The 72,089-nt window shown below is 37.0% G+C and overlaps 1 protein-coding gene and 1 pseudogene across 2 annotated transcripts; both read right to left on the bottom strand.

Moving 5' to 3' along the window:
* Window positions 1–28,528: 28,528 nt before the first annotated feature.
* TMEM144 (transmembrane protein 144) lies at window positions 28,529–67,869 on the bottom strand. 2 transcript variants are annotated; one of them, XM_059174069.1, is made up of 13 exons: window positions 67,589–67,868; window positions 64,255–64,433; window positions 63,004–63,175; window positions 60,688–60,810; window positions 58,436–58,535; window positions 56,756–56,836; window positions 47,986–48,067; window positions 46,006–46,082; window positions 43,837–43,955; window positions 41,340–41,459; window positions 39,979–40,076; window positions 36,650–36,703; window positions 28,529–30,082 (listed from the first exon to the last, which is right to left on the bottom strand). In XM_059174069.1, the coding sequence occupies exons 3-13, from the start codon at window positions 63,110–63,112 to the stop codon at window positions 29,999–30,001; spliced, it is 1,047 nt and encodes a 348-aa protein (XP_059030052.1). In that variant the 5' UTR covers window positions 63,113–63,175; window positions 64,255–64,433; window positions 67,589–67,868; the 3' UTR covers window positions 28,529–29,998. The 2 variants fall into 2 exon arrangements, with proteins under 2 accessions (XP_059030052.1, XP_059030060.1); XM_059174077.1 differs by lacking the exon at window positions 64,255–64,433 and having other exon boundaries at window positions 67,589–67,869.
* Window positions 49,924–54,832, bottom strand: LOC131831774 (eukaryotic peptide chain release factor subunit 1-like; annotated as a pseudogene).
* Window positions 67,870–72,089: the final 4,220 nt, after the last annotated feature.

Below are 72,089 nucleotides of genomic sequence, written 5' to 3'. Positions count from 1 at the left end.
CCTATGTCACTTTTATAAAAGACCTAGATGGCAAATCTGTTTTTGGCAACCAAAAGAAATCCAGGGGAATTTTAACTTTTACAAAAAAGGAAAAAAAAAAAAAAAGGAAAAACAGCATTTTGTGTGGATTTTGCTCCACCTTATAGAGGCAACATGTGCCTGGAGCAGCAAGGGGGGGGGCCCCTACCAAGCTCCCTGCTTAGGAACGACATGCAGCCTCTCAGCATCAAGCTGCCAGAGCTCTGAATCGTGTCTGTGAACATCCGTGCTTTATCTCAATTTTACTTTGTCCATTTGTTAGTAAGATATGTTCTAAGGTATCTGAAAAGCTTAAGAATGGTAGTTTTTTGGGTCTGGGAGTGCTCAAACACTTTTCCTATAAATTGATGGTGATTTCTTCTTCACTTTATGCCATTTTAATTTTTGGAAGTTTTCATTGGAACGTTCTACTTTCACATAGTAGGAAAGACCTGCATTTTATTTTATTTTTAAATTTAATTATTTAAAAGTTTTTATTTATTTATTAGAAAAAGAGAGACAGCACTGCAGAGTAAGCACAAGTTGGGCAGAAGGGCAGAGGGAGAGGGAGAAGTAAGCTCCCCCCTGCTCACCATGGCGTGCCATCCCAGAATGCCAGGATCATGACCTGAGTCAAGGCAGGCGCTTAATCCACTGATTAAGCCACCCAGGCACCCAGAGAGACCTGTGTTTTAATATGCTGTTAACACTGAGGAGGTTTGCCTGATAGGATGATTGAGTAGCAGCTGCAAAGCAGTTTGGGTAGTTTTAGTTTTAACTAATATCATTTGAGAGAATATAATGAGATGGCAGAAAACTGAGATGGCAGATAAAATTTGACTTTATTTCTTTGATGTAGAGTATGTTTATAAATAAAGATAAACTCATGATGAGGAAAAATTTTTTAAAAACCCTAGCATTTATCAAATACTTACTAAATACCAGGTGGTATGAGGTAGGTATTATACTTAATGCTCGACCATGAACTGAGGAATGCACAAAAAACAATAAAGGGAGAGAAAGAAGACCATCTCTTGAGAGTTTATCTACAAAATCAGAAAAAGTGCCCTAAAAAGAAAGAAGAGCACTAGGCCTAGAAGACTCCTTTATAAAAAAAACCTGAAGGTTAATATGCCTTTCTTTCTTTTTTTTTTTTTTTTTAAGTTTTTATTTTATTTGACAGAGAACACAAGTAGGCAGAGAGAGAGAGAAGGAGGCAGGCTCCCTGCTGAGCAGAGAGCCCGATGTGGGCCTCAGTCCCAGGACCCTGGGATCATGACCTGAGGGGAAGGCAGAGGCTTTAACCCACTGAGCCACCCAGGTGCCCCTCATATGCCTTTCTTCATGTACTGTATCAATCAAAAGGTAAACTGATTAGTAATGGAGACTTAGGGGCGTGTCTTTGGTTCAGGTGAGGATCCCAGGGTCCTGGGATCCAGATGCGTTGCATTCTCTGCTGAGTAGGGAGCCTACTTCTCCCTCTCTTGATTGTGCACACACACGCTCTCTGTCAAATAAATAAAAACTTTGAAAAGCAAAAAAAGTGATGGAGACTTGGGGGAAAAACAAAAAGTGGAGGCCAATTTTGAGAACGCCCATCTAGGAATGAATCAGGAGCCCTTTGGACTGGAATAGTATGACAACATGACAAATATAGCAATAGGGGAGAAAAGATGTTTCCTAGACTCTCTTGGGTTCTATGTCTAAGCCTCTCATTAAACTGACAAATGACAGACTAGTAGTAGAAAAGCATACCCATTTTATTTGATGTTAATATTTGTACATGTACACAGAGCTTTCATAGCTAAGAAATGAGGACTCAAAGAAGCAGATGGGCCTGAGAGCTTATATACCATTTTAACAAAGAGCAATATCTTGGGGAGATGTGGCAAGCCAAAGAGAAAAGGTGTGTGCACTAGGGTGGTACTGTGGGAAAGTGCCTGGCAGGTATAGGGGAAGACTAAAGGAAGGTAAGCGTTACTTTAATAGGCTTGTTTGTATAGATGTTAATCTTGGTGTTAACTCCTCCTCTCCGGTGATGAGAATTGATAAGAATATTCTCTTTTGGGAGAGGAAATACTTTCCACAGGAAGTTTATGTCCCACTTTTTAGTAGAAAGGAGAGATCAGAGAGCCTTTTTTGCATCTGCTTTTCTTCAATTGCCTTAGGCTCAAAATAATATACCCAAGTGGCATTTTGGGGGTGGTATGTCGATCATAGACATACGGTGGAGAAAGATATGCCAGCTATGTTGTATGCCTAAATCAAACAACCAACCCACTTTCCTCATTCTTATTCCTCATTCAGCAAGAGCCTTTCTGTTCAGTTGGCTTTCCATGTAGCGTACTTCCAGGGATGGAATGCACCAGAGGGTTCACGTGGCAGAGGCTCTCATTAAAACTAAAGTACAACAAGGTATACTTGTCTCTTCTGTGTAGGTAGGTTGACTCAGAATTGCTGAGGCCAGTCTGTCTACGGTCCTGACGACTTTTAGTTTCTGTGCTTTCAGGACTGAAATCCAGACTCCAACTGTTAATAGAATCGCTGAGACCAATGCCATTTGTGGACACCTACAAGGTGGGGCAACTCGCTAGCATTGACCCAATGATACCCTCTTTCTACTATTTCATTCATTCTTTGAACTTCTGTAGGAACGATATTCTCCATTTTACAAATGAAGAAGAAATTGAAACTTAAAAGCTATAGTATGATAAGATTTACCCAGGTGATAAGTGGTAGGACTGGGATTTAACCCAGGTGTATAAAGTGTCAGAGCCTATTCTTATCAGTCATTATATCGTGTACCCTTATAAGCAGTCCTGAGGTATCTAGAAGCAATAAGCAACTAAATCACTACAAATTATTATTCCATGTTCAACTTTGTCATACATGATTGTTGACCTTTCATATAGTATAAGGAAAACTCAGTTGCTATGTATTATGAAACAAATAAAAGTAAATATCCATCAGAGACATAAAAATACTAAACAATATAAACACATGTGCATGATTTCATATCTACTTCTGTTTTACATATGTAGCAAAGATACTCAGAATAACTATTAATTTGACTACTACTTACATTTATATTTTCTAGGATAATGATGAAAGCAAAGCCTGTCTCTTAAGTACACTTGATTAGAACAGTATAGAACACAATAGTATAGAACAGTATAGAACATAAAAATGAGCACTTAATGTTACAGTACATTAGTTTACACGATAATGCTTCCCTTTGCTTTACTTCCCTTGTTCCTCCAAATAACCATGTGCCAGACAGGGCTGATTTTTATTAAAATTTTTATTTTATATTATGAAAACAACTCTAAGTTATGAAATAAAAGGTTTATCTCTTGTTAGAGGCATTTCAGGCAATAGCATACTTGATTTCATTAAGTATAATACATACTATGTTCCCCTGGTGATTTTATACCCACAGGCAATATAAGGGAGTGGATGGATTAAAAGCAAGGATTTCGGAGCTAGACTAGCTGGGCTTGAACCCTGGCTCTGGCACGTATTAGCTCTATGTTCCTAGGCCTGCTGACCTCTTTGTGACTTAGCTGTTTAACCTGTAAAATGGAGGAAAAATTGATAGTAGCTATATTATAGGCTTATTGTGGGGATATGTGTTATTATATAAAAGCATTTGGCACACAGACTGGTACATGGGAAATATGCAAGGGTAACATGACCACTTGAATTGAAAAACCCAAGGCTCATGCACCCTCATGTTTACAGCAGCATTATCAACAATGGAAATTGTGGAAGGAGCCCAAATGTCCATTGACTGATGGATGGATAAAGAAAAGGTGAGATTACACACACACACACACACACACACACACACACACACACACACACATTTATTTATTTATTTCTCAGCCATCAGAAAGCATGAAATCTTGCCATCTGCAACAACATGGATGGAAACAGAAGTATAGTGCTAAGTGAAATAATGTAGTTGGAAAGCCAAATACCATACCACTTCACTCACAAGTGGAATTTAAAAAGCAAAACTGATGAACATAGGGGAAGGGAAGGAAAAATAAAATAGGATAGAAACAGGAAGGGAGACAGACCATAACAGACTTAACTATAGAGAATGAACTGAGAGCTCCTGGAGGGGAGGGTGTTGGGAGCCTTGGGCTAAATGGGTGATGGGCATTAAGGAGAGCACTTGATGGGGTGAGCATTGGGTGTTGTGTGTGGGTGACGAATCACTGGATTCTACTCTTGAAACCCATGCTGCACTCTATATCAACCAACTTGAATTTAAATAATTAAAAAAGAAAACCCTGCAGAAATGTATTGAGCATATTTACTGAGCTTGCCTCACACTATGCACTTTTCCCCTTGATCTTGCTTTTGTCCCTCGTGCTTATGGATTTAGTAGGTCAAGTATGAACCCTAGGCTGACCCATTCCCTGAGATAAGTAAGTTGTTTAGACCTGTGATGTCAAATATGATCATCATCAGCCCCATATGGCTATTAAAATTAAAATTTACATTAATTGAAATAAAATAAAATTGAAAAATTCTGTTTCTTAGTCACACTAACCACATTTCAAAGGCTCTATATTCACATGTGGCTAGTGGTTACCATACTGGATGACGCAGATACAGAACATTTCTAACTTTGCAGGAAGTTCTATTGCATAGCACTGAGGGAGAGTTTGATAGTGTGCTATCTTTCTCGTAGCTAATATAAATAGCTTCTAACTTACAAATAAGATATATTCTGAAAGTTCATTTGCAAGTTGGTGGGGACTTTGAATAAAACTCCCTGTGGACCAATTACATTAATATTACAGAAACAGAAATCATATGAAGAGACAAATGGCTAAAAATCACAAGACAATGTTCAAGCGTATTTGAAATGGAAATGCAACAATGAGCTTAGTTTTGATTATCTGACTGGAAAGATTAAAATAAGGGTCAGGTACAATGCTGGTCAGTGTGCAGTAAGGCAAATGCACATAGGTATATTTTTGGTAGAACTTCTCTTTAAAACGATTTGGCAATACATATTAAAAGTCTTAAAATTGGCCCTGTAATTTGCCTTCCAATATTTTAATATAAGAAAATAGAGATGCTTATATGATTCAGTACAAAGGTGCTCATAACAGTATTAACTGTAGTAATAAATGGAAACAACCAATTGGGAGAGGGTTAGCTCAGTTATGACTTTGACATGTTGGAACACTGTATATTAATTAAAATGTTTTTGTGGCATATTTGACAATAAAGGAAATATCTTGTAGAAATAAATGAGAAAATGATATTTAATACTGTATAGTATGATCTAATAATTATATATCTTTGGGAAGCACTTGAAAATTAACTAACATATTAACAGTAGTTAATCTAAGTTTTATGGGATGGTGTGGGAATTTTTATACTCTCTATTTTCGAGTTGTCTACAGTGTACATGTGTTCCTTCTTTAGAAAAAAAATGCAAGAGTACCTCAAAACTATTTAGGGTGAATTATTGGTAGTGAATCTAATAGTAATATAAATATAACAATCAAATTACAACAGTCAATAATAACTGGACACATCATCTGTACTTTGTCCTGTGTAAGATGCTTAGGCTAAAAATCAGAACTGAGCAATGAATAAAATTAATGGAGCATGAAAAACTAATCTGATAAGGGTTTTCAAATGAGATGTAGACACATCCTCCTAGGTTATGCTGTGGAAACAAATGCACCCCAAATCATAGTTACTTACAACAAAGATTTATTTCTGTTTATGCTACATGTCCCTTTTAGGCTGGCTGTAGCTGTGATCCATGTCCTCTTCTCTTGAGGACTAAGGCTGAAGAAGGAGTCCCCATATGGAACATTGCTGATCTTCCTGGCATAGGGAAAAAAAGAGAAGGTGGAAGCACTAACGGCCTTGAAGCTTCTGCTCTGACAAGAGCTTCACTCCAATTACATTTCATTGGCCAATGCAGGTCACATGGTTAAACTACCTGTCAGTGGAGTAGGAAGTATAATATTTCTACAGGAGGCACCAGAAGTGGAAGTTATTGGATACTTTGATATTATCACATTCAGCCAGACTCACTTAGATGTGGGGACTTAAATTCTATAGATAAGGCTCAGGAAGCTGTACTTTTAACAGTGCTCTTTAAAATTTTGATGGGTCCAGTGAGGGGACCCCATGTGTGGGAATAAATAAATTAGAATATACAAAAATTATTTATTACAATCAATGGAAATCATGGGATGAAAGTAGAGTTATTTTAAGTCCTGTCTTGCTAAGGCTTATGAGTTGGCCCAATATACTTATCAAAAATTCCCTCTCTATACTCCAACTTTATGTGATACAACAATATGGCCATCCAAAGAATAGGCCATTCTTTCCTGAAATAGGGAAGACATATATATAGCTTCTCCATCTTCCTTTCACATTTGCCTAGCTCAGTATATTCAATGTTTCCCTAGACCAAGCATATAAACAATATCTCTTTGGGTCCAATGGGTGGTATTTCAGAGAAACTCTAGCTATGATATCCCTTACAATTTACTGACACATGATTCCTAGGAGTCTTCAGAAATAGCTTATATATCCTCAAAAAAAACAGTTCTCTTTGTCCTTTTAATATTATGGTCAATTGTATTACTGAGAAAATAATTTGCTGGATTTCCCTACTGAACCACTTTCTACCCTGCTACTCAACCAGACACTCAGCTGTCTCTGCTGAGTGAATATACTTTTTACCCTGTTGATACCAGGTTTGGCCAGGACACTGGCATTGACCAGGGAAAAGTGAATGTGAGTCGAAGTAATGGTGACACTTCAGAAATTTTAGGCCCCATCATGTGGTTCTGCTTTCTCCCTTTTCTCTCTTCCAGGAGAATGGAAGGCTCCAGATAGAAGCTACTTCTTCAGCCTTGGTCCTGGAATGAAGACAGTGTGTTGTCTCCAGAGCTTAAAGCAAGACAGGGACCCTGCTGTGGGAGCCACTGTGGTTCTGGGATTGTTTGTGGAGATGCAGCATGACTTAATCTAATCTGCATGATACAGTTCTTGGAGCTTCCACTTTCTTTTCTGTTCTGGCTCTCTCTCAGGGTCAGTTTCTGATGCCAGGAAGCCACATATGCTTCTGAAGAGCCATTGATATGTTGGATTAGCGGATGCTGCAACATTGGACATAGTGATCACAATACCAAAATGTTTGCCTCATATCTTCTGGGCCAGAGGTACTTCTGTTATAAAAGCTGAGCTGTAGTGGATACATGATATTTTTGTTTGATATGCCTCTTCCCTCCAAGGTCTTTTTCTCTCTTCATTCATGTTCTATTAGGGGTGCCACTCACAGATTCCTTCCTCCTTACTTGGGAATAAACAGTCCACCCACTCATGGTAGTCCATGCCCCCCGTCTAGTGATTGCTCCAAGGGTAAGCATGTGCCTGGTGTTCTCTTTTGGGACTCTCCATTTTCTAGCTGACATGGAAGGCGTTTTTCTTAAGAGATGTTAGAGCAGGAATGGCAGGTAGCTGGAGCTGCTTGTGGAGTCTCCCTACCATGTAGAGATAGCCTATGTAAGAATAAGGAAAGCAGAAGCAAGCAAGGATATGTGGGGCTGAATGAGAGTCCTAGAAAACGTAGGGGAGCAGAGGGACACAAGAACAAGATGGGACGAGGGACAGAGACTGAGAACCCTCCATTCTCAAGTCATGCCTGGATACCATTACACTTACTCTCTCCTTATTTATCTAAATGGATAAATTTCTATTTATCTCAAGCTGGTTTATGTTGTTGTTGTTTTTCCTCTTGAAATAAAAAGACTTAACACACGAGCTGTGCTAGATGAAGCCAAGCAGAAGTTATCTTGTGGCTTCTGCTAAAATACTTTATTAGAAAGACCAAGAAGTAAGAGTGAGGGTAGCCACGGGAAAAGTTGGAAATGCCTCTGTTGGGGCCTCCCCTTTGCTGCAGAAGAGCAAGGAAAAGTGCAGAGGTGTCCTCTCTACTCTGTCAGATCTAGACTCTTAGCCCAGAGAAGCAGGCTGCTGAACAACGTTGGAGGAATAGAGATTAATAACCAGATGAACAGCTATGAGCTGCATGCTTTCTCTTTTGAGCCATGCCCAGCTGTTGCCGGGGGGTTCTTCTTCCTCTGAACAGGAAGCAACAGAAGGTGAAAGGAGTTAACTCATTGGGACAGGAACATGGTAAACCTGAAAAATTCTGAAAGGAATTGCTGAAATTAAAGCTATAATTTTCTAGGTCCAGCCCCTTCCCCACAATATTCTTGAGCAAACTGCCTATCTAAATATAACAGCCTCATTAAAACCATGATATTTAGAAAGGTCTAACACGTGGCCTTTCCTTGGATAGTACAAAACAGCAGAAAAGAAGTTGGGAAGTAAATGACAAATGAAAAATACAGATAAGTAAAATGATTTCTCCAGTATGCAAGAGAATTAGACAATTCTTGGTTTCTAAATGTCATTTCCCAGTAAAAGGAACTAATCTTGTTGAAGAAAGGATTGATAACGGTTTGGGTGGGAGAAGTGCAGGGTGAATTAATGTACCAGAAGGCTAAGAAGTACACAAAGACTGATGGAGGGGGCACTGAGGAACCCTCCTTGCTGGCTGAACCGAACTATTAAAAACAATGACGCTTGCAATAGATTTTGACCCATTGAACAACAACAACTAGTTTCCAAGCCCATAGAAAAAGAGAGAAAGGAGGGAGAAGAAAAAGTTTATTTTCACAGATGAATACTGGGTAGAAAATGTACAATTCATGATAAAATTACAAAAATCACCTTTTTGCAGTCAATGATATAATTTATTCAGGCAGGGATCATCACTGGGTGCTATAGCCAATGTGTGAAAGGTAGGTGGGGAACAGGGTATTAACAAACTCTCAGAGTATTTTTTTAACAATGTATAAGTCTGATAGGAAACACTTTAATCAAATTATCAAATTCAGCACCTTTCTTGATATGATATAATGGGAAGTCTATCATATTAAGTATTGTAGTCTGACAAAAATATCTAAACTATAGCTATTCACAAGGAAATGATCAGACAAATCAAGATTATAGACTATTTTATAAGACAACAGGCTGAGATTCTTTAATAAAAAAGTCAATATCATTAAAGATAAAAAGAGCTAGAACAGGGAATTGGTATAAATAAAAAGGCAGTAAAGGAACATGATAACTAAATTCAGTGTGTAAGTCTTGAATGGATCTGGATCAAAAAAGTGATAAGAAGCTATAAGGGACATTATTTTAACAATCAGCGTAATTTAAACATAGACTAAGTGTCAGATAGCTATTTCTGTGCAACAAGTTCAAATTCAGTGGCTTAAATAATTACTGTTTCTCAGGGTTCTGTGGATGGCTTGGGAGGTTCTTCTGTTGATATTGTTAGCACTCGCTCATACATCCGGAGGGAACTACTGGATGGCTGGGATCCTCTCTTCACAGGCTCTCTTACTTTTGAAGAGGGCCAGACCAGTGTCCTCAGTGGCACCAGCAGCCTTCCATGAGGACAGGCCCTGGTCAGCATATGCTTATCTAGTCTCTGCTTGCAATGGGCTCTTTTGTTAATGTCTCAGAGGTTCACAGTGCCCATCAATGGAACAATCAACCACAGACATCATATTAGATAATGGGTTTGGATCAATATTAAACTTTTTGGCTGTGTCAATAATATTGTGATCATGAAGCACAGTTTTCTAGTCTTCAGTAATAAAGGCTGAAGTTGTTAAAATAATGTGACATGATTTGTTACATGATTGGTGGAATCTACCTTTCGGAACTCTGGGGAGGGAGGGCAGGAGAGAGGGAAGAGAGAGCGACAGAGAGAGAGCGCACAAGTTAAGGGAGCAAAATGTTCACAGTTATTAAAGTTGGATGAAGGGGATACAGGTATTTCTATTAGTATTCTTTCAAATCTTCAAACCTGAGTTTGTCGCACAAATTTTCAGTATGTTTGGTATTTTGCAAAATAAGACTGGGTTGAGTTCAAAAGAACCACAGTAAGCTTGTGAAGAGCACATGACTTGCTCCTCTCAGGTTCTTGATTCAGGAGCCCTGGGATCTGCCTGTGTGACAAGAACAGAGCTGACTCTGTTGGTTGCTGGTTCACACTTTTAGAGACAGTACACCACACCAAAAAGTGAAGAGGGACCCACATGCTTTGTAATTACAAGGACAGAGGGTCAGAAAATACAGATTAAACAGAAAAAGAAGGGAAAAGGGAAGTTACAAAAAATGAAAAAAAAAAACATAAAATAAGATGGAAGAAAGGAAACCAGACAGGATTTGTAGGGATAAAATGATACCTGACTCATATTGGGTCAAAAAGCAAAGCTCATTTATATTCTGTTCACGAGTGACTCATCTAAAGGTAGGTCAAAAAGTGCATTCAGAAGACACAGTGAAACTTTATAAAAGATAAATTTTACCTTCTGTGACGAAGATCTAACTGGAATAAATTTTTCTGAACTAAATGGTATAACATCAGAATTCAAGAAGCAAACCTGTAAGAAACAGAAAAGGAAATGAATAGGAAAACAATCCTTTTAGGAAACATTAATGGACAGATTAGATTTTAAAAATAATTATTTGCTTTAAAGGGTGCGAAAAAGACAATAAATGGGGTTGATTTGATTTGTTTATGCAGAATTTAAATGCTTGAGAACAGCAATGAATTTTATTAACTAGAAAGAATATGGATTATATTAATTTTATGAAGAATAAAAATTACAAAAATAAAAATTTAAAAACTTTAGCCACTTGGAAATTCTAAGGATTTATTTATTTATTTGAGGGAAAGAGAGAGAGAGAGAGGGGACGATCAGGTGGTGGCGGGTGAGAGAATCTCAAGCAGACTCCCCACTGAGTGCAGAGCCGGGCACAGGGCTCCATCTCACCTGAGTCCATGACCTGAACTGCAATCACTAGTTGGCGCTTAATGGACTGAGCCACCCAGGTGCCCCAACCATCTGGAAATTTTAAAATGCGATCTTAATTATTCTTGTGAAGAACATAATATTTTAACTGATTGTACAGGATGTCTAGAAAATGAAGATAAAAATTAGATATATCACAATTTAGGTGACTTGTCTAAAGCTATATTCAGAGAAAAATCAATAGGTGTAAATACTTACACTTTACTACAGCAGATAGAATAACATATTGAATTAAAAACTTATCGCAGGGGCGCCTGGGTGGCTCAGTGGATTAAGCCTCTGCCTTTGGCTTGGGTTATGATCTCAGGATCCTGGGATGGAGCGCTCATCGGCTCTCTGCTCAGCGGGGAGCCTGCTTCCCTCTCTCTCTGCCTGCCTCTCTCTGCCTACTTGTGATTTCAGTCTGTCAAATAAATAAATAAAACCTTAAAAAAAAAAACCAACTCAGATTAAAAATAGAGGATTAAAATGATTACAACAGAAATATAAAACACAAATCATAGAATGAATAAATAAAAGCAGTAACTGTTTTTCTTCCCCAAACTGGCATTTTAAACCAATAATAGTAAAATATAAAACCATGCAGTAGCACAACCAAAACACTAAAAAATTTGAAAGCTGTAAATCACCCTGGAATTAAATTTACAGATTTAGATGGTATCCAATCAAAATACCAATAGATGGGGGCCCATGGGTGGCTCGGTTGGTTAAGTGACCAACTCTTGGGTTTGGCTCAGGTCGTGATCTCAAGGTTGTGAGATCAAGCCTCATGCCAGGCTTCATGCTGGGCATGGAGTCTATTAAGATTCTCTTCCTCTCTGCTCCTTCCCTCCTCTAAAAAAAACTCCAAAACCACAAACAAACAAAGATGTATTTTTGCTGCTATTTGTTTGCTTATTAGACTTATTCTAAATTTAGCTTGAAATGTAAACATATAAGAATAACCAAAAATAACCTGAAAGGGAAGAGGAGTCACAGTGAATAAGTTAACCAGTTTTAAGATGTACTATTAAGACATAGTAAGTACGACTCTTTGTCCTAGCACAAAAAATGATTACATGATCTAGAGATTGACTCAAGTACCTATAGGAACTCAGCATACATTAAAAACATTTCAGAACATTGAAGAAAAGCAGAATTATTCAACAATTGGTGCTGGGAAAGCTTAAGGGGTTTTTGGAAAAATTACCTAGGTAAATCTTCACCTCTTGTCTAATATTAACTCCATATGAACTAACACTTTAAATATAAGACATGTAAATAAAAGTGTTAGGAAAAATTACAGTGATTGATAAAAATTATTTTGAGAGTGTGACCATAATCTGTTAAAAGGGAACACTTGATATGTTTTACCTTGTAAGAATTAAACATATGGGTGGTAATCATCAACAAAAGCAAAATGAAAAATAAGCTAAGAAAAGTATTTACCAAAAAGTACACTACAAGCAAAGAGTTTAATTCCCTTAATATACAAAAGGATCCTACGAATTATCATTTTACGTCCCCAAACTTCCTAGAAATAGTTGTCAAGAGATAGGAACAAGAAGAAATTTCCAGAGAAATGCAATACAAGGAGTTAGTAATACGTAGAAAGAAATGATCAATTCTGCTCACAAACCAATACACACCAAGACACACTTAGATGTTTAGATGCCATATTTAATCAAATCATATTGGTAAATAATTGAGAAACTGATAAAAATCACTTTGAGTACCCAGAGAAATGTTAGCAGGGGTTAAAATACAATTACAACTTTTGCAGAGTATTACGGTGATAACTATCAAAATTTAAAATGTGTATCTATTTTATGATATCATAATTCTACTAGGAATATGACTTATAACATATACACAGAAATGCACAAAATATACATGCAAGTATATTAATAACAGCATTTTGTTTTTTAGTAACAGATGTAAGAAATAATCTTTAAGACCGAGTGTGTGCCTGTATGTTTGTGTGTGTGTGAAAGATAGAAACTTGAGAGATTGGGAAAGAATGATAGAATGAATCAAGATGCTATTTAATTTTGTTTTATACTTTTGTCTTTTTCATTGTTTTAAAATAAACTCTTTTTATTGGTAAACCAATTTAAACAAAACCTATGTCTGTTTCAGTGAGAATGTAGATGGGCATCATAAGTTATGATTAAAAAAAAAAAAACAATTCTTGTTCTTTAAAGAAATTTCTTTTAGTGTAGTTTAAACTCCAGCTAATGTGAATAACAATTTATATGTTGATGTGCTTTTCTCCCTCTTTCTCTTCCTTTCTCTTTCTCTCTCTCTCTTCCACAACTGAACTGCCTAAGGAAGGGCCATAAGAAAACCCTGTTGGATTCTGTGAGACTTTTCTGAAAAGTTCGCCTGACTGAATAGTTAAGTCAAACAGCTGGGGCTACAGAACCTAGTAAAACCACACAAAAGCTGAAGGAAATTACGTTGTCTTCCTTTGATTTATAATTTTGAAACATCTTTTCAGGAGGAGAAATCAGTTCCACAAAGCATTGAATGAAGTTCAGAAATAATTAGGCATTCTGAATTTTTGCAACAGCCACAGAAAAGAGACCCACATTTACATAAAATGGCGCAGCATGTAGAGAAAGCCTGGTTTCTGCAGAAAATCCCTCCTACAAGAAAACATTTAATTCCAAGTTGCCTTCTGATTGGCTCCCCCAGATCCCACATAAAATGCACAAAAAAATCTTTTGGAATATGTTATGAGATTTAGATTTTTACATATTTTCTTACCACTTATTTGGGAAATCTGTAACACTCCCATATTAAAATTGACAGCTCTATTACCAGGACAAAACATATATGTGATTTTGAATTTCAGACCTGAGGTCCTCAATAAGAAGCATCACAATTAAGATGATACCAGTGAAGAGACAGGATTTGAAATGACTTTTGTTGTGTAAATGAAGAGAAATGAAGAAGGTTCTGGAAAATATCTCAGCTTATGATTTGAGTATTTTAGACACGTCCAACTTTCCTATCTCCATGGAATTTGCTTCTCGGTAATTTTCCACTAAGCATTTCAGAGCTGAAACAAACAGGACTGTTTGGTACCCGACTTCACCTCAGACGTTTACCTTAGTAAAACATCATTTTGTACCCAGGAAATAGGAACTGAGGACACCCCTTCCCCAAGCCACTCCACCCGGTGGTGGTAAGAGCTGTAAGAATCCTTATTCAGAATCCATCCAATTACAGCAAATGATTACTTAATAGCCTATTGGGAAAACATTTCCGCCTCTGGGTTGCAAAAAGGTCTTCAAAAATAGCAGGGCAAATAGTCCCAGGTCTTTGTGACCTAAAATGTCTAATGAAGCTGAAGAAGAGTTATTAGAGCATCATAGAGAAACCTGAAGCTATTCAGCCTAATGATGTAGTAATGATGTCTCTCTGTCATTAGGTCAGAGAATAATGTGACTGCTAGCTCCGTATTTATTCAACCACATTCACCACTGCGGGTAGCACTGGCTTTGAGAATTTTCCTATGCCCTGAATGTTCTCAGGCAACACACTCTCCTGTTTACATAACTCTAAAAATGAATTTATTTTGTGATGTGTTCCACTGCTAGGAAATTTAAATGATAAAGACTAAAGTAAAAAAGTAATAAAAACCCAAGACGGAAAATCAGATGTTGTATTGACAATTCAACTGAATGTATGGTGTGAGATAGAAAGTAGGGTTTCTCAGTTCAGATTTTAAAAAATCCATAAATGACAAAATATAGGCATTTCAGAGGAGAGATGCAGGGGGGGAAAAAGAGAAAGGAAGTCCAAACTTTGTTTTAAAACATAAAGACTATCACAATTAAACCTATACTGTCCTCTGGTGGTCAAAATTGAAAATATATTTTTACAGAGAAATTGAATGATTATTTAATACACATTAATAACTAAAGGTGAGGCAACCAGATGCTTCACTTTGAGTGAATATTTCACTAACCAACTCACTTGACTAGAACATTTCTCCTAATTATTAAAGTTGTATGGCTTCTCTTCGGAGAGGTCATAATTATTCTAAACTTTCCCCTGTAATGCAGAGGCTATAAGTAGTAAGTTGTATTAGATTACACAGCCTATATACTTGGAATTTAGGTATTCATGTATATTACAATTTATGAAGAAATAATAGGAAAGAATGTTTTTCTAGATTTCTTAGGCTACTTCATTTTAGGGAAGTAGGCTGTGACTTATTTAATGCCTTATTTTATCATGAACATTAAAATGAAAATTTTAGGAACACAGATACATACATGATTGTCAAAGAATATCAGGATATAGAATCTCACCCAGCAACCAAACCTAGTGCTTTTTGGCTACAGTATACAAACCTTGGACATATCTTAGAGTATGGTTCCTTAAGTAAAATAGATAAATAGATGAATTATTTGGAATATTAATTTTTCTATCTAGAGAAAATTAAAGCTTGCATTTTCTTGACTCTTTAGTTTTAACATCATCTTGTATAATTTCATACGAGAGCCAACAAAATTTTTTACTGCTGTATTCCTTGAGCCTCAAAACCCCCCTATCCCTAAAATGTATAAATAATTTTATTTGGTTCCTCTTTTTATTCTAATCATAAGACATGTTTTTAACTAAGGAAGATAGGACAGAATCTATGTTTTACTTTTGTTCTTTCAGATAATTAGAGGATTTAAAATTTCCTGTTAACTTTGTATATTTTATCTACTGTATTAACTGGATGTGAGCTCTTATTAAAAAAGTCACACAGTGAAATTATAAATGGTCTTGAACTTTAGTATCTCAAATTTTCTCTTTCTCAAATAAACGTCTTTCTTTTTTTTTCTTTTTTGGGGGGGGGGTTCTTTTTATAAATTTAATTTAATTTTTTCCAGTGTTCCAAGATTCATTGTTTATGCACCACACCCAGTGCTCCATGCAATACGTGCCCTCCTTAATACCCACCACCAGGTTCACCCAACATCTTTCAATATAAAGCCTAGATATGTGATAAAAGATGATTTTAGCACCAAACAAGGCCTTTGGGATTTGGCTTATTTTAATTCATTCAATAAATATTCATGGCGTACCTTTTTTTTTTTTTTTTAAATATGGTGTTGGCTACCTAATTCAGTGAGGGAGAACTACAAATATAAATCAGAAACCTATCTTGAGATTAAGATGCCTGGAGCTTTGCGAAGAGACACGGAGGATGGAAGGAAAGGGAGACTGTAAAGAGAAGGTGAAGACATGCACTTGTATCACAGAAATGACAAGGAGTGTGCTTAAGCTGAAATAAAACTCCTTGAGGAGATGGGCAGATGGTAAACTAGAAGGAGGAGCATTTTTTTTTTTTTTCTTAATGTGGAAGGCATGCAAATCCAGAAGAAAACATTAGTATTTTAATAGATCAAAGGATTGTGGCACAAAATGTCAATTCATGGAAGAGAAAACTTTCACAGAAAAATGTTAAAACAAGTAATAAAAGAAAGGCAAATTAAGTAAATGACAGGCTATTTTTAGTCTACTTGATATTAACTTTAAAAAATGTTTTTAATTTTTTAATAGGGAAAATTTCAAACATACACAAATGTGCAAAATGGTAACATAACACCACACCAAGTACCCATCAACCGCTTTCTGTGACTTTCAGTGAACATCCAGCTTTGTTATTAAAAGACCAACCCACTTAACCCCACCCCTGTAGCCTTTTGTAACAAATCCCAGACCTCATTTGCTTTGGTTCAGAAGTAATTCTGTTTGAATTTCTAAGAAAGGACACTTTTAAAAAGTAACCAAAATACCATTATTCAAAATACCATACTTCAAGGTAATTTAGACAGTTTTAAAATTTTCAATTGCTTTATTCTTGAAATAAGGATTGAAATAAGGTCCACATACTGCTTTTGATTCACGTGTCTATGAAGTTGTTTTAAATCTATAGATCCTTTTCTCTTTCTCTCTCTGAATGTCCACCTCCACACACATGCATACATATAAACAGCTGAATATATATTATATAGATGTACAGAAATACGTATGTACACACACATGTGTATTTGTTGAAGGAATCAAGTCATCATCTGTCCCGTACAGTTTCCCACACTTGGTATTTTGCTGCTTTGATTCCTGTGGTGTCTTTAATATCTTCCTTCTTTCCCTATTTTGTGTATATTGGTAATTACAATTAGGGTTGAGACTTTGTTAGGTGGTTTGGGAGAGGGTTTAAGAAAGTGGAGTTTTGTTCTGGATTGGATGTTGTCAGGAAGTGGATAATTCCATGACTGGGTGTCTTTATAAATCTTGTCTGGGAGGGGGGAAGACTAGAGAGAGGCCAAAGCTGTCCGTTGGTAAAGCAGCCAGTCACTCATTTCAACCAGAAGGGGTATTTTTTGGCTCGAACAATATTTATGTTTTGTCTGTGTTGCGACATGATTGTGAGTTTTTCTCTTGATCCATTTGGTTACAGAGAGGCCTTGTCTGATGTTGTTCTGTGAATTTGTTTTCGTTCAACAGAAACGCAAGACCTGAGAGTACTGGCCTCAGTTCCTGGCTATCAGGGCCGTTTTTCTCAGCGTTCACTCACCTCCACCCAGCAGCTTGTCTCCTCAGTATATGTCTAAAGGAAATGCCTGCATATATCCATAGAAAGTCTAGTACAGGAATGTTCGTAGTCTAGGAACAGAAGAATCTGTAAGCAAATTGTGGCATATTCATAAAATGTGATGGATTACTACTCACTGACAAAGACAAACAACAAAATATCTAAGCCTCAAAAATATTATGCAGGAAGAAAATAACCAAACACTGAGAAACATTTTATGGTTTCACTATATATATTATATGGACAAGCAAAATTTATAGTGTGGAAGAACAGCTATTGCACAGAATGATGTGCATGGGGAGGGGTAGAAGGCCTAGGCCTGGGGAATTGACCACAAAGGGAAATGAGGGAAATTTCTTGGGTGATAGAGCAAGACTTTATAACTTGATTTGTGTCGTGGCAGGTCACATGTTTAACTTTGTAAAAATTGATCAGGATGAGCATTTATTGTATATAAATTGTGCCTCAATAAAGTAAATGTCACATTCAATTACAATTTTTCTATTTATTGGACCACTATTGTCTCTTCAACTCTTGTTATCCATGTTCTATTAACAAGCAAACTTCATAAACTGCCTCACTGAAAATAATCCTCAAAGTTCCCCCAAAACCTCTTTGTCTTACTATATCATATTTTGAACCAAATATAGACATTGTTTTTGAAAATAGTCTTAACAGGTTTTTAATCTCAAAATTTATGGAATTTTATATATAATAAAACATTTTAGGTATTTTAAAAACTTATCATGAATGAATTGACCACCAAACTCACAATGTGTCCAGTCAAGTAAATGACAACTTACTTTACTTTGTCTTTCAAGCGAAATATAACATGTTTCAATCGAGAAATACATTATTTATGTGGAGAGGCTATATTGTTTCCTTCTTCAGGCTGTGTGTAATTTTTTAAAAAGTTCTCACCATATTTTTTATTAGGTTCCTTACTTTCCTGCTTCCAACACCTTTGCTTAATTTGACTTCAATATAAGCAAGTGAAATTCTAATTACTGTTAGATCAGGTATAACCCAGAGGAGAACTTCCCAAGAATTCCACGTTCTTCTGTGTGTTTATAATAAACATGTTTTTATAGTCTCAGACACATTATAAAACAATCTTCACAGAATAGTAATACCAAGCAGTGTACTTAAGGGTTTAAACTCAAATTCTTTTTATGGTTAAAGAGCTAATTACCACAAAATGCGTTACCATACTGGTGATAGTTAACTGTATGTGTCAACTTGACTGGGCCGCAGGGTGTCCAGGTGTTTAGTTAAACATTATTGTTGGTGTGTGTATGTGTGTGTTTCTGGAAGAGATTAACATTTGAATTGGTATACCAAGTAGAACAGATTGCCCTTCCCATGAGAGGCCTCATCCAATTCATTAAAGGCTGGATAAGAGTGAATTCGCTGCCAGCCTGAATGTCTTTAAGCTGGAATGTGGATTTACTCCTGCCTTTGGAGGACCTGGACTCAGAGTTGAATTTAAAGCATTGGCTACCCTGGTTCTTAGGCCTTCAAATGGAGACAGCAGTTTCCACCATCAATGCTTCTCTTTCTCAGGTGTTTGACTTGGACTGTAACTATAGCTCTCCCAGGTCTCCCTCCAGACTGCCAACTGCAGATCTTAAGAATTCTCAACCTCCATAATCATGTGAGTCAAGTATTAAAGATTACAGTAGCATCACGGTAAACAAGTGATAAATAGGTGACAACACACATATTAAAATCCTCTGGTCAATTTTATTTTTCACTTTCCTCAGGATGCTTAAAAAGATAGGAGTTTAACTGTTGTTTTCAACAAAAAGTGAGATACATTCCCTCAATGAAGACTTCAGTAGCTAAAAAACAACAGAGTTAGCTTTAGTGTCCTGTGTCTGCAAGAAGAATCTTCCTGTCAATATCAAGAAACTTAAAAAAAAATTCATATTCCTTTGATCTAATTCTTGTCACAGCTTTTTCTATACAGAGATGTGTGCCTAAAACACTTTATGCAATATTCCAGGTGATTTGGTTCTTTTCTTTCTTAAAAATAAACAAATAAAAATAATCTGACATAATCTTTTATTTATTTAATTATTTTTTATTATTTTATAAACATATAATGCATTTTTAGCCCCAGGGGTACAAGTCTGTGAATCACCAGGTTTACACACTTCACAGCACTCACCATACCACATACCCTCCCCAATGTCCATAACCCCACCCCCCTCTCTCTCGGCCTCCCTCCTCCCAGCAACCCTCAGTTTGTTTTGTGAGACTACGAGTCACTTATGGTTTGTCTCCCTCCCAATCCCATCTTGTTTCATTTATTCTTTTCCTACCCCCCAAACCTCCCACGTTGCATCTCCACTTCCTCCTATCAGGGAGATCATATGATAGTTGTCTTTCTCCGATTGACTTATTTCGCTAAACATAATACCCTCTAGTTCCATCCACGTTGTTGTATATGGCAAGATTTCATTTCTTTTGATGGCTACATAGTATTCCATTGTGTATATATACCACATCTTCTTGATCCATTCATCTGTTGATGGACATCCTGGTTCTTTCCATAGTTTGGCTATTGTGGACATTGCTGCTATAAACATTCGGATGCACGTGCCCCTTCGGATCACTATGTTTGTATCTTTAGGGTAAATACCCAGTAGTGCAATTGCTGGGTCATAGGGTAGCTCTATATTCAACTTTTTGAGGAACCGCCATGCTGTTTTCCAGAGTGGTTGCACCAGCTTGCATTCCCACCAACAGTGTAGGAGGGTTCCCCTTTCTCCGCATCCTTGCCAACATCTGTCATTTCCTGACTTGTTAATTTAGCCATTCTGACTGGTGTGAGGTGATATCTCATTGTGGTTTTGATTTGTATTTCCCTGATGCCGAGTGATGTGGAGCACTTTTTCATGTGTCTGTTGGCCATCTGGATGTCATCTTTGCAGAAATGTCTGTTCATGTCCTCTGCCCATTTCTTTTTTTTTTTTTTTTTAAAGATTTTATTTATTTATTTGACAGAGAGAGATCACAAGTAGGCAGAGAAGCAGGCAGAGAGAGAGCCCGATGCAGGACTCGATCCCAGGACCCTGAGATCATGACCTGAGCAGAAGGCAATGGCTTAACCCACTGAGCCACCCAGGTGCCCCTGCCCATTTCTTGATTAGGTTCTTTGTTCTTTGGGTGTTGAGTTTGCTAAGCTCTTTATAGATTTTGGATACTAGCCCTTTATCTGATATGTCATTTGCAAATATCTTCTTCCATTCTGTCAGTTGTCTTTTGGTCTTATTAACTGTTTCCTTTGCTGTGCAAAAGCTTTTGATTTTGATGAAATCCCAATAGTTCATTTTTGTCCTTGCTTCCCTTGCCTTTAGCAATGTTCCCAGGAAGTTGCTGTGGCTGAGGTCAAAGAGGTTGCTGCCTGTGTTCTCTTCAAGGATTTTGATGGATTCCTTTCTCACATTGAGGTCCTTTACCTATTTTGAGTTTATTTTCATGTGTGGTGTAAGGAAATGGTCCAATTTCATTTTTCTGCATGTGTCTGTCCAATTTCCCCAACAGCATTTGTTAAAGAAACTGTCTTTTTTCCATTGGACATTCTTTCCTGCTTTGTCGAAGATTAGTTCACCATAGAGTTGAGGGTCTATTTGTGGGCTCTATATTCTGTTCCATTGATCTATGTGTCTGTTTTTTTCTTTTTTTTTTTAATGTGTCTGTTTTTGTGCCAGTTCCATACTGTCTTGATGATGACAGCTTTGTAATAGAGCTTGAAGTCCGGAATTGTGATGCCACCAACTTTGGCTTTCTTTTTCAATATTCCTTTGGCTATTTGAGGTCTTTTCTGGTTCCATATAAATTTTGGGATTATTTGTTCCACTTCTTTGAAAAAAATGGATGGTATTTTGATAGGAATTGCATTAAATGTATAGATTGCTTTAGGTAGCATAGACATTTTCACAATATTTATTCTTCCAATCCAGGAGCATGGAACATTTTTCCATTTCCTTGTGTCTTCCTCAATTTCTTTCATGAGTACTTTTTAGTTTTCTGAGTATAGATTCTTTGCCTCTTTGGTTAGGTTTATTCCTAGGTATCTTATAGTTTTGGGTGCAACTGTAAATGGGATTGTCTCCTTAATTTCTCTTTTTTCTGTCTTGTTAGAGAAATGCAACTGATTTCTGTGCATTGATTTAAAATCCTGACACTTTACTGAATTCCTGTACAAGTTCTAGCAGTTTTGGAGTGGAGCCTTTTGGGTTTTCCACATATAGTATCATATCATCTGCAAGAGTGATAGTTTGACTTCTTCTTTGCCGATTTGGATGCCTTTAATTTCTTTTTGTTTTCTGATTGCTGAGGCTAGGACTTCTAGTACTATGTTGAATAGCAGTGATGATAATGGACATCCCTGCCGTGTTCCTGACCTTAGCGGAAAAGCTTTCAGTTTTTTTCCATTGAGAATGATATTTGCGGTGGGTTTTTCATAGATGGCTTTGATGATATTGAGGTAAGTGCCCTCTATCCCTACACTTTGAAGAGTTTTGATCAGGAAGGGATGCTGTACTTTGTCAAATGCTTTTTCAGCATCTATTGGGAATATCATATGGTTCTTGTTCTTTCTTTTATTAATGTATTGTATCACCTTGATTGATTTGTGGATGTTGAACCAACCTGGCAGCTCTGGATTAAATCCCACTGGTCATGGTGAATAATGCTTTTAATGTACTGTTGGATCCTATTGGCTAGTATTTTGTTGAGAATTTTTGCATCTGTGTTCATCAAGGATATTGGTCTGTAATTCTCTTTTTTGATGGGATCCTTGTCTGGTTTTGGGATCAAGATGATGCTGGCCTCATAATTGAGTTTGGAAGTTTTACTTCCATTTCTATTTTTTGGAACAGTTTCAGGAGAATAGGTATTGATTCTTCTTTAAATGTTTGGTAGAATTCCCCTGGGAAGCTGTCTGGCCCTGGGCTTTTGTTTGGAGATTTTTGATGACTGTTTCAATCTCCTTACTGGGTAGAAGTCTGTTCAGGTTTTCTATTTCTTCCTGGTTCATTTGTGGTAGTTTATGTGTCTCCAGGAATGCATCCATTTCTTCCAGATTGTCAAATTTGTTGCCATAGAGTTGTTCATAATATGTTCTTATAATTATTTGTATTTCTTTGGTGTTGGTTGTGATCTCTCCTCTTTCATTCATGATTTTATTTATTTGGGTTCTTTCTCTTTTCTTTTTGATAAGTCTGGCCAGGGGTTTATCAATCTTATTAATTCTTTCAAAGAAACAGCTCCTAGTTTCATTGATTTGTTCTATTGTGGTTTTTTGGTTTCTATTTCATTGATTTCTGCTCTGATCTTTATGATTTCTCTTCTCCTGCTGGGTTTAGGCTTTCTTTGTTGTTCTTTCTCTAGCTGCTTTAGGTGTAGAGTTAGGTTGTGTATTTGAGACCTTTCTTGTTTCTTGAGAAAGACTTGTACTGCTATATATTTTCCTCTTAGGACTGCCTTTGCTGTGTCCCACAGATTTTGAACAGTTGTGTTTTCATTATCATTTGTTTCCATGAATTTTTCCAATTCTCCCTTAATTTCTTGGTTGACCCATTCATTCTTTAGAAGGAGGCTGTTTAGTATCCATGTATTTGGGTTCTTTCTAAATTTCCTCTTGTGATTGAGTTCTAGCTTCAGAGCATTGTGGTCTGAAAATATGCAGGGAATGATCCCAATCTTTTGATACCAGTTGAGACCTGATTTGTGACCCAGAATGTGATCTATTCTGGAGAATGTTCCATGTTCACTAGAGAAGAACGTGTATTCTGTTGCTTTGGGATGAAATGTTCTGAATATATCTGTGATGTCCATCTGGTCCAGTGTGTCACTTAAGGCCTTTATTTCCTTGTTGATCTTTTGCTTGGATGGTCTGTCCATTTCAGTGAGGAGAGTGTTAAGTCCCCTACTATTATTGTATTATTGTCGACGTGTTTCTTTGATTTTGTTATTAATTGGTTTATATAGTTGGCTGCTCCCATGTTAGGGGCATAGATATTTAAAATTGTTAGATCTTCTTGTTGGACAGACCCTTTGAGTATGATATAGTGTCCTTCCTCATCCCTTGTTATAGTCTTTGGCTTAAAGTCTAATTGATCTGATACAAGGATTGCCACCCCAGTTTTCTTCTGATGTCCATTAGCATGGTAAATTCTTTTCCACCCCCTCACTTTAAATCTGGAGGTGTCTTCGGGCCTACAATGAGTTTCTTGTAGCGAGCATATTGATGGGATTTGTTTTTTTATCCATTCTGATACCCTGTGTCTTTTGATTGGGGCATTTAACCCATTAACATTCAGGGTAACTATTGAGAGATATGAGTTTAGTGCCATTGTATTGCCTGTAAGGAAACTGTTATTGTATATTGTCTGTTCCTTTCTGATCTACTACTTTTAGGCTCTCTCTTTGCTTAGAGGACCCCTTTAAATATTTCCTGTAGAGCTGTTTGGTGTTTGCAAATTCTTTCAGTTGTTGTTTGTCCTGGAAGCTTTTTATCTCTCCTCCTATTTTCAATGATAGCCTAGCTGGATATAGTATTCTTGGCCGTATGTTTTTCTCAATTAGTGCTCTGAATATATCATGCCAGTTCTTTCTGACCTGCCAGGTCTCTGTGGATAAGTCAGCTGCCAATCTAATATTTTTGCCATTATATGTTACAGACTTCTTTTCCTGGGCCGCTTTCAGGATTTTCTCTTTGTCACTAAGACTTGTAAATTTTACTATTAGGTGATGTGGTGTGGACCTATTCTTATTGATTTTGAGGGGGGTTCTCTGTACCTCCTGGATTTTGATGCTTGTTCCCTTTTCCCTTCTCTACAATAATTCTCTCCAATATACCTTCTGCTCCCCTCTCTCTTTCTTCTTCTTCTGGAATCCCAATTATTCTAATGTTGTTTTGTCTTATGGTGTCACTTATCTCTTGAATTCTCACCTCATAGCCCAGTATTTGTTTGTCTCTCTTTTGCTCAGCTTCTTTATTCTCTGTCATTTGGTCTTCTATATCACTAATTCTTTCTTCTGCCTCATTTATCCTAGCAGTAAGAGTCTCCATTTTTTATTGCACCTCATTAATAGCTTTTTTGATTTCAACTTGGTTAGATTTTAGTTCTTTTATTTCTCCAGAAAGGGCTTTTATCTCTCCAGAGAGGGTTTCTCTAATATCTTCCATGCCTTTTTCGAGCCTGGCTAAAACTTTGAGAATCGTCATTCTGAACCCTAGATCTGACATATTACCAATGTCTGTATTGATTAGGTCCCTAGCCTTTGGTATTGCCTCTTGTTCTTTTTTTTTTTTTTTTTTTGTGGTGAGTTTTTTTGCATCTGACATATTCTATTGCATTTTATAGAGGAAGAGAGGTATGCCCCATCCTGTATTATCCAAAGATAAAATACTTAACTCTGTTAAGACAAAAAGCCACTTTTCGAGACCTTCACAACATGTAATTTTCCTACTTATTCTGTGTTTGCTTTGCAGCTTGGCCAACATCTTTTTCTGGATAGTAGTATTGCCAGTATTAAAGGTTATGGGTTGCATTTGTGTGTCTTATTTTGTAAGATCATTGAATTAGTTTCCTAGGGATGAGACAATAAATTATCACAAACTTGAATGCTTAAAACAACAGCAATTTATTTTCTCACAGTTAGTGGATAAAAGTCTGGGGCAGTTGGTTCCTTCAGGAGATCTGAAGGAGAACCACTTTCCAAACCTGCCTCCTAGCTCACTGTCTTCCCACAATCATTGACCTTCCTTGGGTTGTAGTTACATCACTCCAATCTCTGCCTCCATCTTCATGTGGCTTTCTTCTCATGTTTCTGTATCAAATAATCTCTTTCTTTTCTCTTATAAGGATACTAGTCATTGCATTTTGAGTCCATCCTATATCCAAGATGATCACATCTTGAGATCCTTAATTTAATTACATCTGCAAAGACCCTATTTCCAAATAAGGTCATACTCACAGGTATTAGAAATTAGGACTTAGACATATTTTGGGGGGAGACATATTCAACCAACTAGAATGCCCAATTATTCTTTGATGTTGCTATTCATGAAAATGTGATGGAGGAGAAGTTGAAATTAAAATATAACAAAATGCTAATCAGAGAATTTCTAATTCTTGTAAAGATGGAGTAATAGGAATCATGTTAATCTTTATACACTGAAGAAACAGCAAAATGAACAAAACGTGTGAAACATTGGACCAAACGCAGGACATGACCATGATCCCTGTCAGAGGGGAATCGAATAAGCTGAGCACTGTAATTTTTCAATTTTACTGCCTACGTAGAGTTTAAAGGCTGCAGTGCTATAAGGAGGAACACAGAGCCCAAAGGCTTCCTGAGTTACGTAGATAGAAATAAGAATTTGGGAAGATCAAGGAAGGTAGAATATATGTATGTATAATTGGAGATACAGAAAAAGAGGAGGGGGGGTGGAGAATAAAAGCAAGTTAAAAACTTACAAGAAACAATAAATAATAGAGAACACAAATCAATGAAATTGAAGAGAAAAACAGGACAGAGAAAACTCAAGTAAATCTACAGCTAATTTATTGAATAGATGAATAAAATTCATAAACTTTTAGCTAGAATGTTCGTAGAAAGAGAAGGAACAAATTATCAATATCAAGAATGAGAAAATGGACATTAGGGGCACCTGGGTGGCTCAGTGGGTTAAAGCCTCTGCCTTCAGCTCAGGTCATGATCCCAGGGTCCTGGGATCAAGCCGCACATTGGGCTCTCTGCTCAGCAGGGAGCCTGCTTCCTCCTCTCTCTCTCTGCCTGCCTTTCTGCTTACTTGTGATCTCTGTCTGTCAAGTAAATAAATAAAATCTTAAAAAAAAAGAAAGTGGATATTACTACAGAGCCTATAGATATGAAAAGGAGAATGAATAAATATTATAAACAATACTATACTAATAATCTTAATGTATATGAAATGAGTAAATTCCTTGAAAGAAAAAATTAAGAAAATTCAATCAAGAAATAGATGATGTGAATCAACCTATATATGTTAAAGAAAATGAGCCTTAAATAGATTTACTTTTGAATTCTACCAGACATTTAAGGAAGAAAAGTACTAATCCTTTGCAAACTTTTTAAAGCCATTACCCTGATATTACAGAACAATATTCATCATGAACAGAAAAGCAAATTAAATCCAACAGTATATAGAAAGGCTAAAACACACATCATGACTAAGTAGTGTTTACCCGAGGAATCCAAAATTGGTTTAATATTTGAAAAGTAATAAATGTAATTCGCCATATTGATAGAGTAAAAAGAAAAAACATGATTATCTCAAAAGAGGCAAAACATTTTTTCATAAAATATAGTATCCTTTCTTGCAGTAGGATGTATTGTTTCTGATTATGTAGCCTCCAACATCAATTCCATGGTCCTGCTGGATATTCTGTGACCTACCTAAAACACTTGTTTCAGAAATTTGGCCTCATTAAAACACACACACACACACACACACACACACACACACACACAGATAGCCTATTTTAATAAACTTTTAGTCAACTTTAATGAGGTATAATTTGCATCCAGTAAAATTCTCCCACTCAGGTGGAGAGTATTATGAGCAAATATACACACTCATGTAGTCACCACTAGAATCTAGATACAGGACACTTCCAGCAACCCATAAGTTTCCCTTATACTCTTCGTAGTTAACCCTCATGTCCCAGGCTACCATAATTTGTTTTCTGTCATTCTAGATTACTTTGTCTATTTGGAGGCTATATAATCATGAACGACACATCTTACTGTAAGGGAGGCTAGGAAAGTGAGTTTCTAGATTCTATCCTTAGAAGGTGGGACTTTGAAGTTGGAAAATTTCCCAACTTTGCCTTGATCTCTTTTATTTGCCTGTGCATTTTCATGCTTGCTTTGAGGAAAATAACATACACCCATATTTTCCTTACCTAGTGTTAATTACTTCAACATTTAGACATGTGTTTGGAGTTCTTTTGCTATTGACTCTTTAACAGATATTAAAGAAAAAAATATGAATTCATTGCCATAAAAATTAGAGTATTACAGATAATGCTCAAGTTCACATTGACCCCAGTGTTGCCATTATCTCATTTATCCTCATTAAAGGCAAACATTATTATGAGCTTTGTATATGTATTTTTCTGATTTTCTTGCATATATAAGTATTTATAGAAAAATATAAACTATTTTGATTCTTAAAATTTTACCTAAATGGTATCATATTTGCACATGGTTCTATAATTTGCCTTTTTAACTCAAATGTGTTTTTCAGCTCACAAATATTGATACATATAAGATAGTGCAAATAAATGAGTACAAGAGGAATGGAGATTTATTTGTTAACTCTGGGGAAATGTTGTACTATTAATTCCATAAAACCCATTAGGAATTTTGAGAAGTTAGAAGTTTTTATTCTGATCATTAATAATTCCCATAATCTGGATGTCGGCCTCATTGGCCTGCCACTCCCCTACTTAAGGTACTGCCTGCCTTCTCTGTACACATAGACAGAAAGCAAAGCAAGAAAAAGTTAAAACACAAGAATCTGACCATACTAGACAAGGAAAAACAAAGCCTCAAAAGTTCTGGAGAGATAGGTGTTAATTTCATAAATTGAGCAAAAGAAAGTAGAAATTTGATAATCATTTGTTTAGACTAATCTCTACATAGCAAGTTTTCTACATGGTAACCATTTTGAAAAGCTTGTCCCCCTGCCACCCCACTACTCTTTTCTCTTAACACTCAACACTAAAAGCATTGTGTGGTAGCAGAAACTGTAAGGGGTAATAAGATTTTTTCCTCATTTTTCTTCTGCAATTGCTTTACTTCACATTTAAAATTTTGTGTATAAATTGGCATTCTCAACTACAGAATAATTAAATGCTTAATTAAATAATTAAATTAAATCAATATGAAATTTGAAAATATATTCAAGTAAGCAAAATAGCTTTTCTGTCATGTCAATTTATTTAAAGTTATCAACATAATTAGTGATACTTCCAGTTAAAATTCAAATGAGTTTTGGTAAGGTGTTACAATCAAAGAATTTAATAATGAAATAGAGATTCCAGTATCATTATTTAAATTGTACTCAAATAGAGGAATGAATAATAATTAGTTGTTTGGATTGTTGGTGGTGAGACCAGCAGCTCTTACAGAATATCTTCCAATCTATAGACACATCTTCTTTCTTAAACAATAGATAATAATTATAGCTAAGAATTATACATGTTTGCCAAGTGCCAGATACTCATGAACATGTTATGGATTTTAATTAATTTGAGCCTTACGATAACTATTATCATTATCATTATGTCCGTTTTATAGATGAGGAATCTGATACAGGGGGCTCAGGAACTTCTTCAAAGTCATACAATGAAGATGAAACCCACCTGGGTTAGTACCAGAGTACAAACACATAAGCAGAATGCTATTCTGTCTCTTTTGATATATATATAAAAATAACATGTCCATTAATTTTCTTTCCCTAATGGAAACCACCAGTTAAAACAGGAAGAAAACTTCCAGTTTAAAAAGGGATTTTAGAAAAGTATAGTTCAGAAAAATAATAATAAATTTTACATTCAAAGTGTTTGACGCCTGCAAATTCTTATTCTAATAAGCTGGACCCTCACTATAGCAACTCTAGAGTTCCCTCCAAGTCTAGAATCAGACAGACATATACGTGTGTGTATTTACGTGTGTCTACCTGCTAATGTCTGTATGTGTATTAGACACATATTCTCAATGGTTGGAACTTTTTGTTTTCTGAAGATGGATTTTATCTGGAGATAATCAAAAGCATTTTGAGCTAAGATGAGGGGATGATGTAGAGTTGAGCAATATTAATTTGAAGTAAAAATAAGTTTGGGCAAAAAATGAAATGGCCTTTTTCATATTCAATTACTAACTCTGACATTTACTTTTTCTGGCAAAGGATCTAGATAGCTTTGGAGTCTAATTCTATTTTAAGGAAGATATTCTTTCCATTTCTCTCCCCAACATTTTTCTGCCTCTTTTCATTAACGAGGGTAATACGTTGGAAACTTGGACATGTACAAAATTCTTTGTGTATATGAACTTCACCGTTTTGCTGATTATGCAACATCGAGTGTGTATTGTGGTAAAAGGAGCACTCTTGGCTATAATGCTGCAAGAAGGCCGACATTTTAGTCCCCCAGTAAAGTCCTACCATCATAAATAGTTCATTAGAAAAATTTTCCACTTTTTTACTTGACTTAAACTTAGTTCTCCTTTATTCACACGTTTGTGGAAAAAAAAAAAATCATTTACCCAATCCAAGATGGGTTGAGATCCCTTTGCTGGAAGAAAATAAACTCTGTTCTCAGCATAAATCCCTCAAGTCCTGTAGCAGGGTTCTCTTACCCACTGCTGCCATCTGCTGGTCTTGTGATTGTTAGATTTTGGAGAAAGCTGTGCATAATGCTCCAGTCAAGATGATGAAAAATGCAAATATCATCAGTAGGTAGTTTTGTAGACCCTGAATAATTAAAAAAAAGTAAGTGTAATTAAGGAAACACGAATCAAACATGCAGAAAACACAGAATGTCAAGATTTCTAGGGACCTTACTAACCATCTGCTCTAGCCACCAGGATGCCTTTTGCTATCCTGCCAAGTAATCACCCAGAGTCCCTCAAAAACCCACTAGAACGTTCCTAATTGATCCACTCAGTAAATACATGTGGACACCCACTTTGCAGTAACATATGCGGGGGTTAAAATGCTCAGGAAATGTGCCCTGATGGGAGAGAGAAGTTAATCATCACAGAAAGAATGCTACAAAGCGAGAGGGGTGTTAATAAGTAAATGACCATGATTGTTTCTGAGGGGAGCTACAAAGGAGTCTTAGTGAGGCTGGTCTGGAGGGTGAAGAATTAAGCTTCTAACCATAAGTACCAATTAATCGGGTCGGGAAACAAGTAGGGGTTCCAGGTAGAAGGAATTTTATGTGCAAATCTCTGTTGTAAGATTAAGTGTGATACTTGCCAGGGATCGAAAGGAAGGCAGTGTGCCCACAGATTATGAGAGTCAAACGGAGCAAAACCAGGTTGGAGAGCTATGGTCAGAGCTGACGGGGATCTCATAGTCCATGTACACTTTGGGGTTTTATTTTTCCAAGTCATGGGCAGAATTTAAAGAAACAGGCAGCTGGATGTGGTGAAAGATGGGGTTCACCTTTCATAAAGTCTACCTCTTTTTTTGCAGATGGTGAACAGACTAGAAGGGTCCAGAATGGGTGAAAAAAGAGATAATGAAGGAAGCAACGACAGGCTTCCTGGGCACAGGTGCTGAGGTGCAGATGGAAAGACAGAGATGGATCTGAAGGGTGAGGAAGAAACAGAGACTAAGTTTGCTTTGCCCAGCTATGGGTACGTGCACTGGTCTTAAAGACAGGAAACACTGACAACTACTTCCCAATGTAGCCAGTCTACCTTTGATTAACAAAGAAGTATCTAATTTTTTTAATGATTTATTTATTTATTTATTTTAGAGAGAGGGAAGGGGCAGAGGGAGAGAGAGAGTCTCAAAAAGATTCCCCACTGAGTTCAGTGTTCGACCACGAGGCTCCATCTCATTATCCTGAGACCATGACCTGAACTGAAATCAAGATTTGGATGCTTAACTGACAGTCCACTCTAGTGTCCCTAACAAAGAAGTATCTTTCTGTGTTAAGTAGAGATATTTTATTTACTTTAAGTTCTCCTTTTCAAAAATTTATTTTTTTATTTGAGAGAGAGGGAGGGAGCATGAACGTTGTAGAGGGGCTGAGGGAGAGGAGAATCAGACTCCCCACTGAGCAGGAAGCCTGATGTGGGGGTCGATCCCAGGACCCTGAGATCATGACCTGAGCCAAAGGCAGAGGCTTAACCAACTGAGCCACCCAGGTGTTCTTATTTACTGTTAAGTTCTATCTATCTCCAGGGGTACAGATAGATCGATTTTAATCTCTATCCCACAAGATAAATCCTCAAATATTAAAAAAAAAATAACTGTCTTATGCTCTTAAAGCTTATATTTTCTGGATCATTATTTTAGCTTCTTTGACCATGTTTCATATGAAATAGTTTCAGGCTCCCAGGCTGTTTTCATCTTAATGGTTGTCACCCTATGTCCCTCTTTAATTGTAAGTCCTGATGCTCTAAAGCAAGGTTTGAACATTACAGAGTAAAACAGTACCAGTACCTCCCTAACTTCAGATAAAATTCTAAAACAACGTTGAGATCTCTTGACAGTCAAATCATATAATATTATTTTTATCTCTTACTAATATTAATATCAATTAATACATAGTCGAAATTCCAAAAGCTCATATATTTTTTCTTCAACTTCATAAAGAATTGGGGGGGGAAATGGATGAAATGATCTGTATTTGATGATAGGGAGAGGTCTTTTAAGTTGGGCTGGGACCAACTGTTTTCTGATTCACTGAGTATGAGTACTACCAGAAGTCGCTCCAATGCAAGTTCCACAAATGAAAGCACCACAAAGCCTTGCCAAGTACAGAGCAGCTTATTTACGTGCTTGGGCACATGTGCGCACGCACCCAAACATCTCTCTCTCTCTCTCTCTCCTTCTGAGCTTTAAGTTTCCATGACATCTTGTCAGTTTTAAAGACTGCAACCTTTACCTAGATATCAGCACTGATGGAGAGTAGGCACTCAAATATATGCTTAAAGAAGGAATACAATCAGGTGATTCCCAAATCTCCTTTGTGAATTAGACAACTGATACAATGACTTAAATAAGAAAAACAGGGGTGCCTGGGTGGCTTAGTCATTACGCATCTGCCTTTGGCTCAGGTCATGATCCCAGGGTCCTGGGATCAAGCTCTGCACTGGGCTCCCTGCTCAGCAAGAGGCCTGCTTCTCCCTCTCCCACTTCCCTTGCTTGTGTTCCCTCTCTTGCTGTCTCTCTCTCTGTCAAATAAATAAAACCTTTAAAAAATAAGAAAAACAATTATCAGCACTTTATACAACCTAATTATGTGAATACTTTGTTGGGCTCTCTCCTTTACTGTCTACGTAGTCAGAAGAATGATGTTCTCAGAGATTAAAATATTTTTCCCCTTTAAGGTTAAGAATCTGTCTAAACTGCCCAGTCTCCTAAAGAAAAAGACCGGTTATATTTGGGCGATAGCAATATTTTCCCTTTGTCAAAAGTGAATATTAACACTTAGAAGGATCATGCTAACATTCTACTCAAAGCAAAAAGTTTTAAACTTGGATCTCTGAAACACCTACTAAGATAACAGATAATCCTATTCTTTATCTGGGAGTAGCTACTGGCTCTATATTGTGGTAGTAATTCCCTGCATTGTTACTTCTGTAGACATTGTGTCTGAAATTTGTTTCTAAAGATAATAATATACATATAACTTAAAATAGCTAAAAGTAAAATTCTAAAACAAACTTCCCAAAAATGAACATATACCAGATATAAAAGAGCATTGTGGAAAGTGGAAAATCCTCCAACTGGAAAAGCCTGGATGGCATTAAGACTAACTAAAATCATTAAAACTCTTTAGCATAAAAAGTGCTTGGATCTCAGATGAAGTTCTTACTGCTGTAGGTTGTAGACTTTCAAACATGTGTCTTCAAGTACTGCTTTAAGACATAACTAATAGAGCCTAAAAGGAAAGATACACGTTTTGCTTTTGTTTTCCTCTAGGGTCCTATCTTGTTTCTAAGAAAAATAATTCAAAAAATTCTGATAGGGGGCGCCTGGGTGGCTCAGTTGGTTAAATGTCTGCCTTCAGCTCACGTGATGATCCTAGGGTTCTGGGTTGGACTTCCACATTGGGCTTTCAGTGGGGAGACTGCTTCTCCCTTTGCCTGCTTCTCCCCCTGATCCTGCCTTCTCTCTCACTCTCTCAAATAAGTAAAATCTTTAAAAAAAATTCCAATAGGATTTTGGTTTCAGTGTTTAGTTCCTAGCTCTTTCTTAAAGGAGTTGGCATGTAGAGTATTTAAAATTTGGCTTTAAACTACCTGTTAGAGGCAATTAGGCACCTGCACTTTATTACAAGTCTCACTGGATATTTCTTAAATTTTGAAGTTTGTTTGTAGACAGATTTGTAAGTAGGCTTTTTTTTTTCCATTTTTTTTTTTTTTTTAAGTCCAGAAGTCAATAAAAGTCATTCTTTGCTTCCAGCTTGGTCTTCTTTCTCTTTACATTTACATACAAACTTGGCCAAAAATTCTAGATAGAACTCCGTTGGAATTTGGTTGGAATCACACTGAATGTAATTGGAAACAACTGCCTACTAACAACTGTGAGTTGCTCCGTCAGGAATGTGGTAAGCTTCCCCATTTTTTCTGATATTTTCTTATGTTCTATAGGAAGCTTTTGTGGTGAAGTGAATGATTTTCTAAATCTAGCAATTCCTTGTTGATTGTTTTCTTATATTTTTATATTTTTTTGTAATATTTAATAGCATTTATTTTCATTTTCTGAAAAAGATTTATTTACTTATTTGAGAGAGAGAGAGAGAACTAGCAGGAGAAAGTGCAGAGGGAGAGGGAGACAGAGAATCCTCAAGCAGACCCCCTGCCGCTAAGTGTGGAGCCCTACATGGAGCTTGATCCCAGGACCCCGAAATCATGACCTGAGCTGAAGTCAAGAGCCAGACGCTTAACCTACTTAACCATCCAGTTTCCTTTATTTTCTTTTTTAAAACTGGTTATTGGTGGCATATTAAAAAGCTCTTGATTTTATATTTATCCTATTTCAGAACTTAACCAAATGATCTTATTAGATCTCGAGATTTTCAGCTGATTCACTTAGATTTCTAAAGCAGATAATGTTACATGCAAATGACAGTTTTCTCATTTTTCTTTCCTACATCTATTTCTCTTCTTTCTTAATTTTATTTTACCATACTGGCTAGGATCTCCAGAAAATACTGAATAATATGGAGAAATCTTTGACTTTCAACTTACAGCAAACTTTTTTCCTCAGCTTTACTGAGGTATAATTGGGAGAGAACTTTTAGGTTTTATCTTAGCTATGTGTTTCTTATTGTTTTTGATTGACAGATTTCTCCTATTTGTAGCACTCTAAGAGGTTTTCTCTTAATTAAAAACTGGTTTTTAATTTCAGCATATGTCTTTTGTTTTATTTTTATTATTTTTTAAAGATTTTATTTATTTATTTGACAGACAGAGATCACCAGTAGGCAGAGAGGCAGGCAGAGAGAGAGAGAAGAGGAAGCAGGCTCCCTACAGAGCAGAGAGTCCGATGTGGGGCTAGATCCCAGGACCCTGGGATCATGACCTGAGCCGAAGGCAGAGGCTTTAACCCACTGAGCCACTCAAGCGCCCCAGCATAAGTCTTTTGAATATATATTATCACATGGTTTTTCTGTTTACCTAATATTATAATACTCTGATTAACTTGCATATTATAAACTTTCCTGGCACTCCTGAATTAAGCCCTACTTGGTCATGGCTTATCATTTTCAGAAAATTCTATTCGATCTGAGCTGTCTTTTTATAGGTGCCTTAAAAAAAAGTTTTCTTTAAATGACTTTTGGTATCATTTTAGAGGACTCAGGAATTACCATTAGCTGAATGGCTAGAGGTTCTTTCTCTCTCAAGTTCTTATAACTATGGAAGTGGGTTTTTTAAGTTTGTGTAATTAATACAGTAGTAGTGACTAGAAGAATTTTCCAAATCCTTTATATTAAATCTATTCTTCATTTGTGCTTCTTTCTATCTGTAACTGCAAATAAGCTATGCTCACTTGTGGTTTTCTAAGGCTTCAGGATGTTATACTGGTTAATAAAAACCTAATTCTTAAATAGCAATAATTATCCCTTGGGAGGCAGAAGAAATATTTGCAAAGAGATTATGGCATGTTTTGGACATATAATTATTTTTTGTGGTAAACAACCCTAACTAAAACAAATGAGAAATGTGGATGGAAGCAATTTATGGGTCTATAAATGTTTGAAGTTGTCTTTTGTATTTTAAAAAGTACAAAAATTAAGATCTTGGTGCATATATCCTAAGCAGATTTATTATTTTTTAAGTCTGAGAATCCTGTGTTATCAAATTATGGCTTTCTAAATCAAAACATTTACTTAGGATAAATGAAATGATATTTGAAATCTAAAATTGAATAATCATTTTAAGAATTATCCAGGTACACAGGTTACTTTTTGGTTCCCAGAGATCAGAAACATCAGATCTTTTTAGAAGCAGAAATTATTTGTTATTACAGCTGCATATGAAGACAGAAAATATATCTATGCCACCTTGACAGACTGTCTTTGATTTATATATATTTATAATAAAAACTATTTCAAAATACTATTCACATATATTCCTCAAATAAAGGTTAATGGGAAAAATTCTAAAACAATTAAAAATATTTTGAAAACTATTTTGTTTTTAAGCAATCTCTACATCCAATCTACAACCTGAAGATCAAGAGTCCTATGCTCCACCAGCTGAGCCAGCCAAGCGTCCCTAACAACAATTTTTAGTGAAAATACACACACACATCCTAGACTATTTAATAAATAAAATTTTAAATCATTATCATTTACACTTGAAAGACAAGGGGTAGTAGTTACCTGCTACCATACTATTTTCCTATAAAATTGCTGGTTTAATATGGAGGCCTTTGGGAGGCATGAGAACCAACAGAAGAATTTATTCCCAAATTCCATTTATGTCAAGGATATTTTAATCGTTAGGATAAAAACACTTTCATCTTGTTTATCTATCATATTTTACATTAAATAAAATTTCCCTTTATCATATTTTATTGGATTATGTAACCAAAATCTCTTATGGGAAATAAAAAGTCAACTAAATCATTTTCTTACTGGGTACTGGAGTGGAGAGAAACAGGTTTCATAATACTTATCATATCTTTAGTATTTTCTTTCCTTGTTAGGGATGATAACATTTTGAACATCTGAGGCAGAAGTGCTTCAGGGTCACATACAGTTTTCAGAAAATGACACAAACATAGTATGAAATACCTTTTTTACCTGACTCTACACCTGTTTTCTTAATCTGCCCCCTTTCTTATACATACCTGTATTTCCTTAAACATGAAGACACCCCACATTGCAGCTATAAATCCTGGACCCTTGAACAAAAAGAAAAACTGTAATTAAATTGGTTACTTTTTCTGTGACCTGTACTCTACATAAATATAGTATATTGGAGAGCTGGCCTAATACTTCCATTGAATAACTTTCTACTATAAAAACAGTATAACAGTATTGTCAGGGAAAACTATTCATAATCTCAACACTAACTCAACATTAAACTAAGGTAGCAGCCAGTAAAAAAAATAAAAATTTTTCTTGTTTCTTTATAGTTTTCATATTTATTACATTGATGATGTCATATTATGTGATTTACACAAATAAATGTGATCTATTTATAGTAAATTTTAATAAGCAAATGATTTATTTTTTTTCTAGTGAGCTTAGGAAACTAGAAATGGGACTAATAGGAGAAAGTGTAGGAATAATTTATCTTAAAGATTTTATTTATTTGAGAGAGAGAGATAGGGAGAGAGAGAGAGCATGAGCAGGGGAGAGTTGGAGAGGGAGAAGCAGACTCCCTACCAAACAGGGAACCTGGAATGGGACTCGATCCCAGGACCCTGGGATCATGACCTGAACTGAAGGCAGACATTTAACCGACTGAGCCACCTAGGTGCCCCCAAAGTGTGGGAATAATTTATAACTTTATTTGCCATATAGCAATCTCATAACTGAAGAAACTGAATCTCATAACTGAAGTATGTTATTTTGGACCTGTCAAATACTGTACTCTTAAAAAAATTCTTAAACTGGTACTATTGCATGGTGGTGAAATATATCTGACATTAAACTCCAATGGATGCTAAAGACAGTATTATAGGATGATAGCAAAGCCATGTAAGGAAAAATAAACAAAAGGTTTATTCAGACAGGAATGAAATAATCTAGGAAAGGTAAATGAGAAGAAACGAGGTGGAAAGAAAGAATGATTCTGCAGTTTGAAACTTGAAGCTATTCAAGTTTATTAACTTTTCTTAGCTGAGAAGGAAAAAAAAATGGCATTTGGATTAATCATGGTCTTTGTGGAGAAAGTATATTGTATCGGCATTTTTATGATTCCTTTTCAAGCCCTGCACAAACTCTGGGAGGGTTTCTTATAAACAATTCCAACAGATTTTTTGCCCTCCACTACTCCAACTGTCTACATGACTGGGTCAACAAAGTTTGACTCCACTCCAGGGATGTGAGCGAAGCAATAAAAATACATTACTCTCTGTTTATCAATGTCTGGAAAATTCAACATCAAAAGTGCCAGAGAAATAGGTCAAAGGAACTGTCTTTTATCAATGACGTAAGATGTTAAGCCTCAAAATCCAAACCAAACAAGAAGCATCTGTGTCCTTAGGCAATTCCATACTGACTTTGGACAGGATGGAAGGAAACAATAGAAAAGGAAATATAATACTAATGGTATCAGGCCACTCGCTCAAGAATTTTATCCTCTCTAATCTGGAAATTTATTTCTCTTCAGAGAACACGATAGAAGACAATGCCAAAAGGTATCACTGACCTTTGAGGCTTGTTGGCTGATCATTTCCTAAATATTACTTTAGACATGGTCTAAGGGTTATTGTGAGGAGTAATGTGGTTATAGAAAGTGACGCTTTGCTAAAAGTAAAACAAGCATAGGTCAAAGTGTGTACATACTCTTTGATTCAGGCAAAAGAGCCAAAGAGGAAGGACATCTTAGATAAGAGATAGCTGTTTTGGCAATTAGGATTGCATATTTTCCTTTCGTAAACTGAATATAAATTACATATATTTGCAAATGAACCTTTGAAAACAAGGTGAGCTTGAGCTACCTTGAGAAGCTGAACTTCTGGATAAACTGAGTCACCTTTGAGATTTCTCAGTGAAGACTTGGAGCGGAGGTATCAAGCCCTTGTTGCTGCTACATTGTTTCTTCTGTTTTCTTTCTTTCTTTTCCCTCCCCACCTCTTCCCTCCTCCCCTCCCATTTCCCTCCCATTCCATTTCCTCCTCTCCTTCCTTCCTCCCTCCCTCTCCCGCCCTTCCTTCCTTCCTTTCTCTCTCCTTTTTAATTAAATGTTATTGGTAATTCAAGAAATTCACAATCTAGCTACCAATGGGTATGTAACAGTGGAAATAGAGGTACCTGGGAAGAACAGCGCTGCTAGAATAACAAAAAATGTGCTCTTTTGATAAAATAAAATTGACCATATTTATCACTGTTGAAGCTAGATGATGGGTATGTTTAAAATTTTCCACTAAAAAAAGTTGATGTCAAAAAAAAAAAAAATCCAGTTCTCACAAGAACTGGCTGGAGAACTGGGTGGCTGGAGAATAGTTAATCTGACAGGCAAGTCTCCAAGAGCCACGGTGATTACTCCCATCAACTCTCTGCCCATACTTCACCTACCTCAGCAATTTATTTCCACGGAATTAGGCATTAATGTTTTATCCTAAGTCTTTACCATAATTTAATACAAGAAACAGTGACAGAAAAACCAAATCTTGTTCATTACAAGTTCTTTTTTTTTTTTTTTAAGAAATAGTATTTATTGTTAGTCAGTGTCCCTTGTAAAAGGCCCCATATGGTACATCCTATTCAGAATTTAGTGCTAGAAAATAAATAATATCTTCTGAAGAAATAATGTTACCAGTTAAAAAGAATTAGGGAGAAGGGGGTGGGATTATGGACATTGGGGAGGGTATGTGCTTTGGTGAGTGCTGTGAAGTGTGTAAACCTGGTGATTCACAGACCTGTACCCCTGGGGATAAAAATATATGTTTATAAAAAATAAAAAATTAAAAAAAAAAAAGAATTACTACCCCATTGTATTTACTCCCTGTTGTAAACACAAAGCAAAACTTAATGTTTAATCACATGACTCATCCAGAGACAATAGTTTGCTTTAGGACTTTCTGAAAGCCTTTAAAAATACCAAAGGATCATATGAGGAGTCTGAAGTCCTTTCTGTCTCACAAGGTTGTCAGGAGATTCAGAATATACACAAAAGCATTTTTAATTTGTAAATATTACATAGAGATAAGCATTGTTATAGACAGAAAATTACAATGTATCCAAAATGACAGTAAGTAAAATGACCAGAGAAAAACTGCAAGGATATCAAGGATGAACAAACCTGCTAAAATGAGGTTAGTGATGTTTCCTGAGCAATTAGGGATGTGAGATGAGAGGGTGTTGGTGAATCTACATGAATCTGTCATACAAACTGTACTCCTAAAAAATCGAACTCCATGATAGTCCCCAGTGATTCACTAAGAATGCTTCAGAGAAATCAGATTTATATTTGAAAAACAATTTGGAAAAACATTCAGCTACTTACAGCAGTGATTATCGGAAAACTGACCACAGCACTGAGAGCATGGTTAGCTATGAACCAACAGCAGGTGGCTATTGCCCAAAGAACTCCTGACAGGAATCCTGAAACACACGCAAACAGCGCGCACTTATAAGTCATATTCCTCTCCTGAAAAGTCCACACTCTAGATACAGTGGGAATATTAAAGTTCTCCTATCAACGCATTCTTTTTCTTTTTTTAAAAAGATTTATTTATTTGACAGAGAGAGAGAGAGAGAGATCACAAGTAGGCAGAGAGGCAGGCAGAGAGAGGGGGTAAGCAGGCTCCCCACTAAGCAGAAAGCCCGATGTGGGGCTCCATTGCAGGACCTTCAGATCATGACCTGAACTGAAGGCAGGGGCTTAACCCACTGAGCCACCCAGGCACCCCCTATCAAAGCATTCTTATCGACATATTTGGCCAACATGGTTTTAGGATCCATTTGGAAACCAAGTCATTTTTTTTTTTCTTCTTGATGGCTGTGGGTATAATTATCAACCTTTTCAGTTTATTGACATTAAATAAAATACCCAAAGTTGTAGTTGAGATAAAGATTTCGTAGTGGAGAGGGACCTAGGGAAGATACTGGATTTGGGCATGCTCTGAGAACACCATTTAAGGTGGGGGGAGGGGGAAACTCCTAGAATTTGAATGGAAATACCAGATAAAATTTTCAGGATACTTATCTAGGTGTTCAATAAATACTCTATCATTTTTTATAATGGTCCACGGGCATACTTTGACCTAAACAAATCAGGTATTCAAAATGAATCTCTGACATATGCTTTATTTTGTTCTTAAAATTTTTTCCTTGTGGACTTATATTCCATATTGCTTTATGGCAAACTTCTAAAAAATAAGAAACTATATATATATTTTTTACCACCAGTGCCAAATGTATTAAGTCCAAAGCATGTGCATGTATCATATACCCTTTTCAAACTCTAAAATGGATTTCTCCTTCCTTTTCAGAGAAAATGTTTGTTTACCTAAGTGACTACAAAGTTCTATTGACTCTGACTTTTAATAACCATCCTTAGATAATGAAGAAGAAATAATAGAGTCTGATTGTCAATACACAAGGTATTTTGGCATAGGAAATTACCTTAGATTCATTTTTCAAGTTTCAGGTTCTATAATAACTGGCATTTCATATCAAGTTTCATGGTTTTTAAATCTTTCCCATTTACTGGTGAGTTGGGCCAGAGCAACTAGGGAATTAACATATATACACAGACAAAGTCACATAGGGTGGCTTGGTTTCCAGGAGATGATTATTCAAGCTAAGTGAGTAGAGAATACTTTCACAGAGTAAGAAGATTTTTTTTGTGGTAAATATTCTTACCTGGCAAGACTGCTTCAGGATATAGCTTCAGGTTATTTTTCATGGCTATACAGTAGGCCAGAAAGTAGACTGTGCTTGTAAAAAAGATGCCACTGAAGTGTGCAAAAATGTAGTCTAAATCTGAAAATACAGACCATAAGACTCTCCAATATATTCTTTTATTCATTTCGAATTTATTTAGGGTTCCAAAAATAAAACAAACTCACCAAAATTAACCTCAAAAGTAAAGGAACTATTAATTATATTTTATGATTTTAGGTTTCTATGTGCTGTTTATAAAGAATATTAATTAACATATCTAAAACTTAGAAATATTAAGTAGTAAATTAGTTACTATAATCAGATCTAGAAGGCTGATTTTTATGGTTATCTTGGAAAGATAAATAAGAAACTATGAATATTATGTGAAAACCATCTTCTTTTTAAAAATAGATTGCAGACTTAATTTTACTAATGCCAATGTAGCAAATCTCCAAGCAGACAAAGTGGGGGTGGTGTGAAAAATACGAGAGAGTGCTAATTTTGTATGGTGACCAATCTGGAGACGAGCATCTCTGTTGCAGACGACAACTATGTGAGAGGATATTCAGGAAGTTCTCTCAAAGAGGGTTTTATTTAGTTGTTTACTATAGGCCTGATTACATGGGGGAGTTAATGACACATGATGGTGGTATCATATCTGAGAAACCCCAACTGCACCGACTGTTTGAGCAGACTGTCCTTTCGTCATACAGATGTGTCTATGATAGGTTCTTGGCTGGGAAAGTCATACTAGACTCAATGTTTCTCTCAAAGGAAATTCGGGCAAAGGTGAGGGGTCATGTTTAAGGAGAAAAGCTTGAAGGTCAACCAGTGTGTCTGTTCTTCTAAAATCTTAAACCCTACTTCTGGATCATATAAGAACAACATGTGTATGAACTACCACAAGGGACAGCATAACATCGTTAATAAAAGCACATACCACATAAGTGGGATCTGCAATCCACTACTTGCTAATTTTGAGAACTGGGCAAATTACCTAATCTCTCATAGTCTAAATTTCCTCAACTGTAAAACAAGAATAATAATGGTACCTAACTAATAAGGTTGTTATGAGGGTCAACTGAGTTATTATTGTAATGTGCTTAGAAGAGTGCTAGCACAGTGCATATAATACTTATGTGTTTGTTAAATAAATGAAATAAAAAATTGCACCTCCCCAGAATTATGTTTTAATAAAGTGGAATAAAGTGTGTTCCTATTAGATGGCATTAAAGTTGTCGTAAGAAAGGTCCCTAAGGATTGATTGTACTATTTATGTAAAGAGATTGTTGAAATTATTTATTATGGCCCAGGACCAAGAACAACTGTACTCCTGGATGATTAGTTCTTTTTATCTTGTGTTCACTGAATTGTGGGACAGATTTGATTTCCCTTGTGTCTATAAGAAATCTTAGAGCCAAATTTACGGCTCATTTCTAGCAAGTGTAAAAATATGTTACAGTTTTTAGACTCATTCCTGATTCTGTTTTACTTTTTTCATTCTTGTTTTTCCTTCTCTTTTAATTTATCTTATGTTATTGTATTTTTATTGGTTCTTATCCTTTACAGATGAAAATACTAAAAACCCAAAAAGTATTTGTAGAATACCTTAAAAAAAAAGACAAGTTCATAAAAGATTTGAATGTTATTTGGACTGAATATAAAAAAGAACGAAGAAACAATGGTGTCTACACAGTCTAGCCACTCAATTAAAGTCTTTTAAATCCCAGTTTTGTCATCAGTCTCTCCCTCATGACTTTTGCCTTCCAAATTTCTCCCTTATCTAAATGTAGATCACATTAATTTTCTGTTCCATCCAATTTATAACTTTATTACCTATGATCTCATTCCTTTATGAGTTCATGGGTGGAAGCCACGTTTCAACAAAATGATAGGACCCCTGAAGTAGACCTTCTTTCATCTCCTGATGAGTCTGTACAAGGGCTATTGCACGTGGTATTGTTTATACCTGACAGACTCAATCTATCCCTAGAAACTGATATAATCTGAGGGCATTATGTTGGGCTTTAAAAACAATATCCTCTGACGAGGCTATACTTTGACCTTTAGGCAGGTTATACTTTGGCCTTTACTTGATTTTAAAGTGGTATGTACTGCACTTTAGCTTTTTTTAAAAGAGCAGAAGAATACATATTTTCTCAGAGATTACCTAACTGGAAAATAATCGCCAAATCTTACTGTAAATCTAGGAACTGTGTGATAAGATCCAAGTAGCCTATATCAACCCTGACTAGAATAACGTTGATTATATTTGTATTTTGACGATCATATGAAAAGACTCAAACAGTCCTTTATTACTTTTAGTCTTTGGTGGTTTTCTAATCTACCACTTACAATGAAAAAGTAAGTCGAATCTATGTACCAGGATTTACTATGATCACATTCTTTTTAAATGCTTAAATAGAAAAACAGGTATTGAGTTCATTTATAAAGGAAAATAATGTTTTACTCTTACCATACTGGCTTGCCCCTGCGTATATACTGTCATTTCTTTTGCTGTGGTCCTTGATATAAATGATGGGCACAAATGTAGACCCATAGAGTATTCCAGATATCACTGCAAGAATGCAGCCCCTTAAAAAACAAGCACATCACTGTTAATCTTGGCCCACAGCAATATTTCTGACAAACACACAAATGGAATCATAACTAAAGCATGCTTCTAAGTGTAAATCACAGGCAGTTATGCAGAAATCAGACATCTATTTCAAGCTCTATGACCTCAAAAAGTCAATGCAGTATCCTCTAGGGTCAGAGCAGCATCAGGACTGAAAGTGCAGTTTCTGTCCCCCACTTCCTAGTTTTAGAAGTATACAATTTACAGAAATTATAATGGGTTATCATTATAAATGGTTCTTACATAGACGTAACCATTGCTATCATTATACTGTCTGCATAATGAACTTGGCTCTCTAAATATGAACTATTTGTGGACTGACTGTATGTTTTACACTTCTTTTTTGAACACTCAATATCTAGTACAGGGCTAGGATAGACAAAATACTAAATGCATGCTCATTCAAGAACTGTTGATATCCCTGGACTTGCCCATGCCTTCATTGACTAGGTTATGGTCAGGATTTTATCAAATATTTTGTTTATTTTGGGTAAAACATTTCCTATCGTAAAAAGAAAATATTTCATCTTAAGCAATGGAACCATGTGGACTCCTGAGACTTGTGCTACATTTGCATGAGGCAAGTTTCCCAATAATTTTGGGGAGAGATGATTAATATTTTGGAACAGTCCCTTTAACTTAATACAAAGGGCAATGGCATGAAACAGGCAAGAGTTTTAGGCAAAAACAAACAAAAAAAACATTCCTTTTCAAGCTTAAAAAAATTCTTTTTTTTTTTTTTAAAGATTTTATTTATTTATTTGACAGAGAGAGAGAGACAGCGAGAGAGGGAATATAAGCTTGAGGAGTGGGAGTGGGAGAAGCAGGCTTCCTGCAGAGCAGGAAGGGGTCTTAATCCCAGGACCCAGAGATCCTGACCCAAGCTGAAGGCAGACGCTTAATGATTAAGCCATCCAGGCACTCTGTAAAAACAAATTCTTAAAGTCTATTTCAATAGGAACTCACAGGGCCAACCTGACAATCAGTTCCATCCACACTGGAAATCCCTGTGTCATGGGGAAGCCTAGACTCCATCGTCCTGAAAGGGGTGTCCCAGACACAGACCAGACTAACACACCAGGTCTGGCTAATCATGAGACAATCAAAAATGTTTTTCTTAACAAATATTCCCTTAAAAGGGAGACACTTTATGAAAAAATGTTCTTGTTTTTGTTGTTGCCTTTTTTTGAGAGCTGTTTTACTCTAAGCAAAACCAGCAATGTATTTATCTTCTGAAGCTTGTTTGTGAGCTCATTCTTTCACTCAATTGATTCAAATATTGAGCATTTCTTAGGTACCAGGCACAGCCTCTTCCCCACTGTGAGGTTAGTGTGGATACTAACAGAGGAAATGCTTTATATTCTTGAAGCGCTTATGTGTGTCTCCACATAAAGTTCAAAACAGTTACCGATTGTAAAATGCAAGGTACCACTTACATATTACCATATTTCTCTGCTAATCCAAAAACATACCACAAAAAACTCTAAAATACAGGGTCTCCTGGTGAGCCAAACTCAGTCTTTATGACAGTGAGGGGTATAACTGTTATGGACCCCAAATACTCTATTACTATATTTGAAAATGAATATCTTGAGATTATAAAATCATCCAATATGAGTATAGGGATTTCCAATGGAGGCCAAGCAGTATTAGAGAATTGTATTGCCTAATTTGACTATAATTGCTGAGAGCCTGTTGATTAATATATGCTGTGGCCTGTATTACCTCTTTTACTTTAGGCACAAAAGTGCTGCAAAAGGAGATTGGTTTTGTCAGCTACTTATTGGCTAGAGATACTGCAGTGGCTTAGGAATTTCTCAAAACACTGAGATCACAGACCTCCCTACCTAAAAATTCAGCAGGAAACAAGAAAGTCTGTCCACCATGGAACTATGAGGGTCAAAAGCTATGTTACCATTTGCTTCTTGAACTTAGAGGACTACCACTTCACTCTGGGAATCCTTACTTTACCCAAATAAGAAAGAGGGTAACAGAACCTCTTCTTACACTGTGCGCTGTTGTGCTGTAGAAAGTTTATCCACCCATGAATAGTTAGGGCAGGAATCTTGAGTGCTGTTGATCACCTATGGAAAATAGTGGCACAAACCAAAACAAAAACAGCATTCAACTGATAATCACCCTGGTGTCAAGAAGATTTTCAATGTTTTTAATCTTTCTTTCTCAAACAGACTTTAAAATAGGAGCACATGACACTATGCATTCTGATCCTGGGCCCATCTTCAGACTGGAACTTTTGTGATTCTGTTACTCTTTCATTCAGAAAAGGCTGGGCAGTTGGCAACTTCTCTGTTTACATTTTTTCAGTTTAACCTATGGCTATTTTGATACACCTATCAAAAGTAACATAAGTTAACAATGTTTGTATTTCATCTGCAAGTTTTAATAATCTAAAAAAAATAAATTAGAACCAAGGAAAACTCATACTCCTCTATGGAATACTAAAAAATTGACAGGTACTTTTTAAATTCAGTTTTCTTTAACTGAATTAGTTAATAAAACATTTCCAGCCATGTTTCTTGATGAGGTTAAGATTCATTTTTAGGTTAATATTCTAAGTCAAGAAAAATTATAGGCCAATTTATAATAGTTCTAATGTCAAATGTAATTATTTTCGCATTTTAGCTGAAATTACTTTAATGTGATACTCCTGATGCCTTTGTAAGAGCTAAGATATTGGATTTGAATTACTTGTCATGTGTTCACGCAAGTTTGGCAACAATGCTTTCTTTCAAGGATGAGGAGCTCATAATGTATGGCTGCATATTACCCAATCATGCCGTTTATGTATCTTTACACTTGGTTTGCTTATACCTTTCCACCGTGCCTAGAAAAACTAAGGCAGTTAACCTATTATGTATCTTTTACAGAGTCGCATCTTTCTTTTTCTCTCCCTAGGTGTGAGGAGTGGTTGGTCAGGAAGTATCTGAATCCCCAGGGGAGGTAAGGAATATTGGACACCTTCACTCTGTCTCAATTCCTCTATTCTCTCTGCAACATTTTCCAGATTAGAGATGTCTATAGGTTAATAAATCTCTTTCCTTTTATCCTAAAGCTAATTATTAGTTAACTTTAGTGTCAACTTAACTAACATTTCAGTCTCGTTATTCGATAAGGGTTTTGAGAGGGGAAGAAGGAAGGGAGAAGAAAATGTTAATTTTGAAGTAAGGAGTAGAGCCGGCACCTTCCGGGGAGATGGTGTGGCTGTGGGGGTGTAGGGCTCTGGTTTTATCGAGGGCAGTCGGATAGCACTGGACCCACAACAGACAGAAGAGAGACTTGAAACAGGAAGGACTGGAGTCTGGCTCATGGCCATGGGGGTTTGCTCTGCAATCACTTCTGTATATGTAGCCACTGGCCCTTGTGCTTTGTCAGATCTCTTATAGGTTGTTCCTGTTTAATATAGATTTGCTATCCCAGACTAATTCAGGTTCTTCAGGGTCAAACAACATCTTCTTACATATTTCTTGTCATTACCTTTGAGTGGAACAGGATGTGATGAAAAAGAAAAAGGAAGAAAATCAAGTACTACTCCTCCTTTCATACAACTTGATTTTTCCTTTCACTGGTTGCCTCTGAGCTATTCCTCACTGCTCTCCCCTGGCCTACTTTAAGACCTCTCTCCTCCCTCTTTCTTCAGTAACTTTCGTATTACTCTTTTGTACTCAGGATCCTCCCACTGCAGAAATCCTTAAGCCATTCCAAAATACGGGCTTGTATATACACCTTCTAGTTGAGATCTACGATTAACAGATATAAATAGACCTCTGAATTTTCTGAGAAGCTTTCCTGTGGCAATCTTGATTGGTTGCCACATAGACCTAACTATAATAAATACACAAACATAGTGTCAATGGCCTTGAAAGAAAAAAAAAAAAAAAAAAAAAAAAAACCTTCTCATCTATTTCAAATCTTCCTTTTATCTAAGTTTTATGTTTCAAATCATACTGTTTCTCACACTGTACTCACATGATCTGTCATTAATGGTGTGGTGTCCACAGAACACATGTTATTTGGTATTTCACTTTTGATGAACAAAAATATGAAAGCACTGTAAAGAAAATAAATTTTAGTGATGTTTATTATATCCCTGGTTCATAGCAAGCTGCCTGCATTTTATGAGAAAACACAGCTTAAATCCAGTTCTAATGCTCGGACGATTACTGCCACGCTGCTTCCCCAGGGGTCCTGCCGTTTCTCTAGGATGCCATTCTCTTTGAAGTCTCCTGTGTCCTTAACTACAACAAGTTAGAAACCTAACTCATGAAATTTGCCCTCAAATCAGATCTTTTTCTTGATTTTCTTGTTTCAGTCTATAGCTGCATCTTTTATTCTTGCTTAACTCTGGAATCACATGGTTAAAAAAAAAATACAAGTGAAAACCACCTGTTATACTGACAAAACCCTAGACGTTTAACAACATCCTTGATGGACAAACTTCAGCAGACAGGTACTATGGGTGTGAGCAGAGAACTGCACAGCCCCCAAAGAAGAGATTCTGTGGCCACTACACCCACACTCAGATGAGGCAGTCTTCATGGTCACACAACAGAATGCTTCATAGATATAAAAAAAGGAATGAGGACACCCTCTGTGCTCTGATATGGAAAGATCTCCAGAGTATATTTTAAGAGATGAAAACACATGCATAAGCCTAATGACTTTCCCCCTTTGACATTCTTCTTCTTTTTTTTTTTTAAAGATTTTATTTATTTATTTGATAGACAGAGATCACAAGTAGGCAGAGAGGCAGGCAGAGAGAGAGGGGGAAGCAGGCTCCCTGCTGAGCAGAGAACCCGATGCGGGGCTTGATCCCAGGACCCTGGGATCATGACCTGAGCCTAAGGCAGAGGCTTTAACCCACTGAGCCACCCAGGCTCCCCACTCTTTGACATTCTTGCATACTGCATTTTCTATTCATGTCCAGTATCTTTGTAACAAATGCTTTGCTTACCATTATTGACTTTTGAACCACGCAAATAGGCTAAAATGTGTTAAAATATTAAATTAACTTAAGGAAATTAACAACTCTGGTAAACTTTTGACAGTCTTTTTTAAAAATATGCTTACATGGGGGCACCTGGGTGACTCAGTGGGTTAAAGCCTCTGCCTTCAGCTCAGGTCATGATCCCAGTGCCCCGCATCAGGCTCTCTGCTTAGCAGTGAGCCTGCTTCCTCCTCTTTCTCTGCTTACTTGTAAACCTTGTCTGTCAAATAAATAAATAAAATTTTAAAAATATATATGTTTGCATAGTTCAAAAGTTAAAGATGTAAGAGGAGTTTTCAAAGTACAGAGGAGGCTGAAATAGTGTAGGTATCAAAGTGCAGACAAGTGCTGATAATGTGTGATTTTTTTACTATGAATTTAAAATTTCTTAGTTAGCTTCCTTAGTTCAGCCTCTTACTTGCTTTCAAAAGTTGAATGGTTCCATATTCCCTTCTCTAGCAAATGTAACTGTCCTTTTTGAGTTTTATTACTCTCTGCATTATGTTCCCCATAACCTACTCCACATAATTCTCCACAGCGACTTCCGTCTCTGACCTGTCCCTGTTCCAACCTCTCCACTCCCATCTTCCACAACCACCTGCTCTTGCTTGTTTCTCTTTCTTAGTTGAACACAGAACACACTCTCCTCTTCTTATCCACACTAAAGAAGAACTGAAGGCTGAATGTGACAAGAATCCTCCCTGTTCCCGGGTTGGTCCTCACTGACTCTTCCTCTTCTCTGAATTCCCACAATACTAAGAATAGTCATCACATAATCCAGACCACTTACCACAAGTCCTTGTGAACTTTTTTCTCTACAGATTTTCTAATTCAATGGAAGATAAGATCTCCTTGAAGATCCTCAAAGCGCTTAACACTCAGTAAAAATGAATGCATGAAACCTAAGTAAACGTGTGTATCTTAGTTAAATGTGTACTTACATAACTGCTAATTTGCAAAGCTATTATTAGTCATCGTAATTGCATTTTCTTCTCAAAATTATCATGAAAACCCTCAACTTTGTATAGACGAGTATGTTTTTTTAATGACAATATAAGATGGTATATTAGAAATACTTGAACGGTACCAAGGAGAAAGTCTTTGAGTGTTTCTTCAAACAACTGTCTGACCTCGCCCAAATCACTTAGGCTCTCTAAGTCTCAACTTTTTCCATCTAAAGAAATGGGGATGGGCCAATTTTACTGAAATGTGATGAGAATTAAATAACAATGCATGCAAAATTCTTAGCGTACTTTTGGGAACATGGTAAAATCTTAAAATATGTTAGGAAGTAAAGAGAATATTGGATGGGAGGGGGGTTTTGAGCATGAGAAAAAAAAATCAGGACCAAGTGGTTTTGAGCTCATGTGACTGGTGTTTGTCACAAATAGGTAAGTCAGATCAGTTAGGTCAAGAGGGGGTGCAGGGCACTAAGTTAGGACAAGGTAATGAAATTTATCTTATGTATACGAACATAAAACCAAATAGATCACAAGGCCTTTTGGGCTACAAGCTTACAGAACTTGGTACAGTGTCTAAGATACAAAGATATATGATAAAGTCTGTGAATATTGTCAAAAGCATGGAAAATTTAAAAAAAAAATCAATGCTATACATAGGAGTGCTTCTCTACATTTTTGATCTTTCCCGTTTCCCTAGATTCGTACCTCTATACATCTTACTATTAATAGAACTTGTTTGTATGTGTTTACCCTGACAATTTAACAAGCCTATATTGAGCATCTTTTAATTTCAAGCACTGTGTGGCAAAGTCTAATGGTGATGGTGGGAGATATGGTATTTTAAGAAAATAACAGACTTCGTCCTTCAAAGGATCTCACAGTTCAAGGATAAAGGAATTGTAAGAATAATACAAAACAGACCCTTGTATAATAAGAGTTAAAGATGCAATGGAAGTTTAGGAGCAACTCACTCTAATTAGGAAGAAGGGAAATAAAGAAAATAACACAAGAAAACAACCCAAGAATTCTCAACTGATATTTATAGGAGGCCAAGGAAGCTGAGGAAAGTGTCTTTGGACTGGGGGAAGTGTCTGGGGTATGGTGTAATAAATAATCTGGGTCAATGAATTGATAATACAAGGAGAAGGCTAATCTAGGAAGGGTTGAATCTGTGATGGTGGAGGACATACCAGACTAAGGAGACAGATTTATTCTGAATCCAATGGGAGTCTTCCAAGGTTCTTAGAAGAGTGATGACTGATACAAGATACAAGAAAGTTACACTGGCAATAGAAAAAAATGAAACTAGGTAAAGTAGATGTGAGTTTGTTTTTAATTATCTCATTTCTATTACCTTTTGAAAGTTTACAGTAGTTAAAGTATCTTTGATTCTATGTATGTAGGTTAAAAAAATAATTTTCTTTCATAAAATAGAGGAACAATCAATTTTACCACCAAGTAAAAATTACAACTGGAATTCTTTTCTAAATTAGTCCAAAGTGGCATTTTAGGAACTTAGTTCTAGGCTGCTGCAGTGACACCATGACAAACCAAAGTGCAGGGTAGGATCTGGTTTTGTTTCAGTCTTCTTCTCAATATCCAATGCTCAAGGATTAAGTTCTGGAACTGTTCGAGTTGTAAGGCAGAGATCTGCACCCCTGAGACCCAGGAATAAACCCCATTTGATTGTGGTGAAAAATTTAATAATTATTAATAAATAAAAATAATTAATAAATTAATAATTTAATGTACTGTTGAATTCAATTTGCTAGTATTTTATTAAAAGTGTTGCATCCAGGTTCATTAGTATATTGGCTTCTTATTCTCCTTTTCAGTGGGGTCTTTGCCTGGTTTTGGAATTAAGGTAATGCTGGCTTTGTAGAATGAGTTTTTAAGTTTTCTTTCCATTTCTATTTTTTGGAATAGTTTGAGAAGAATAGGTATTAACTCTTCTTTAAATGTATGGTAGAATTCTCCAGGGAAGTCATCTGGCCCAGAGCTTTTATCTGTTGGGAGATTTTTGATTACTGATTCAATTTCTTTGCAGGTTATGAGTCTGTCCAAATTTTCTGTTTCTACCTGGTTCAGTTTTGGCAGTTTGTAAGTTTATAGGAATTTGTCCATTTCTTCCAGGTTGCCCAGTTTGTTGCTGTATACATTTTCATAATATTCTCTTATATAATTGAACTGTTTGGATTCCACCACAGGTATGCTCCTTGGGTTGCATGCTGGAGGGTGAGGCACGTTTTGCCAGACCCATGTCGACTACCTAGTAGTCATCAAGGTCAAAAAATTTATCATCTCCTCCTTGGTATTCCATTCTCTGGAGATCTACTTGGTACTGCAAGATAACCTCCATTTCTACCAAATCCCTTCACAAACTGAGATCCTTCTTGAGACTTATCTGTGACGATCCAATCCAGCACTGGATTTTTTATAGTTGTTAGCAAACCATTCCAGCAGGGGTGTGCTCTCAATCAGCTCATGTTCTTGTCTGGTCTCTTTGTCTGTGAAATGAGATTTATCCTTTTCTTGCTCTGGAGTTAGATAATTTTTTCCTCTTTGTGCTTTGGCAATGAAGACTGTATCTCATTATATCCAGACTTTCATAGACTATTAGAATATCTACAACTTCCATTTCTAAAGTCTTTAGTGTATCTTGAACTCCAAAACAGTACTTGCCTGTGTCCTGGCTGATTTCATCAAAATCTTCTCTTGAATGAATTTCACGTTGGAGAGGGCTTCAGTACATAATAGCTTGGTTGAATCTATTTTCACAAACATAGGAAATATCAACTAATTTTAAAACTTTTGATTGCAACCTCTGATCAAACATATCAGATTGATTTAGTTCAGTTTTAAAGTCAGCTGATTTAGCTAAAACCAGACCAGCCACATTCACTTTGTCCCCAGAAATAAGCAGCTGAACAGCAGTCTCAGCTACTTTCTGAATATAGCTACGTCACTTTTCCACTCTTAAAAGAGCAAAACACAAGGCTGATTGACTTCCTCTACCATGTTTCTTTGGGAGATCCACAATGAATTTGTGCACGACTTCTCTGGTGTTTCCTTGGAGTGTGCCAAAAAGTGCACCACTACCATCTATTACAATGAAGCCAAATTTGCTGTCATCCAAAAGGAGCACTGTGAGAACCTCTGTATGGAATTTGTTGTCACACAAATACAATGATGTGTTAATTGGTTTGAAAGGTTCAAAGTCAATGTTGACTTTCTTTTCCTCTCCTCCTTCTGTGACAATTGTACCCCAGTAAACACCCAGGCCATTTGGAGGTACTTTGTTTAAAGCTTGTGTATCTGTTGTACAGATGTAATGGCTCCCAGAACTAAAAGACATTTTACTTGGGACTTAATGTTAGATACAGTTCCAAACTCATCTGCTAACATTTTTGCAGCTGGTGGAATCTGGTCTTTGGGAGGAATAATCAATGATATCATGCTTGTCCCATTGCTGTGGGCTGCCTCCAAGCTCCTGATGAGCTTCTTGATCTTCCAGACCTCCATGTTCCTGTTGGCAGCACTGAGGTCATCTGCCATCTCTCTTCCCTAAAGGCCTAAGCCTTTAGGGTTGCTACTTCCTGGCAGTGGCTCTGAGATTTTTTTTTTTTTTTAAGATTTTTATTTATTTATTTGAGAGAAAGAGAACAAGCAAGCAGGGTGAGAGGCAGAAAGGGAGGGAGAGAGAGAATCCTAAGCAGACTCCAAGCTGAGTGTAGAGCCTGACTAGGGGCCCCATCTCATGACCCTGAAGATCATGACCCTGATATCATGATCTGAGCCAGAACCAAGAGTCAGATGCTTAACCAACTGAGCCCCTCAAGGGCTCCTAGATGTGAGATTTTTACAATCATCTACAGGTGAATTTATATTAAGGAACTGGGGGAAAGGAGGGAAAGAACCTGTGAAACATTAGGAAAAAAATGTTTACAGGATTAGATATAAGATGGGATATGAAAGGGAAAAAACTCACGATGACTAGGTTTTGAATTTGAATAAGTATGGCTATTACATTCTATGAGACAGGGAACACAGGAGGAGGAACCAGTTGACAGGGAAGGGGAGAATAAGAAAAGTAATTCTGACTGGGAAATAATGAAGGTAGAGAGAAAAGAACTAATGGCTAGTGTCCGTAGACTGCTGACCATGTCCTGACCCAGCAGGGTTCTCTCTTCCACTGGTTATCTCACCTCAGGCTGGGGAGGAGGTGCCTTGGGGCATCTTGGTAGACATGTGGAGTTTGACCCTCGTTAGACATAAGTCCGTGGCTCTGAAGAAAGGTAAGGGCTGGAAACAAAAACTGGTTTCCTTATACACAACTCTCCAGGAACAGCAAGTTGAGAAAGAAATAGGGAGCAGACTCAAGGATAATCCAAAGCACTTTTTTTTTTTAATTGGAAAAGAAATTGGCTTTTTGATGAACTCTGACTCCTGGATCTTCATTTAAGTTTGTTTTAGAGAACACTGTTCTTGGTGTCTGCTTCACACCCACTCTTACATATTCTCTCCTGAACCATGGAGGCTAGAAAGCTGAAAACCGTGACTTCCCAAACTCTATTAGCAGCTAAGTTTTGCCAACAAGAGGCATAAGAATAGGCTTAAAAGTTGGGAGAGACTGTTTTGTTTTGTTTTGATGGCGGCTCCGGTAGTTTAAGCAGTGGTGGTAACTCCGGGCAGAGGCAGCTGGGCTGGTTGGAGCATCGGCTCCAGGGCTTTGGGCAGAGCGCCCTTCCTCCTTTTGCACCACTGGGCCTTATCACAATTTTGTGAAAATTTTCCTGTGTGAAATGCGTTGCTGTTTAAAATACCTGGAGTTGGGGTGCCTGGGTGGTTCAGTCTGTTAAGTATCCGATTCTTGATTATGGCTCAGGTCATGATCTCAGGGTCATGAAACTGAGCCCCTCATGGGGCTCCCGAATAAAATAAAATAAAATAAAATAAAATAAAATAAAATAAAACACCTAGAGTGATTTTAGTTGTAGAAAATGAGTGATACCACATATAGGAAAAATGTAAGGCTAGAAACAATCTATCTCACCTATCCCTTTAAAAAGAAAAGCAATAGGAGGTGACTAAACAAATGTGACCATATTCTAAGTTTCCTTATACAGGACATGAAACTCCAAGCTTATTCAATGAATGCCTTTTGAACTAACTGATTTAATGGAGTTAAAATAATGAAACAAAAGCTTCCAGAGGTCCTTTTGGTAAAGAAACCCAGAAGGGAGTTGGAATGCCCTATAGGAAGAGATAATCACATTTCTGTGCCATAGACTAAGCTCCAAACCAAACCGTATGATCTCCAAGTGCACCGACAGCTTACTACAGAGCTGAGTAACACACCCCTCAGGGGAAACCAGTAATTGAACATGAACTAGCTATTGATACAAATAATGATTACTATAATACAAATTACCCAAATTTTAGAGCATTAGCCATCTACCTAGCAATATACAAAACACTTAGCATATTTCTTTTCATTTCATCTTCAAAATATTTTATAAGGCTGACACAATTATTTCCCTCACTTTAGCCCCAGATGAAGAAACCAAGACTTGGAGAAATTAAGTGATTTGCCCAAGGTCATACAGATAGAAGTGGGTAGAACATGAATAATTTGCGATTTTAGAGGATGGACACTTTCTAAAGAAAGAAGAAATATGGAGAAAAACAATGCCTGACAGACCGAGTAAATTGGCCTTAAATTATTATTAAGTCAAAACTAAAGCATGCTACATAACAATTTTGGGGTGTAAAGAAATTGTTTTTGGGAGAGCTATTCAAAGCTAGGATGCCATGTGAATTGTACAAAATACATAAAATTGCCTCTAACCAAAAATGTCAGGAATCTGCTTTTTTAGAATAATCTATGTTATTTCTTCTCCGATTGGCCTGGAACCACTCTCTTAGGCAACATTTCAATGACAAAGAGATTGTTCCTGAATGTGGCAGGGAAAAAGCCATCATTGCGGGAGGAAGAGAAATAGAGTGTTCTTTCCCTGAAGAATAAAAAAGTACTAAAATCTTTCCAGGCACGGCTATCCATTATGTGAAGCACTGACAGGGAATATAAATGGAGACTAGAAAGGAAAGGGACTGAATTTAAGGTGACCTAATTCCTGCTGGAGTTTTATTGATTGAACACTGACCTATGGAGATTTAAAGTCATTTTCATCTTCATTCACATAGTGCATATGACTAGACACAGATACATCCCAAAACACATATTTAAATGAATACATGTTTTCATATGTGAGAGAGTAGTTATCAGACTGGGATGAGCAGAGATGAAGTGACAGCAGGAATGTGGAAACCAGAGGGTGGTGGGGGGGGTGGGCGGTGGGCAAAGAGGAAGTGAGTAATGAGAGGAGATAAGAGGAGAGAATCAAGGACTATTCCAGGGGCACTGGGGAGACAGCATAACATTTATTTATAGAGTATAGTTGAGTTTGCAAAATAATGTGCCTTTTGATTCTAATTTAGGAGCTATGTACTAAGATTTTTCTAAAGATCACAGATAAATGAAAATGAGCTTCAAAGCAGCTCAATGATTTTCCGGGGGTCTCAGAGCTTTTGAGAACTAAAGCTGGGGCTTGGGACCCAGAGCTGACACTTTCGTCCTCAAAAGCCAAATCTGTAAATATAAATGAAGAATCAGAGGGCAAATCATGGCACTTTTATGAAATGCAGGTTTAAAAAAATGTAAACACATTGGGATCTCTAAAAGGCGTTCTAAAGTTTTAGAAGAAGAGTTAAGTCCGAAACGACTGTGTACCTCACTACTGATAATCCAGCTCCGACGTAATTTAGCACCGGTTTTGATACTTCTTCTGCATCCATTCCAAACCAGCCAAACCTGGAATTGAGAAAGCTGCATCAGCGTAGCAATTTTTGAAAATGTGTTCATCACAGTGTTCAAGAACATGGACTCAGGGTCAGATTCCTGGATTCAAATCCTACATCCCTCTCTTGCTAACTGTGACTTGAACATCTCTTTGCGTGCCTCAATTCCTCATGTTTAAAATGGGATACCTATAAGGTAGGTATAATTGTCATATATATATCCCTTTCTTCTTATGCAGATATCTAAAATGAGTTAGTATACATAGTATTCTTGCTAGTGTCCTTTCTTATTAAGATTAAGGAAGAAGGAAAACAAAATACATTAGTGGCTAAGTGAATCCTAATTAATTGGCTGCAATTTTGTACAGTGTTTATTGAGACAGACGTTTAAGTAACTGCTTGGTTAAAGATCACAACGTTTTGGCATCACCTTTTTTTTTTTTTTTTTTCTTAATGCCTTGACATCAACTGTAGCATTTGTTACTAACAATTACTGTTGGCACTGTTGCCCATTCAGGGCAAGAATGAAAGAGGCAAGTAGAAGAAGCAAAAGAAAATAGCACCTGTAAGAAGCTGGTGGAGAAGGGGAAAGGCCAGGAAAGAACAGATTGGAAGTTAATTTGTTTTATTATTACTGAGGTTGTTATAATGCTTTGGGAGGGAATAGGAGCCCCCAAATTAAGGTAAGAGTGACACCCTCCTTTCTATTCCTTTTCCCAAACTCCACTTGAGTGTTAATTTGAATATCGAACAAGGGCAGCACAATCAAATAGAAGTTTCTATGATAATGTGGGGGGTCTTCTATAGGTGCCCAGTTTAACGGTAGTTTCTGGCCATCTGTGGCTATTGAACACTTGATCTATGAGCAGTGCAGTGTGGAAGTGAATATTTAATTTTATCAAATTTTAATTTAACTTGAAATATAAATGGACACCATGTGGCTTATGGTGACCCTGCTGGACCCCTCTAGAGCTGGGGCTGCCAGGGGCTAGAGAGTAGATATTTTAGGCTTTGTGGGCCAGATGATCTCTTGCAATTACCCGGCTCTGCCACTATAGTGTCAAAGCAGCCAGAGACAATATGAAATGGATGGGTTTGGTTGTGTTCCAAAAAACTTTATTTACAAAAGTGGCTGGGAAGGTGGGGCATGGTTTTTTGACCATGGCCCAGGCTCCAGAAGGAATATGTGCTTTAGAACTAGAAGACCTGGGTTTGAAGCCTAGCTTATTCATTCCATGACATTCAGCAAGTTACTCAGTCTCTTTGTCTCTCAGCTCTCTTATAAGGTAGTGTTTACCTCATGTTTGTGAAAATGAGAGAATTATGCATATAACATGTCCAAGAAATTGTCACACAATACACTTCAGTTTCCCTCCTCTCTTCCTTCTTCTGTTCTGAGGCGTTAATTTTTTACTGTATCTTAACCAAATATTGAGATGGGATATTAGAATTTCAGGCAAATAATAATTAAAAGTAGCATATTTCATGTGTATGTCTTACAGCTATAATCTCTGTGAGGGTAATAATCAGGTTATTCCCCTCAGCTAGCCCAATCCCTAGGACTTGCCTTACATCAGTGTAGAGAATCTTAGTTGAAATTGCTTTGTGTTACCTTGAGCTTGCCCAGCCAGTTAAGGTATTAAATGATCCCCAGATTAAGATTCCAAGGCCTAAACCAATGGTTTTGATAATTGGGACAACAGCAATGTTCCCTGGAGATAGAACATACAGAAAAAAATATGTTATTTCTAATACAAAAATAAATTTATAAATTGAATTAATTTTTTAAAAAAGATTTATTTATTTATTTGACAGAGGGACAGATCACAAGTAGGCAGAGAGGCAGGCAGCGGGAGAGGGGGAAGCAAGCTCCCTGCTGAGCAGAGAGGCTATATCCCAGAACCCGGAGACATTACCTGAGCTGAAGCCACTGAGCCACCCAGGTGCCCCAAATTGAATTAATTTTTAACTTCAGATGAAGTTTATGGGATTTGGACAAATTTAGGAAAGCACAAGAACAATTCCTTGGTTTTTAAATAAAATAACTACACTTTTGGGCATTAAACTCAGGTTGATGATTGCTAAAAGAACTAGGCATAAAACAAAATCCTATAAAGAAAAATGATAAATTCACTCTTTGCCTAATTGCACCAACACTCTATCCTTAAAGTAGGTCTCTATTCTATAACTTCTTGTAGAAAGTTATATGATAACTTTCAATGATAAATCAGTGGTGACTGTCCTCTTAGACTTGAACCAGAGCCAAAGACCAGAAGTCTTTGGCCCAATATGGCACCAGACTATGCTCTCCCATGCTCACTGACGTACCTTCTAGAACCCTGTATTCAGGAAGATCACTCAAGGCCAAATGCATGATTTTTTTTTTTTTTTTTTAATAGTTCTTAACCACTCAGCAGTCTGGCCTCAGTCCTGCAATCTTCTCTTGAAAGATTTCCTCTGGTGGCTTCCAAGATGCCTTCATTTCCTGATTCCTTCTTGTCTCTCTCTGTCACAGGCTACTCTTTCTTGTCATACTGTCTGGATCTAGGTGCCCCCTAAATATTTCCCCTTGAACACATTTTTTCTCTTGCTATATAGCCTTCTTTGGGCACTTGCCCTTTCAAGATTTCAGCTATCAATTAGAGACACATACTCCCAGTGCTATTGCTCTAGCCTGGACCTTCTCCACAGTTTTATTGTCTGTTCCCAACAAGAGATCTCCAACCAGATGTCCCCCAACGTGGGAACAACAGGAACTTCAGTCTCAAAAGGTCCCAAACTGAACTCATCATTTTTCTTTTTGGACACATACTTCTATTTTCATCATCTGTATCAGTGATACCACCACCCTCCTAATCACCTATGATAAAATCCCTACATCATCATTGGCTGCTCCCTTTCCTCTACTCCCCATCTCCATTCCATTACTATGACCTATAGCATCCACATCTGCAACATTTCCCAAATTACAACCCTCCCCACTGAATCCCAATAGAGCCTGCTGGGTAATTACAAATATTATAGTTGTTATAAAGAGCTATAGGATACAGTGAGCTTTCTGTTTCCCTCTCCCCATTAGATGTGATAAACATAATTGTACCAAGGTATAAATGAGGTATAATAATTTAAATTCCAGTGGAAATTTAAAAGTGAACTCTTTTGTCCTCCAACTCAGGAACTTCACCAAATCATTTAATTCTGCAGAGATTCAAATTTAGTGGGTACCCAATAAGTTTTTAATATTTTAAAATTTATTTGCTTTTAATCAAATTAACCTCAAAAAATCCTTGATACTTGGAAATCTTTTTTCTAAATAGAATAGAATTCTTCTGGGATATATTTATATTAATAGAAGAAAAACTGTCCTGATGGGCCAAAGGTATAAATTCCAGTTATATAATTTCAGATATTGATAAAGCAACAGAGGGAAGATTTTTGTTTGCCCTTTTTTTTTTTTTTGCCAATGCTTTTGAAATGAAAATGTGTCTGCCTACTTTTAAGAACAAGTCTTAAATACTATATTAGTAGAGACCACTATTTAAAAAAAAATATTTTCCAATTATCATAGAGAAAAGAAAGCCTGGAGCACTTAAACTAATATATGAGTCATGCTTGAACAGAAAGAGAGCAACTGAAACATTTTTGCTATAATTTTTATCAGGAACTAAGAAAGAAATCATTAAGAGGAAAAAGTCAGCAAATGTACCCAAAATATTTATTGCGCATCTGAATGAAATGAATTTCTAGTATCTATGTCTACGGATTATTCAGAATTGCTGTTTGTGCTATCTCTTTTTATTATGAACCAGAGTTATTTTGGTCATAGTATTAAGTGATTACCAAATAAATTAAATCATGCATTACCTGTTGCCCAAATGCAGCCGCCAACCATTGCAAAAGGCCAAAATTTAGGGCAATGTAATATCAGATTGACCATCACGGCAATCAACCATATGGCAGCACACAGTACCCACTGGAGAAACATTCCTGGAAATAAAAGAAATCGGTTACAGTGGTTCAAACTGATTTGAGTAAATTAACCCTTAGGGGTATCAAAGCAATATTATTAGAGGAATGGTCACCACTTACTGAATGCCTATAAGGTATTTTCTACACGTAATGTAATTTTTACAATTACTATGCATCATAGTTAACCCTAGTTTAAAGACGGAGAAAATGAATGTGAGATGAAGCAACGTGTCTCAACAGCTAACGGTTTGTAGAGCTGGAATTTACTCCAGAGTTTGCCAAGGACAGTGCATTCCTGCTTAACATTCTTTTGTTTGTTTCACCTGTTAGACAAATCAAGAATTTTCTACCGAAGAGTTTTGGTAAGCCCAAATCTATATATTTTTATTTGAATGCCACACCCAGTGCCTTCTTTCACCAAAACACAGCATTAAGAACTTCAGAATAGCACAATGGTAATTTAGACCATTCGGGATCATTTATACCACCTTTGGGATAATAACAAAGCCACTTATGGCCACAGGTAGACCCCTCACAGCTAGAGTTGAATGCCTGTGATGAGCCTGACAATCCAAACCTGAGAATTAGCATTCTGGGTTGGAGCACTCTCCTTTCTGTGCTCTGGGCTGCCATCTGCCAGTTAGCGGAAGATGACATGGTGATAGGAAGTCTAGCTGTACCAGACTTCTGTTCCTTCAAGGGTTTAGGGATTCCTAGGTTAAAGAAATAGTCAATATAGGAAGAAATACTAGGGCAGGGATAACTCAGTGTAGCACTTCTGACTCTACCTGTGGAAGATTTTTGCCTATTTCAATTCAATCTCATGGTGGAGGAGAGAGAGAAAAAAAAAGTGGCTGTTGCCCCTAGGGCAAAAAAGGAAGATCACAGAGATGAAAGCGAACTTCATCTTACAGGTTCTTCATTTTACAAGTTCTTCATTTTACAATTCAGAACTGAGAACAGAAGAGCTGGTGAGACTTGTCCAGGATCACAGTTGTTGGGAGATACCTGAAAACCAGTTCCTCTACCCCTTGCTATAGATTTTGTTCTTCTTTTAGTAGTTTCCATTTCCATCCTAATTCCAAAGAAAAAGAGGAAGAAAAGCTCTGGGGGAAAAGATTTGTAATTCTATTAAGTAGTAGCAAGACAAAAGGAACAGAGGTGATAAAGTAAGGTCTTCCCACCAGGTGTTCAGCATAACATCTGAACATCTTCTTCTCCTGGCTATTTACAGGCAGGTGGATTAAAAAACAAAAAACAAACAATAAACCTCCTGCTTCACTTTCCTGAAGTTCACATTACAGTCAGGTCAACTTTAACATGCCATGTGCATTCCTAAAAACACCGCACTATGCAAAATCACATAATAAAAACCACAGTTTTTATGTGGAAAAGGGAACAACACTCAAAAAACATTTCATCAACAATGTGTTTAAAGAAAAAGACAGGAACCTAGTTAAAAAAAAAAAAAGACAGGAACCCAATTAAAAAAAAAAGTACAGTTTTACACTGGCTAAGTGTTTAAATTCACAAGTATTACAATAAATATGGCACCTCAACTTGAAAAAGACTTGAAGGTTGCTTATGGAAGTGGGCATCAGAAGTGAGGCAGTTTGGAGATATTGTGAAGCTGGTGGATGGGGGGATCCTAATACCAGATGTGAACAGGTGTGGTACTGAGGGAGCCTTGGAATGTTGAGGGGTGTGTGAGCAAGCACATCTCATGCTTTCCTATGTACCTTTATTCTTCTGGGTGCCATTTTCTGTGCTCACCTAGTGTTGTATCAGAATCAAAATGGCACATAAGCACAAAATCCATGTTGTGCTCAAACTGTTCTCTATTATATGAAGCGTTTTTGCAATTTGCGTTTTCAAAACAAGTGTATATTGGTAGAACTGACTAACTTTCTTCTTCTGTAAACATACTAGATAAGGCTAAACGTCTTTCCTGAGAGTCACTCTCCCAGCTTTACCATGAAACACAACCTTAAGACTAATCTATACTGACTAAATCTCAGAAAAAATGAAATGAGCATTATCGAAGGATTTATTCATAAGTTCTATTTCATGTGGTGCCAGGTGGAAGAAAATTTGTAGCCATCATTAAAAACAAACAAACAAACAAACAAAAAACACACAAAAAAACCACTAAAAAAGAGAACTTCACATTTATACATAATTTAAAGTTAACTATGAAGGAAGAATAATTACCATCACCAGTATCGTATTTTTTAAGTGGTACAAAGTTTGAGCCAAACAAAAGGACAGCTACAGAAGAGGACACAAAACCAATGGTCAGGTCTGTTCCGTTACTGCTCATGGTTCCAGTACCGCCTGGGAGTGAGCTGGTTCACTTTGCACTTGATGTCCTTTTCAAGAGCTTCTGAAATAAAATAAAAATAAAACCAGTAAGAAGTTGTGAGACGATGAATAAATTGTGATTACTATGTGATATTTATTGAGCTTTTCAAAAAGTAATGCTAAAATTCCTTCTTCCAGATAAAAAGTTAGGACACTATGAAATTATGTATTATGTTCATACTTCATGTTCATTTGTTTTTTTCTTTTATTTTACCAGCAAATAGTTTTTGATCATTAATCTACAATTAAAAAAAAAAACAACTTTGTCTTCAGAGCTTGAAAATCTAACTTCCAAAATCTAGAGACAATTGGTTTTTTTTTTTTTTTTTTTTTTTAAGATTCATTCACTGATTTGAGAAAAAGAGAGAGAGTGGGGATGAGGGGGAGAGGAGAGAGAGAGAGAGTATCCTTAAGCAGCCTCCCCACTGAGCTCAGAGCCCGACTCAGGGCTCCATCCCAGTACCCCAAGATCACAAACTGAGCTGAAACCAATAGCTGGATGCTTAACAAACTGAGCCAACCAGGCACTTCTGCAGATAATTCTTATTATATTATAAAAAAATTCTCTTGTGTACATGGACTGGCATAATGAAAAGATTTGTGGTGGACCAGGACTCAATTTACTTCAAACGGTTGTTGTGACAATTAAAAATGAAATGACAATTAATGACAATTAAAAATGTGAAGACTTTCAGAACTTACAGTCTGGGGAGCCTGGGCTGCTGAGTTGTTTAAGCATCTGACTTTTGATTTCAGCTGAGGTCATGATCTCAGGGTTATGAGATCGAGTCCCATTTGGGGCTCTGCCTTAGGCATGGATCCTGTTTGAAATTCTCCTTCTGCCCCTACCCCTCTTTTTTATATAAATATATAAAAAAAGAACTATCAGTGCTTCAAAAGCAAAAGCTTTTAAAAAATTTCAGATAGTTGCTTAAGGGCTGTGGGAGGCCATGGTAAGCCTTGAGATGAGGACCAAACCAGGCCCTGACTTGTGCCTCCTTTAAAGGCTGAATAGCCGAACAAAAGGCTTGGGTCGATAAAATTGAGTAGCACTGAGAAAGGGTCTGTGCTCTGTGTTGTGCACTCGCCTACATGACTTACCACACGTTTGCTAGTCAGATAGCGAGGATTTGGCCAGGGTCAGAAATTCTTGGCTGGTCCTTGTGGCCTTGCACGGGCCATAGACTACACCACTGTAAGACTGTGCTGTGCTTACGCAAACTATGTCTTGAGTGGCCTTGAAGTCAGTACATCTGGCACTAGAGGGTCTGCTATTGGTGCTTGGGAAAGAGATAATAAGAAAGCTTGAAGGATTTTCTGTGCATGTTGCAAACACTTTAGTAATCAGCTAAAAATAGATACTTTCTTATGATTGTTTCTGTTAGCTATATAATGCCTCGCAGCCTTGAATAAACTCGGCACTATTGGGCATCCTCCTTGGTGCTCCTCCTGCCCCCATCTCTTTGTCTCTTGATTTCTTTTCACCATCCTATTACCCTCACGTTCCTGGTCGATTTGTTGTGCCGGCCGCGACAAAGGGCACGTGTAGATTGTGTTGCTGCTATAGATTCAGGGATTACGTACAGACAAAGGCACTGTCCCCATCGGTAGTACCCTCATGGTGTGTATTAGTTGAAGTAGTTCATGAAACCTTATATCTTTATGACTTAAAAAGAAAAATAACTAAACAGATAAAAGAATCCTTTAAAGATCTCTTCAAGAATTTCTTAAATCTTTTCAAGGTTTAGGTCCTTGAGGTATCCCTTCAGGAACCTCCTAAGCTCTTTTTTTTTTAAACATTTTTTCTTTAAAGATTTTATTTGTCAGAGAGAGAGAGAGAGAGAGCACACAAGCAGGGGGAGTGGCAGGCAGAGGGAAAAACAGGCTCCCTGCTGAGCAAGGAGCCTGATGCCAAACTTGATCCCAGGCCACCCTGAGGGTTTATGGAGGGAGGTGGGTGGGGGGGTGGTGACAAACGGGCGATGGTTAAGGAGGATACTTGTGATGAGCACTAGGTGTTATATGTAAGTGATGAATTACTAAATTCTACTCCTGAAGTCAATATTACAATATATGTCAATTAACTAGAATTTAAATAAAAATTTGGAAGGAAAAAAAAAAGGAATCTCCTAAAATACAAGAATGACAGTGGTATGGGGCACAATACTATCACCTGGTCAGCAGAACAATGTGAGGCAGCTAAACATCTGCGCAATCTGGTAGCCACTAGCCACATGTGGCTAACTAAATTTCCATTAAAATTAGGTAAAAAAAAAAAAATCAGTTCCTTAGCCAAGGTAATTAATATGAAATGCTTGATAGTCACATATAGCCAGTAGTTATCTGAACAATGCAGATGATAGAATATTTCCGATATTGGAGGTAGTTCTATTGGAGAGCCCTGCTAAGCTTATCAAAAAGTTCTGGTTCCCTTTAAAGAAAAGGATCCAAACCACAAATAGCCAAGAATCAGACATTCTTCATAACATTAGAAAAGGCTATTGAATATAATTTACTCTTTTAGTTGTATAATCTACCTGAGGAAAAAATAACACAAATGAGTCATTTTATCATAAGAGGTAATCAGAATCTTCCCACAATATCATTTTGAAATCATATTTTGTGCACTGACTTTTTGGTTCACTTCATCTCCTTAAGCCCTCTGGAATGGAAGGTAATCAATCCAGTCTTTTTTTCCCCTCCAAATTTAAAGTTATGATGACTTCTTGGGGTATGTGTTGAATAAAGTATACCTGAAATCAGCTTTCCTTGCTGTTTTATTTTACAATGATATTTACGATAAAGGTATTTTAGGGCACCTGGGTGGCTCAGTCAGTTACACGTCTGACCTTGGTTTAAGTTCAGGTCATGATATCGGGATCCTGGGATTGAGCCATGCATGGGGCTCTATGGTCAGTGGGGAGTCTGCTTGAGATGCTCTGTCTTCCTCTGTCCCTCTCTGCACCCCCCTCCATGCTCCTACTGGTGTACTCTCTCTCTCTCTCAAATAAACAAATAAAACTTAAAAAAATAAAGGTGTTTCATTTTTCCATGTATTGTTCCTTATGTGTTCTTGAAGAGAATATTAAATATAGAACTGCCTATGACATATATCCTTTGGCATTATTAAGGATAATTTAACTGAAAACAGGGATAACTTTAAAATTACTCAATAAATCTTAGTAAGAAAAACATCTATTTGAAATTATATGTGCTTTCTTAAAACAAACCAAAACAAATGCTGGTAAGGCAATATCTTCCTTAGGGACGTAATTGAGGAAGAGGCCCTGAGACACACTGAAACACTGACATGATAACACTACTTCAATAAAAATAATACTCTTATTGTTAGGCACAAGTAAAGTTTAGCCCTGCAATGGCTTACATGGAATATCGCTCAAGGTTAAAGCAGGTGTATTGCTGCTAAAATATCAGGACCATAATAGCTCAGAGGAACTGGAGTTACCTGGGAAGGATATCACGGGACTAAGAAGACACATGATTTGGTGATAGCTAAGAAATTAGTTTCTTTCCATTTAAATTAAAATAAGCAAAGTGAAACAAAACCTCTATAAACACAAACTGTTAAGAGAACGCCTAACTTTCAGAAGTGGCAAATTATTTAAGTGAAAAGATGGCTTTATTGAAGACCATTGACAACCCTCTTAGATTTCATTGATATTGCAGTAATAATTTGAAGAGCTAATCCGAGTGCATGAACTGCATTTTGACTGCTTAGTGAACACTATCAATATTAAAGTTATATCCTGCAAATAAATGAAATTTATTGCATACAGCTCCAGTACATTTCAGAAAGCAAGTGACCTAATTTCAATGTGGGCTGGCAAGTTGGCAATATGCACCATCGTTAAGGAAGAATCTACCTTCCTAAATCAATAAAATTTATATGCCAAAGTGAAGCAATATCACTTTTAGCACATAACTCCCAATTCTTTTTAGTGCAGACTTGTTAACAAGTCTCAAACCACTTAAATAAAAGAGTTTTTAAGTGCTTGCCTTCAAGTGTCCTCTGATATTTTAGTCCTTTATTTTTGTACTTCTATTTCATTTATTTGTAAATGTTTTTCCTTTCAATTTTCCCTGTCAATTTAAACTTCTATGTAGACCTTTTTTTGTTAGAACTTGGCACGTTCTAATCAATAATGCTTCTTCTACGGCAACTAAGATTTCAGTTTTAGTTTCATGTTGATTTCCTCAACTCTCCTGGCAAGATCTGCCAACATCCTCGGTAAAATTCTCAGTGCTTGAACATACTTGTTTTGTCCTTTGATCTTTCTTTTTTTCTTTTTTATTCTGAGCTTTGATTTTTTTTTTTTTTTTTTTTTTTTTTTTTAATCATCAGCGCATTCTGAAAAATCAGGAGACCTCCACTGCAAAGCTACCGGGTTCCATGGAGTTGGTTGCTCGCACTCACTGCGTTCTGGGCTGGCGCTGAAGCTCCCTCCAGCTCAGCACCCTCTCCGGGGTCTCCCCTGCGCCGTGGCGGAGCCTGCACCCGCCTATTCCCCAGCTGCTGAGACAGCCCCGCCGGCCTTTACTTCCTGCCGGGACAAATTATCTATGACTGGGCGGGAGAAGGGCGGGCTCTAGCACCTATGACCCGGAGGTCTGTTGCCTCCGCGCGACCCGGCTGCCCCGCCAGCCATTATTTCCTGCGGGGACAATTAGGGCGCAACGCCTGGAGAAGGAGGGAGCACTGCAATAAAGGAGACGTGGAGGCCGCCCAGGGCTGCAGGTTGAGAAACACCTTCTCCAACTGCTGCTCGGGGAGCGTGGTCTTGTGACTCACGTGACCCTGAGGCGGCGTCCTCTGGCCCTGTGTGGATCAACCAGCAAACTAGAAAAGCTTTCGTATATTTTAAGAGATGATCCTTCAGGGAGCTCTGTGCGAGTCATCCTCTAAAGCTGACAGAGTTAGGTGGTATTTGTACTGATTATGAATGAAACAAAGGGCCAAGGAATTTCATACAATCATAAAAGGCTGCCTAAAGCTGAATTTGTTATCCCCATCAAGAAATTCTTCTGAATCACTAATGTCAGTAACATCTCTGTGGCATCACAAGATTTCACTGGTAATCACTGATCATTTCTAAATGCACACAGACCAGTTTTTCTGTGTATTTATCTAATAGGTACTGAGTACCATGTGAGAACATATGTTCTAGGCCTCTGAAACTTGATTGTACATGATGATCACTGAAGAGGTTTTCTGCTTTAGTTTTTTTTTTTTTTTTTTCCTAAGGTTTTATTTATTTATTTGATAGACAGAGATCACAAGTAGGCAGAGAGGCAGGCAGAGAGAGGAGGAAGCAGGCTTCCTGCTGAGCAGAGAGCCGGGATGCGGGCTCAATCCCAGGACCCTGGTATCATGACCTGACCCAAAGGCAGAGGCTTTAACCCACTGAGCCACCCAGGAGCCCTTGCTTTATTTAGTTTTTTAAAATACTAATACCTGAACCCCACAGCAGACCAGCTGAAATAGAATCTCTGGCAATGTGGCTTAGGAATCATTTTCTCCTCCAGATGATTCTAATGTGTAGCCAGTCTTGAGAATCACATTCTAGATCAACAGTCAAATTTTATTGGTGGGAAGAATTACCGGGAGAAGGAGTTAAAATACTGATTCCTGACATTTCAATTTCGATTTTGAGAAACATTGCTCTAGTCCTCCATGGTCAGGGATGTAGCCATTAACTGCATATGGCTATTTGAATTCAAATTAGAGTAAACATTCAGTAGCTCATTTGTACTGGAAACTTTTTAAGTGCTCGATAGTCACATATGCAGATTACAGAATATTACTATCATTACAAGAAGTTCTGTTGGACAGCACTGTTCTGGACTTAAGAGCCCTGGGAGTACAGCAGTGACCTATAGGAGTCCTGCCTTGATATGGATTCCAGAAGAGCAAAAAACATAGATATGAACAATTAAGTTCAGAAAAGGGGAAGTGCTGGGTTTTGTCCTAGTCTAAGAGATCAAGGAAGGCCTCTCTGAGGAAGTGACAGTTAACAGAGACAATTCAGTAGTTGGTAATGACTGTAGAGTTATAAGAGGAAGAAAGCATAAGGACTGCTCAAAGATGAGGTATCCTGGAAGGAAGTCCTGCTTTAAACAGTACTCATGGGGCACCTGGGTGGCTCAGTGGGTTAAAGCTTCTGCTTTTGGCTCAGGTCATGGTCTCAAGGTCCTGGGATTGAGCCCCGCATCAGGCTCTCTGCTTAGCAGGTAGCCTGCTTCCCTTCCTCTCTCTCTGCTTGCCTTTCTGCCTACTTTTGATCTCTGTCAAATAAATAAATAAAAATGAAATCTTTAATAGTAGTCATATTCATAAACAATAATGAAAAAGCAGGGGTGCCTGGATAGCTCAGTTGGTTAAGCAGCAGACTTAGGATTTTGGCTCAAGTTATGACCTCAGGGTTGTGAAACTGAGCCTTGCCTCAGGTTCCATACTGAGTGTGTAGCCTGCTTGGGATTGTCTCTCTCTCTCTTTCTCTTCCTCTGCCCCTCCCTGCTCATGCTCTCTCTCTCTCTCTCAAAACACACACACACACACACACACACACACACACACACACAAACACACACCCAATAGTGTAAGCAGCAGATGGGAAGGAAAAGTATCACATTATATAAAGAATTAAGGAAGCTAAGGCTTTTCACCTAAGGTAAGAGATTAATTCAGAAATTCAGAGTTCAGAAAAATTTTGAGGAAACAAATTCTCCTTTCCTCACAAACCCTCTCTCACCCCAAAATATGAGTGAGTGCCTAAGTTCAACTTTGAATTGTTTCACTTCATGATTTCAGGAGACCTCAATGATCATGTGGTTCATTCTTGCTTCAGATTCACATTGAGAAACTGAGACTCACATTATTGTGAATTTCCTAAAATCTTAAAGTGAGTTGGGGGCTGAGTCAGGATTGAGGACATTTATTAAAGGATGTCTCAAGTCCAGTGCTTTTCACATCATGCCATAGACTTAATCCAAACCCAGATGGTCCTCTGTTTAAACTAAAATTCTTCTTTTGAGTTGTTTCATATGCATTAATGTCTAAACATAAAAGCCTATATTGGAAAAGTTTGGGAAGGCAATAGAAGATCCAGGTTAGCTGTGTATACTAGCCATTTATCTCTAGAAAATTCATTTGCTCTCTCTAAACCTGTTTGCCTTTTTATGTTATTACTGACATAATAAGATCTGTGTACCTCATCCTTTTATGTGGTCGAAAGATAAAATATATTAAAAAATATCATTAGAATTCTGGTTTCTGCTATGGCATTTGAAGACCTTGGGAGTTATCACTCCTGTCATGCAGATAAGAAGAAAGCTGAACACACTGAAAATCAGCAACTCTTCTTACATCTACCAGATAATTGAGGTCACAAGGTAAATCACCTCCCTGAAAAATGCAAAGGTAGGTAAATGCAGAGAATCATACCTTATGACCTCACTGGAGCCAGTAATGGGTAGAGGGCTCTTCAACAGTAATGGTGAGGACCCAGTGACCAGGGAGCACCCATACCTTCAGGAGTTGACCTTCAGGAGTCTTGCTAGGTTCTCACAGTAAAGATCAGAGAAAAATTTCCTCTTGCCTCAGGCAAAGGGAGGGGAAATGTAGCCGTTATGAAACATGCCCAGAACCTCCGTTCTCTGAAATAAAGCCTAGTCTTCTAGATAAACATCTTTATCAGAGCTTTATCAGACTTGGAAGAAGAATAATTGGGTGATCTGAGCCCCTTCTAGTTTTCCTGTCTCTCAGGAAGAAAAAAAAGGGTTAGGAAACTTCTCTGAGGGTTACAGTTCAGGGATCCTGGCTCACTAAAAATGGACATCTACTCATAAGAGTATAGAGTGCTTCCACTCCCCAATACCTTATGAGCATATTAAAAGTGTTCCAACAATAACAGTGGATTACAACTGAGAGGGCTGCAAGACACAGACACAGTTTAAGGACTTTCTAGGAAAGCTGAAAAACAAAACAGGAGACAGAAGGAAGGATATTAGGAGAAACTGAAATCTATGACATCTACAGCTATAGCAAATATTAAACACAACCTAACTCTGGCAAGGGAAAAAGAAAATCTCACACTAAAGGCCTGCTTACAACAGTGCCTATTATTTGATACATCATATCTGGCTTGTAAAACAAAATTACAAGGCATATTAAAAGGCAAGAAAAAACACATCTAAAGAGATAAAGCAAGCCTCATAACCAAATTCAGATATGGTAGAGATTTTGGAACTATCAGACTTCAGATTTAAAATACCTATTATTAATATGGTAAGAGCTCTGTTGGAGAAAGTTAACATACAAGACAAAATGTGTAATATGGGTGATGAAAACTTTAAGAATGAAAAGAAAGTGCTTTTCATTCATTTTAAGAATGAAACCAACACTGCAACTGAAATGAAGAATACTTTTTTACAGCCAAGAAATAGTCAGTGAGCTTGAAGATTTGGCAATAGAAACTCTGCAAACATAAATGTAAAGAGAACATAGTATTGAAAGAACTCAATAGGATATCTGAAAACTGTGGAAAATTACACACAAAAAAGTGTAACACAAGGTAATGAGAATATGGAAAGAAAAAAGAGAAAGGAAGAGAAATATTTAAAGTAATAATGGCTGAAAATTTCCCAAAATTAATGACAGATGATACCAAATCAGAGGTCTAGGAAGTACAAACACTAAACAAGGTAAAACCAGAAAATATTTACATGTGGGCATATCATATTCAATTGCAGAAAATCAGATGAAGAAAAATGTTGAAAGGAGGCAGTTTGGGGGAAAATACCTTATCTACGGATGAACAAGGGTAAGAATTTTATCAGCCTTTTCTTCAGAAACCATGCAAGCAAGAAGAGAATATAGTGAAATATTTCATATTGAAAGAAAAGTCCATCAATCTAGA

The sequence above is a fragment of the Mustela lutreola genome, chromosome 1, assembly GCF_030435805.1.
Source record: "Mustela lutreola isolate mMusLut2 chromosome 1, mMusLut2.pri, whole genome shotgun sequence".
Classification (NCBI taxonomy): domain Eukaryota; kingdom Metazoa; phylum Chordata; class Mammalia; order Carnivora; family Mustelidae; genus Mustela; species Mustela lutreola.
The sequence above is the reverse complement of the archived record's forward strand: the minus strand, read 5'-3'. Positions and strand labels throughout refer to the sequence as shown.

Coding starts and splice junctions, on each gene's coding strand:
- TMEM144 (XM_059174077.1), bottom strand. CDS start 63,112: ATGAGCAGTAACGGAACAGACCTGACCATTGGTTTTGTGTCCTCTTCT. Junction 56,837..58,435: donor ACTGGCTGGGCAAGCTCAAG/GTAACACAAAGC, acceptor TCTCAATTCCAG/GTTTGGCTGGTTTGGAATGG. Junction 46,083..47,985: donor CACCATTAATGACAGATCAT/GTGAGTACAGTG, acceptor TATTTTCCATAG/GTGATCAACAGCACTCAAGA.